This window comes from Macrosteles quadrilineatus, unplaced genomic scaffold (genome assembly GCF_028750875.1).
Source record: "Macrosteles quadrilineatus isolate MER2022 unplaced genomic scaffold, UCM_ALF_1.0 Scaffold_7__1_contigs__length_78375512, whole genome shotgun sequence".
In the NCBI taxonomy this organism is placed as follows: domain Eukaryota; kingdom Metazoa; phylum Arthropoda; class Insecta; order Hemiptera; family Cicadellidae; genus Macrosteles; species Macrosteles quadrilineatus.
This window is the reverse complement of record NW_026542600.1, coordinates 22008940-22080732: the sequence shown is the minus strand read 5'-3', so window position 1 is coordinate 22080732 and position 71793 is coordinate 22008940. Positions and strand designations below refer to the sequence as shown.

The 71793-nt window shown below is 35.0% G+C and overlaps 1 protein-coding gene across 1 annotated transcript; it reads left to right on the top strand.

The window, feature by feature from the left end:
- Positions 1-28127: 28127 nt before the first annotated feature.
- On the top strand, positions 28128-63173 carry LOC128997821 (glycogen [starch] synthase-like). Its single transcript, XM_054423563.1, has 13 exons — positions 28128-28378; positions 35199-35343; positions 44990-45174; positions 46702-46893; positions 49795-49992; positions 50540-50802; positions 52684-52804; positions 53749-53915; positions 54467-54659; positions 55408-55582; positions 56772-56983; positions 57750-57953; positions 59443-63173. Exons 2-13 carry the CDS (start codon positions 35205-35207, stop codon positions 59467-59469), a joined length of 2076 nt encoding a protein of 691 aa, XP_054279538.1. The 5' UTR covers positions 28128-28378; positions 35199-35204; the 3' UTR covers positions 59470-63173.
- Positions 63174-71793: the final 8620 nt, after the last annotated feature.

The following is a 71793-nucleotide window of genomic DNA, read 5'->3' as shown; positions in this document are numbered from 1 at the left end:
AAAATACTCCTGCCGCAGCAAACCTGCCGTCCAAGCAAATTTCCATTTGCCTGAATTGATTTTCAATTTTTTTAAATAGGTATATATTTAGATAACATTAGATTTAACGAGTACCTAGGTTTGTACCTGAATTGAGGTACAATTCCACCACCCCTTATAATTGAGTCTGTTTTTAGGTTTTTGTCTGGCACAAGACTCGGCTTCGCCATTCTTTGTCAAGTTCTGTTAAATTGATAGAATATGTGGAAGAGTTCATGCTTTGTTGCTAATGTAGCCAGTGAAGTTGTCTCTAGATGTTTTGCTCTTTTAGGATCCAACAAAGAAGAGTCTTCATGGATTTTGTTAAAAATTTTTTTTTTTATTTGTAAAACCTTTGTTACGATTTGATTCGACGTAAAACATAATTACAGTTTCTAAGAGTTTTTGACTTCACATTCTTGTTTGTTTTTAAGTTCAAATAACAACTGAGTTGTCTGAACACCAAGATAAATGTTATTATCAGCGGGAGTTCTTCTGTCTGCAGAAGTGGGTTAATATCACAAGCTGCATTACATTTTGAACAAATTACTGACATTGATTAGATCATAGCAATAAAGTCATAGTCAATACTAGCATCGACAAAAGGAACTCTTTCTTTGTCTTTGCTACTAGTTAGTGAATTAGGCTTAAGCTTAGGGGTACTTAATTGTAGATTGTACTGTAGAGTAATATCCACAACTTGTAGGCCTACATAGTTGCTGCTAATATTACTTGTTATGAGTTTTCCAAAATGGATGCAATTGAGTCGATGTTGTTTAAAATTATTAAAGCTTTTGAAGACGGAAACCTTGCTCAGATTACTGATGAGAGAGTAGAGCAAAGCACTTGATCTCGTAGATCACTCAATGTTATTAGGCAAACTACATTTTCATAGCATTAAAAGTTCATGTTTAAAGTTTTTTTTAAATCTTACTTGCCTGGAAGATCTCAGTTTATTTAGTTGACGAGTGTGTGTTCAAGATGTGTAATACTAGGAGTACCACAGGGTTCTATCTTGGGGCCTTTGTTGTTCCTCTTATCAATAAATGACCTACCAGCCAATGTGTCCCTTTCTTCGACTGCAGACGACACAACACACAACCTTTCTTAGTAAAAGCAATCATACAAATGTCTTGTCTAATATTGCCAAAACTACTATTTTAGAGGCCAAGCAATGGTTTAGTGCTAATGGTTTAGTTATAAATGAGAATAAAACTCAACACTTTACAACAGTTACAAATATATGTATAAATGTATAGAATTAAAGAAAAAAAACATACAAAAATTTAACTGAAATAATGGTAAATCAGAAAGGTAATTTGAATGTATACATAATGTAGGCCTACTGTAATTGTTTTATCTAGCATTTACAATGTGTTTGCCAACCCGGCTGACGGTCTTATAAGACCAAGTTGGAAAAATGAGAGTCTGCTTTGTGAATCATGGACTATTATGGCTATATTATGGAAATGTTTTTGTAAAACTTGTACTAAGATCATGTAAATAAAGCATTGTTTCATTCATTCATTCAAAACTCAACACTTAGTATGTCATACTATAAGGGTTATTCTCAAAATAACTCATCTTTTACTGCCTCAGAGTAAAAAACTACTAATTACTTTTAATTTTTTATGGTGTGATGATGAATCATAATACTCTGAATACTACTTTAAACCATACAAAAAACTAATGCTCTTAATTTGTGTTACAAAATTGAGGGAAAAAATGGTAGCCTAAATGTGTAAGAACTCAATTCCGTGGACGTCCACTTTCAAATATGAGACACAATACTTGCTATTAATATCTATCAAGATAATCAATATCTAAAGCATTATGTTTTTCATTTGGTAGTAATAGTATGGGCATGTTAAGTGCTGAAATTATTCAGTGATTGTTCTTACAATAAGAGTTTAAATAACAAATTAACCGGTGTCCTTCAAATTCATCTCAACTCCGTGGACCTAAAACTACAATAATTTCATGTTTTGAGTTGGCTAAACTGCTTTCTACTTGGAGGGAACTTGTGTATTAAATACATGTGAGGAGTAGGCCTACAATGAATTTGATCAAATATGAGATGTTTAATCTTAATTAATGGGTTGAATCCCTTTTTTGGCCGTTTTTAAACTTGATTGCATATTTTGGATATATATTGGATAAATATGTTTTGTCAATCATGTTTAAATAAGAGCTGAAAGTGAAATGAAGTAATAGGAAAAGTACCTATTAAAATACGTAAGAAATTATGTTTATTGTACGTAGGTAAAGCATGGTAAGTAGTTAATTCATTCTTCTAATAAATTATTTTTTTTTTTATTCAATACAATTGTTTATAATTGCGTAGTAGTTATTAAATTATGAATATTGAATTACTTGAATAGGTAAATTCATAATACATAAGTTACTGATTTTGTGATAAGTTACCGATTACGTTAATTGTGATAGGCCTAGTTGGGACACTAAATACAGTGTTGGAACACCTGCTTAACATATGATAATAATAATAATAATAATAATGCAAATATTTTTTTGCTCGATTTTTCTTTTAACTTATTTGAGCAAATGTTTAGTATTTTAAAAATTTAAGGGGGGAAGATGAATTAATCATATAACAATAGTTATAATAACATTAGTAATGTTAATTAATTAATCTATATTCAAATACCGGTATCCTCCTTAACTCCCAGAAAGAACAATTCAACAAGATATGAGGGGCTACAATAATTATGGTTAATTTTGAAAATTTTGCATTTAGTGGTAAGTGGGGGTGGGGTGTAGCTAAAAATTTCCAATCAGGAAGTATGGTTGAGTTTGATATCATTTTACAGGTCTTGACAAAACTAAACAATTAAGATAAAGGAAATAGAAATTGGACAACTAATAACAAAATGGCAGCTAAAAATTACTAAGACAATGGTTATTCAAAGTAATTTTTAACTGCCATTTTGCTATTATTGGTCCAATTTCTATTTTTTCCATGTTAATTGTTTAGTTTTGTTAAGACCTGTTAAATGATACGTACCAAACTCGACCATACTTCCTAATTGGAAATTTTTAGCTACACCCCACCCCCACTTACCCCTAAGGGCAAAATTTTCTTAATTAACCATTATTATTGTAGCCCCTCATATCTAAATAGGTTGCCACAAACCGAATTCAAATATCTCAAATAGTTAAAAAGTTAAGGGGGTGCAAGTTAATTTTCAGTCACCCCTATAGTAATTAGGATTTGAAACATTTTAGGGCGCCATTTTGTTATTAGTGATCCGATTTTGGTTTTCTTTATGTTAATTGTTTATTTTTGTCCATATCTGTAAAATGATACAAAACTCGAATATACTTGCCTTTTGAAAATTTTGAGCTACCCCCTACCCTCACTACCCCCTAAAGGCAAAATTTTCAAAACTAACTAACCATAATTAATTATTGCATCTTTTATTTTCGAAGAAGGTTGCCGCAAACCGATTTTTTATACATCTCAAATGGTTTCAAAGTTAAGGCGGGTGCAAGTTACTTTTCAGCCACTCTGTATACATCTGTGATTTTATGATAGAAATAATATATTTTTCTCCTCTATGTTCGTTGTTAAACCTGTTTTTGTTAAGTTTTCCTGTTGTAGTTTTATTTTGTGATCAGTCCATTTCACTTGTGATAACCATTAGCCTTTTTTAAGAAAGACTCATTGTCATTCATTGTTTAAGTTTGTTAAGTGTGCCTATTTTAAACCTGTTAAATGTTAAGTTAAGGGCAGCCTATGATTTTGATATTTTTTCATGTCTAATTAGGTATATAAGTATTGACAGCTTATATATTTTTACAATTATACTTAATTACTATGTCAATTACAATACTGTATCGTATTGTTTAAAGACTGAATAAATGACTATTCATTGACTAAGAGAATAAGTAGTCAAGGGGAAATCGCAGGGATATTTATCTCAAATTGAGGGAAAAAGGAGGAAATTTAAGTGTCTGGAGGGAAAGTGCAAGGGCTAAATTGGAAAACTGATTACATTACTAGGTGCTAGTACTATACTTTATTGAGCAGAGTGAGCGAACCTCTTATGAATCAATACTTCGTGAAATGACAAAAGCCCAGTCGCCTATTCTTTTGATTTAACATTGTACATGTTTTTTAATTAAAAGAGTTAAATAACCCCGCCGCAGCAAACCTGCAGACTAAGCGAATTTCCTAAAATGTCACCTTAAAAATATCACATTTACTCCCTATTTAAATAACATTAGTTTAACGAGTACTTAGGTTTGCTGCAACATGGAGGATAAAAAGGTGTTTTTTTTTTTTGTAAAATGTTAATAGTTTTAAGTATGAAATGAATGCATTTTTCAAATTTGATCAAAATAAGTTCATAAACAAGCAAACTACAACAGTTTACTTTATTCTCCATAATAATAACACGAGAATTTTAAAATTACAGATCTTTGGAATTTTCTCCGTAACCATTAGGTGCATAGTAAAGCTTCAATATACTAAATTATTAGTTTTTTAAGGTCTACAAAATGGTTTGGAAATAAATTGCTAAATTTTCAGTTTTTAGGGTCAAAAATGGGAAAAACCAATTTTTACCCCATAAAACCCTGTTCCCATAGTCCGATCATGCTGGTTCGCAAACTCGTTAGAATAAACGTAGGTTTACACGTTTGTATAAAATTTCATCAAAATGGGATGATTTTTGCTCGAGTTATCGTGCTAACGGACACACATATTATATATATGAATTTGAATGGATGGTTTTTTAGGTCTCTAGGGACCTCAAAATGAAAAAGTAAATCGGTCCCGGGTCCAGGTCTTACCATGAGTAGGCCTACTACGGTAATAGCTTATTCCCTATAGGGGAAATTCTCTAAAAGAGAACTTTATAAAGGAGTATATATTTCTGTAGGCCTATTATAGGTAAGAATATTTTACAAGCTATTTACACAAAGTTTTATTTACTATTTATGACTAATTTTTTCTTGTTTTTTTGTTCAACTAACTTACTTCATAATCATTTTTGTAAAACACATTTTTCTGCACAGTTTGACATGTCTAACGTCTTCATATGACTTCGGTTCAAGAGATACAAGTAATTTTGTACGGGGTGCCTAGCTAGAGCAATGACCGTGACGCGTGTTACATCTTTGCTTGTAGGCCTATTAGGTTTATCGGAACTGAGGATTGTATGCTGTTCAGTTATGTATTGCAATAGTTTTATTCTAGGGGCCTACAGAAATATTATTTCCCTAATGTATTGTATAATACTCTCCAAAGTTGTTATTTAAAAATCAGTGGTTCCAAACAACAACAAAAATCATAATATATTCCGGATAGTAAATTCAAAAAATTCAATTTTCACTAACTCCTTCTCGTTTTCCGTCAAACTAAGGTACTACATAATATTTTTTAGAAGGCATTTTTTCTGTACAGTTTGTCATGTTTTGGTTCTTGAGATATAAGCTATTTTGTACAAAACAGCCCTCCCCAACTTCACCCCCTCCCCCATGTTATTAACCCCTAGGAATGAGACACGTCTATTTTCTTCATCTACTAGGTATAGCAACAATCAAAAGTAAAATTTTGTTACGCTTTTAAACATGCTCAAACGCCCTCAGCGCCTGGACTTAGCAAATCATATTAACTAAGCTTAGGTAGCACATTACAAATAAGTTACAGACCAAAAGGGAAGAACAATCGATTATACCATTAAGTTATCGATAATTTACTACAAAATGGACAACTAAATATAACATTGACTTTGAATACTGCAAATGGGCATTCCAATTATGTGAACCATATAGACCTATACCATTGACTTTGGATACTGCAAATAGGTAGGCCTATTCCATTTAAGTGAACCAAATATAACTTACCATTGACTTTGGATACTGCAAATAGGTATACTAAGCTATTTCATTTATGTGAACCGAATATATCATTGATTTTGGATACTGCAAGCAGAGGCGGCCCTACATAAGGGCAACAAGGTGCCTGGGGGCTCGCACAGCCGTATTTGAGGTATTAAGGGTGGCCCGCTATTGAACTTCGCCTTGGGCAAAGATACTGCAGATAGGAATTCCATTTAGGCCTACCAGTACTGTACGTAAAACAGACGTTGCATTGACTTTGGCTGAGTAAAGTATTGGAGTAGGCCCATGTTTGCTCCGCTCAATATTGCACTCAGACAACTGCATTGTAGACCTAGCTAGTGTAAAGTTTCCCCATTTTGGAAATTGTTTCCACCTAATATCCCTAATATGGCTGGGCTACCACCAATAAATCTAGAGCTAACAAGAGATTAACATTATTGAACATAGCCTAGTACCAACCTTTTAGTTTTCCTCTTCTTGTTCATATTTTTCAGCTTAACTGGGTAACTTTGTGTAGCAGCGCACCCATTCATTAAAAGAGTCGTCGTCACCAGCGACCTATCACGCTTGGATAGCCTACGCACGCGGCAAGCACTTTGAGAACTGTCAGTGTCACTATACTCACGTGCAGAGGCGCCAGTGACCATAGACCAACCGGCGCCCTGTAGACTCCGTCTGTCTGGACGTCTGGACTAGATTTCCGACTTGAGCACGTGTTGACGGCCGGCGTTTTAGGCGGACTTTTCTCTACTGAAACTGAAGTCACTTCACTCCTAATACCCACAGTGGGCATAATGCGGGTCTGACTTAGGGGAGGTACGAATGAGGCATTTAGTTCAAAATTCCTCCGTGAACAGCGCTGTAGTTGAAAGTTGAAGGCACTTTGGCAATGAAGGTTTACTAATCGCAAAAATAGTTCTGTTCATAAAATAAAATTATAAATGTCTCAAATTCAATTTTATTATTTTTTAATTATAAAATTAAACTATCATAACCTAACCGAACTAACCAAACTTGCTGATAAAGAAATAATATAACAAAAGTTTAGTAATCGGAAAAATAATTCTTTTTATTAAATAAAACTAGAATTTGCTCAATTAAAATTTTATAATGACTTAATAATAAAATTAAACTGTAATAACCTTACCAAACCAACCAAACTTGCTGATAATAAAAAATCTTGGACAAAAATCTACCAGTAGGATTCGAACCCGGAACCTACAGTATATCAGCCCGACACGCTAACCATTAGACCACCGAGGCCGATGGCTACCGATCGTTTTGTACGGTAATGGCGTTCCCTCAGCTAAGGTCCCCCATACACGTAACGATCGGCTGGCCGGCCGATCGTTACGTGTATGGGGTCGTCTTCCGGCCGCCGGACGACCAAATTGGCCGGACGACGACTGATGGGATTCCCATCAGTCGTCGTCCGGCCAACCCCCGCCTTCAGGCCGATCGTTACGTGTATGGGGTCGCCGGCGGGCCGCCGGAAGGCCAACAGTTCAGTAGTAGCATTATTTTTTATTTACAGTACGTTCATTTTGAGGTAAGGCTTGCTTAGTCATTGACATAGCCTAACTTTATTTTCTGCTCAGTCTTTGTGTTGTGCCCCATATCGAGTGTTTGGTATTGTTGTATTGTATTGTGCTAGCCTTTATAGAAGAATACATAAAGCATGTCTGTGGAAGTTTAAAACAAAGGAATACCACAACAGTGACTTAAAAGATGCAGTTTAAGCAAGTAACCAAAACGTTTTTTGCCGTACGCAAACTGACTGCACACTTGCCACTAGGCGGAGAAGTTGCAGTCCGGCCGGCAGGCGAATCGTTGCGTGTATGGGGACCCTCCTTTCACAGGCCAAACTGTTCAGTTTGGCCTTCCGGCTCTCGCCGGCCGGCCGATCGTTACGTGTATGGGGGGCCTAATAAGAAGCCCACAGCTGTCATCGTAGCCTCTTCTATACCTCCCCTGAGTAAATACCGCATAATGCCATTTCATTTTGCGCTCGCTAGGCCGCTCTAGTTCCGTTTTCAGTGTGTTTCCGGTTTCGTCGGTCTGTTCCGTCGCGAGCGCGACGCTGACAGTGGAGTGGAGCCGTTCCTCGATTCAGATTCGTTATTCGCTCTGTTTTCGTTTACGTTTTACCATAGATAAAAGGAGTATAGACAAAATGAGTATGTCTACTTCTTTTAATCTATGGTTTTACGTTGCAACAATCCTCGGCTCCATGATCAACGCTACTGACTACTGAGCTGAAGATACAATAAGAGGTGTAGCACTGAATGAGAGACTTGCGAGATGTTGGTCACTATTTGTACTGGGGGAGGGGGATAAATACAGATTACCCCATAGAAAGAGTACTTAGTATTAGGCCTACTGATTAACAAGGCAAACTAGGGTATTGTGGGCAATCAACGAGCCAATGAGCTGATTATTCTACTTGGTCAGAATAATCAACACCTAACAAAGTTACAGCGTCTCGATTTTCTACAGAGTTGCCATGCCAGTGCTACCCCTTGATATATAGAGGCAAAGTATGTAAACAGATATTTTATAGAATGACTAGGTATTCTATACATTTCCTAAAAATGAACCAGGTGAAGTATGAAATAGAGCTCAATTACTTTCCCTAGTTATTCTAGATAGAATCATTGACTATTATATAGTCAATATGATAGAATGCCTGTTCGCACTGCAGGCAATATATATAAACTATGCTGTTGTAGGACTTTTATTTACATTGTCGTATCTTTTTTTGCATTAATTAATCTAATCTAACCTAAACTAACCTAATCAAGCAATATACAAAATTAAATATTTCATTATTCTAAAGCAGAATGTGTTAGACTTTTGATTCCTTTTTGCATTAGCCAATCTAATCTAAAATTAACTAAAACTAACCGACATAACCTAATACACCAAATAATTCACTCCTGGTAAATACAGTACATGGTAATTGTTTAACGAAGTATTTTATACTTTGTCTGGCACACATAAACATGTGGGTATTTTATAAAATGCCTAGCTGTCATACACAATGCCTAGTCAAAGTGTATTTTATTATTCTATTCCATACTTTGCCTAAAATCTTCAGTCATTGTATAGAATGCCTGCATTTACATTATATACTTTGCCTGTAACAAATACGAGTACCTACATCCATGATGCTACTCCGGTTGTATTTCTAGATCAGTGCCCAGTTACATGACTTATTATTGTTGTCGCTGCAACAGTTCAATGGAACTGGAACTACAATCCTTCCACTGTTACTACAATGATTTAGTTTCCTGTACTGTATTATGAAAAGAATAAAATAATCTAGATTTTATTATAATCATTGTTGAAAAAGTGAAGCATGTAAAACAGTTAATAATTGTTTTTTTTTCATTAACTTACCTAATGTTCATTATTATGTGCACATATGTTGTTAATCATCGAGTTGAACACTTATGTTATCATTTTTATTTGGTAAAAAAATCGCGTACATCCTTACAGTTAAAGCACAACATTATTATACAAAATAATTTTACAGGAGGACTGCCGCAGGAAATACAATTAAAATAAACTGTACACTATTTTTATAGTAAAACAGGTTCATGGTGAACTACAGTAGCTGTAGTAAATCTTGGGCTTTTGGGGGTAACTGCAATTATAGTTTGAGAAATGGCCGATAAACTTCACCCGATTCTCAGGTGAGGATCTTATAATAAAATAATAATCACAAGAGGTGGCATGTTAATCATGAGGGAATTGAAATGATTTTACCCTTAAATTAAATTACACTCATGGACGCTGTGGTTTATCAAAATGTCTGTATTAAATCGTACTTACTTCTATCAGGTCAAATTACATCAACTCGACTGCTAAAAAATGTGAGTAGAGTATAAATAGAGATGAGTGGTCCAAAAACAACTTGCATACTTTTTTATTTACAAAATTGTAACTACACTTAACGTTTACATATGTACAGATAGAAAAACTCAAAATGTTTTTGGCGATATTCAATAAATCTCAATATGGCCACCGTTTCAGGCTCTGCCGGCGTCAAATCTGAATTCAACCTCCCGCCAAACATTTCTCAGCATTTCTGGAGTAACATGTGCAATTGCAATGGCATCCTCTAATCCGCTCTCGCAGGTGTTTCAGGTTTTAAAAATTCTGATCTTCTCAGATTTTTCTAAAACTGTGTTTTCAGTGAACGCCCGCGTCTCATCTTTAATTTTCTACGTAACATACAGGCCTAATTGGTTATCCATTGTTGTCAAAGTGTATACGGGGGTGCAAGGGACAGTTCACGAGCTCGGGAATTCATAGTCCGCGACCAGATGTTGGTCCCGGACTATATGACTATAAAAATGGGTTCACGAGACAGAGCGTAATGATGTGAAAGCCGGCTTATTCTTGATCGAGACCAAATCGAAACGGAGCCTAATGGTAGGGATTCGCAGGGAATTATTTTTGAGACGTTGGTAACAACAGCCTGATCGTGAAAAAGGCTGAATCAAAACGCCCAAACCGATTACTATTCACGTATTTTATTGGCTCAAAGCTCGCCTATAATAAACTATCAAAGTTTATTGATTTATAAACACAACAAGTTACGTTTGTGTGAAACCAGATAATTGAAGTTCTCAGCGAAATAGATTTTTCTTAGTTCATCACTGTAATCCAATTTAGAAATGCATGACATAAAATAACTGGATATTTATAACCGGACGAATGCCTATTTTTCATAAAACGAAAACCTATTTAAATGGTACAATATTGAAAGATATTTAAGTATTTATTTATTTATTTATTTATTTATTTATGTATTTATTTATGTATTTATTTATGTACTTATTTATTTATTTATTTATTTATTTATTTATTTATTTATTTATTTATTTATTTATTTATTTATTTATTTATTTATTTATTTATTTATTTATTTATTTATTTATTTATTTATTTGTATACGGCTAACACCATTTTACATTTCACATTGCAATTATATACAGATGGCCAAAAAAAGATGACGTAAAAATACATGCGTGTGACCATTACAGCTATCTACTACATACACTTAATTAACAAAACAAAGTTGAGAAAATTATTAAAACTCAAATGTATTTAGAGGTACTTACTATTTAGATATAAAATCGTATGTATGTGCTCAGCTAATCAGGGAAAATCGTGGTTGTAATCTAAGAACAATCTTTCAGTTATTCATACACTGTTTAAAAAAATATCTGTAAAATATGTTGAAAATAATATTCTGTGGTTCGCTCGTAATATTATTTATCACGATTATTTATTTAGTACCGAAATGCAGGTACGATGGATAGGGATGAAAAAAAGACCTAGTACCTTAGTTGTATTGCCAAATGGCCTAAATGATTATACTCCTACGATAACTTTTTGGCTTCCGCTGGCTAAAAAGATTAGTAGGCCTATGACTCAAAAGAAAAATTATATAAAGCTCTTCTGGATTTATTTGTGTATGACTACCAGCCTATTGTCGAAGACAGGGGTTTTAAAAACTTTGCAATTATCCTTTAAATATGAACGGAAAGTAAATAAAAGAAACGTCTTATAACACTTAAAACATATATTTACGCTTATACTGTTACTCGCAAGACGGAAAATATACAAAAAAGATGGTAAGTGGTGATCGATTTCGATTGGACACTCCAATCATCATCAGACCCAATAGGCGAATGCTCCGCATAACAGGCGCATAACAGGCAACAGGCATGATTCGCCTATTGGGTCTGATGATGATTGGAGTGTCCAATCGAAATCGATCACCACTTACCATCTTTTTTGTATATTTACCGTCTTGTGAGTAACAGTATAAGCGTAAATATATGTTTTAAGTGTTATAAGACGTTTCTTTTATTTACTTTCCGTAAATTTAATGACACGTACAATGCTGATCAAGAAGTTATTTAAATATGAACTCCCAAACCGAAAAAAAAACAATGATACCCACTGAGAATTAAATATGTTTGAATGCTGTCCTTTAGATGGTGTTATCAGTTGACAGAGCTAACACCACGGACAATTATTGCCTATTTCATAACTACGAGGCATGTTTTTTTAAGTACAGTTTTTAAATTTCTCCGTTCCAGCGCTGCGATTGGCATTTTGAACATTTGAGCTGAGTATGTGCATATATTGGCAAACCTGCGCCGGAAATTTTGCAACAATCGGCCTTGTTTACATCCGGTTTCGAGCATTCAAAATGGCGCCGCCAATTGAGACTGCCGCCGACTGTGAAGTGCGCGCTGTAATTCTATTTTTAAGTGCTAAAGGTGGGAAAGCCATTGAAATTCATTGACAGATTAGTGAAGTGTATAGCGTGAACATTAAGAGTGATGGAATGGCACGCAAGTGGGTAAGGGCATTTAAAGACGGCCGCACCAACGTTCATGAGCAACACACTGGGCGGCCATCCGTCATTGAAGCGATGAATTAGTGCATAAAGTCGATGAAAAAGTGAGAGAGAACAGATGGTTTACGACCTCATCATTATCTGATGAGTTTCCTTTTATTTAGAGAAGTATCCTTTTTGATATAGTGACTGAAAAATTGAGTAACGAAAATTGTGCTCACGCTGGGTGCCAGAAATGTTGACTGAGGTGCACAAAACCAAGCGTCTAGGCAGTGCATTGACTTTTCTTTAGCGCTACGAGGATAAAGGAGATGATTTGTTAAGTCAAATTGCTACAGGCAACATGGGTGTCTTATGTTACGCCAGAGTCAACATCTTGTTTGTCAGCGCCTAGACAACGATAATGAGGTCAAAATGGCAATGACACAGTGGTTATCCAGTCAGGCGGCTGAATTCTTTGAGAAAGGAATGCAAAAGCCCGTGGAACGATACGGTTAATGACTTAATATTGATGGAAACTATGTCAAAAAGTAGATTAAGATACTGGCTTTCAAATAAAAATATAATTATTACAATAAGTATCCTGGTTTTTGTTAGATTTTAAAACGGTACATACTTAAAAAACATGCCTCGTATAATGGCTTTGAGCTGAGATCTGTACGATTAGAGAACATATCCAAGTGAGAAGTTGGCAGCAGCCATAAACTAAACCAAATAATGGCAAACTTTCATGTAAGTGATAAGGTTGCAATTTTAATCAGTGACAATGCTATTAACATAGTGGGAGCAGCAACGATCCTTTAAGTAAAACATGCTGGGCGTTTCGCCAATACAGTCAATTTAATTTTATATAAAATGGCTTGAAACTCGTTGTAGGGTTGATTGAACATGTAAAAGCTGTTGTTTCACATTTCAAGAGAAGTTAGAGAAACTATTAGTAAATTTATTGAAGTACATAAAACCATGGGCTTAGACAAAAAAAAAAAATCATCAACGAGGTAGCAACCAGGTGGAATTCCACCTTTTACATGTTGTCAATAATTGTGGAACTACAGGATATAGTGAAGACGAGGAGGTAACGAAAAGTAGGGGAGGAGAGGGGATTTATGGCAGACAGCCAGATGATTTCCCTGACCGACAGCTTAATAAGTGTTTGCAATAAAATGCTTAGGGAACAGTTTCGACCTGACTCTAGCTGGAAGGGTTGATTGGTTAAAATGGAATCAAGCAAAACAATGACACTGTCAACTTTGCTTGATCCTAGATTCAAATTGGCAGTGTTTTCAGACAAAATGCAGCTGATGGCATCAAAGCCAACTATTCACAGTTGATGGCTGGTATTTGGCAGAGAAGGTATACAAGAACTGACTATGCATCAACTGCCAATGAGGCTTGAGACCAAGAAACAAAAGAAGATGATCAATCTGAGCAAACATCGACATTTTCAGTCTGGAAGGATCGTGATAACTTTTGTGTGATATCTTGAAAACACCTTCAGGTATTTTATAAAACACACATACATACACTGTCTTCTCACCTACTTATTTATATTGTGTATGTATACATACGTTTAGTTATAGTTTACGTTATAGTAGTACGTTATGTTATAGTTTAGTGTATTTATTTAATGTACCTAGATTTTTCATTTGACATACCCACCAGCATGATTTGACCTTCAGTTTATCTTAATAATGCACATTCAGTTTTTATATTAGGATTACTGTATGATTATATCATAATAATAATTATTATTATTATACTGTAGGCTATAATTCAATATTGTGCTTTATTTCAGAATCCAAAACATCTGAAGCGATATTGTGGAGCTAAACAGAGAAGATGATGTATCGGACGCAAGGATAATCCACTTCTTTGGTGGAAATATAATGAGGAATTCTATCCACTACCCAGCAAAGTAGTAAAAACGAAGTTTTGTGTTGTTGGAACGTCGGTTCCCTGCGTGCGAGAGACTTTCATATATAATTAGTCTATATAATCTCAGAACGACGCACAAGACTAGACTCAAAAAGAGTAGAACAACTTTTGTTCTTACACTCTAATTCATACTTGTCTTATTTACCGGTAGGTAAACATGCGGTTGTAATCTTATATCCGAACACTTTATAATGTTTAAGTTGTTTTCATATGATAAAGACAGTTTACATTACATGTTTTTAAAAATTTCTTAAAAAGTTCAAACTTGTAAAAAAACAATTCATAAACTACTGGGTTTTTTCATCATTACATTATAGTTATACTAATACCTAAAAATAGAGGTAATTGTTATAGGGTCATTATGGGACATTGATGTCAAATTTACCTAAATTACATGAGTTAGTTGTGAAGACAGCTTAAATATTATTAAAACGATTCAGCTTTTTTGGTGGAGAGGATGTTATGGACATAATGGTCATTATTGTCCTTGTGGTAACTAAATAACACACGCACTCTGAATTAATTAAACATGGATTTTATTTAACATTGGACACATAACATTACATCACACACAACTCTGCTTTAGCTTGAGGGCAGAAACGGAAGAGAGACAAAAACAATGAAGAATAATTTATAGGCTACCTAAAATGGCAGGCTTATTTTAGTTCCGGCTCTCAGAGCAGAGTTGTGATGTAATTTCATGTGTCGAAAGTTAAATGAAATCCATGTTTAATTAATTCAGAGTGCGTGTGTTATTTAGTTATTAGTTGCCACAAAGACAATAATGGTCGTGATGAAGACTTAACATGGCACTGCAGGGAGTGGATCCTAATTCCAACATTAAAAAATATGCCAAATAGGGCTAAGTGTCGGACCTAACCTTTATTAAGATCCAGCTGGTTTTTCATAATGAAGACATTAATAAGATGGAGTGGTTTGAACTACCATCACCTCTTATCCCTTGAGGGTGCTCTGCTTTAGCATGAGGTCAGAAACGGAAGAGCGACAAAAACAATGAACGATAATTTATAGACTACCTACCTAAAATGGCAGGCTTATTTTAGTTTCCATATAACCTTATAACATAGCCTATGGTTATATAACGGAGGAGGTAAATATGCTAAATAGCATAGACTGTGTTTGGTCCTCGTTGACAAGGAATTTATTTGCTGCAAACCATTCAGAGGTAAAATTTTGGCTACTTTTCACTGCAGCTGCAAGCTGCGTTACATCTACACCCTTATTGAGAATAGTGGTATCGTCTGCATACAAATATGCATCACCGTGGAGGCAGAAATTGATGGCAATGAGAAACAGGAGAGTACCCAATACTGAGCCCTGAGGTACTCCACAGTTAGAAGATAGGATAGAGGACCAGGTATTGCCTAAGCAAACTGCCTATCTTCGATCAGCAAGGTATGTCCTGAAAAGGCTGAGGTCCCCACTACGGATACCATAATACTCCAGCTTTTGGAGGAAGATGCCATGGCCAACACAATCAAAGGTCTTGCTTAGGTCAATAAAAGTGGCCCAAGCAGCCTCTCGACTCTCAAAACAATTAATTGAAGACTGTGCGGACCATGGCATCGATGGCACCCGTAGTATAGAGCGTCCATCCTTGAAACAAAATTGTTGTTCGTTGAACAGGGAACGCGTCAAGGGCTCCCGACTGCAAAGACTCCCGACTGCAAACCCTACCGAACTGTGACGTCACGGCCGACTACCCCTCTCTCTATCTGAGTGGAGTGGGAGAGAGTCGCTGCGGCAACACCCCCCCAGTCCAGCCGATGGCTTACCCTCAAACGTAATTCTCTGTAGCAACCCCCCTAGGTCCAGCCGACGGCTTAACCTCCACACGCAATTCCCTGTGGCAACGCCCCCGGTCCAGACAACGGCTTATCCTCCACACGTAATTACCACTAAATTAGCAATATATTTTGAATTGGTTTTTACGCATACCAAGCCTTACACATATATTTCCGCGTTGAAAGATTAGAATAACTTATTAGAATTATTAAACTAGTCGCCCGAAATCTTTTTGTTGTTCATTGCATAATATCGATGAACTGGGAGCAATATATGATAGCAACATATAATTTATATAAAATAAATAGATAAAGTATTATGACATAGCTGTATAGCAAAACGTTTAATTGACCTTAACTGATATGAAGTAAAGTTTACTCCTCCTAGTAAATAAAAAAAAAACTGATTATTGGGAACGTGTTGAAGTTTGTCAGTTAGTATGACAAACACGTGTAAACTAATAAAAAGATTGAGTTGCTGTTTAGGCTTTTGAATAAGACACTATGAATAAACATGCTTGTTGTTTTAATGTAAACAGGCCGGAGCTCCAACAGCACACTGGATGTAGCCTACAACGTCACACAGCTTATTTGTAGCATACCGGTACTAGTAAAATATTTAGTAATAAAATATTTAGTAATAAAATAATAAAATATAAATGGTTTGCTTAAGTGGTGAGTTTATTGATTATAATACCTTGTAGATTATGGTAGGAAATGTAGATTCTATTATCTTTGGTAAAACTAACTAAATGTAACTTATGCCTTATGCCCTAGATCGCCTAGGCCTACGGAGTTTTCACGCCTACCAGAATAAAAGAAAGAGAATTTTCTAAACGAAGCGGTATGCCTGCAACTGATTTTTCTTTCTGTAGGCTACTATTCACTTCAGTAGCTTAAACGTTTTAAACAATCGTAACATTTAAACAATTTAGGCCATTGTTAAATAAATTTTAACAAATTTATTTTAATCATCAGAGGAAAAAATATAGGTCTATGGCATGCTTAACAAATCTATAATAATAAAACGAAACAGTGTTTTTTTATTTCACGATTCTGAATCAACCACTCGACGGATTTTCATGATTTTTGTGTCGTAAGAAAGATAATTTTGAGAACTAGGGAATGTCGAAGCCATAAATTTAGTTTAGGGTCCCAGTTTTTTAGAAATCAAGTTATAATTTTTTTAAAGTCTAGCAGCCGACGCTAAGATTCTAAACTAGCTTTTGGTGTAATATAATTTGTTTAACATAACAGCTGTAAACATTCAGCGTTTGCAACACAAATTCAGCATTTGGATAAAATTAAAAGACATACTAAGGGTTGACTTATTTATACTATGTGTAATGCTAACCATTGATACGTTCAGTCCTTCGATAAGAGGATGACAGATTATTTAAATATACATAGGTAAAATACTAGGATGTTCAAAGGATTTTTTAAATAAATCTTTGTAATCTTCGGTTTGTTTTAGTCCTACTAATATTATAAATGAGAAAGTTTGGATGTATGGATGTATGGATGTATAGATAATATAGATAATATGGATGTATGTTTGTGACAAGTAAACGCGAAAAATACTGGTCGGATTGGGTTGGAATTTGGCATGATGATAGCTCACATTCCCGATTAACATATAGGCATATTCTTATTTCAAAAATCCTTTCGGGCTCCGCCCCAGTGGCTCTGCAGTTTCCCATGTTAACCTTATGAGTATTCATATTTAAAGGAAATTAAAGAAACTTAGCCAGCTGTTTCAACTAAAAGAGTTGGTTCTATGAGATGCGAAAGCATTGAAAAGTTATAAAATTTACCAACAGGGTACAGCACTATTATTTTTTTTCATTTTTTATAAACATAGCTATCTATATAATTAATACGCTACATGAAACTTTGTCAGTTGAACTCCTCCGCCATTTCTACACCAATTTTATCCATTGACGTCTCATTGGAAAGAGCGTGTCGCGTAGATTTGCAAACTGGCCTTACATTTTTGAAAAAGTCCCTTGGGCTCTGCCCCAGTGGCTTTGAAAGTCCCCATGTTATCCTTATGGAAAACATAATTGTTTACATTTTGATCAGCTGTATAGTTTAATTCCCCCGTGCGGTACCGGGTTAGAATAGGACCGCAGCCTTCTCGGGCTTGTCGTAAAAGGCGACTAAAAGGGTGACCGACGAACTCACTGGGAGTCCCTGGGAGTGCCCCTGTTGTGTTGCAGGGGTTGATGTGTGCTCTGCACTGCCGATGGGTATTCTCAGTGGGTCGTGAGAAACCAGCCACTTCGGTCCTTGGTCAGGGAGTGCGGCATGGATGCAGAGGTCGGGCTCTGCATTGCGACGGGCGACCCCCGGCACGTCAGGTATCCGGTGCTGGGCAAACGGAGGTCGGGCCCCGGGGAACCGGGGTAGGGGTTTTTGTCCCCGAGGGTATACCCGTTCCTGACTGATTCCGGGCCGCTCCTTGCCGCACGATGCGCTGGAGAAAACACGATGAGTTTTGATAAAAATACCCCAAACACATCATTGAAGAGGAGCTCAAATGAGCAAGTGAATCCGTTTGAAGTGGAGCAGAGCCCTTTTGTCCGAAGCTCCAAACTTAAGAGGTCGCCACCACCGAAAAACGTGAGGACATCCCCGCCACCTGCACCTTTCAAGTGCTCTACGATTCCCCCGTTAGGATCTCCTTCGGGAAGTGGAGCTGGGAACGGTACAGAAAATGTTGGCGATGTAGATGCTGTAGGGATGCCGAAGGAAACCCTCACAGCGACGTCGCGGTCGGAAAGCTCTGAGATTGTGCTTCTGCGTCAGGAATATCTTGACGCAGATAGTAACATTGAAACCCGGCTCCGTGACATGGAAAAGACCATTAAGGCTATGCTGGACACCTTCCGGACCCAGAGAGCCGTAAATCAAGTGGTCAAAAATGGAATGGCCAAACTAGAGGATGACCTTGGCTTTGTCTTTGCCTGCCGTCTGGTAAGCAAGGCGACCATGGAAAAGATTGCCGAAAAGGTGGTGTCCCTGCCCGATGAAAGAGCGCTGCCTTCTAAGAAACGTCGGAGGCCTTCCACATCGGAGAGTCCTCCAAAAAGAGAAGAAGGCGTCCAGACCAAAAAGACCACGGTTAAGGCCAAGGCGACTCAGACGGACCTCTCGTCTGCTGTGTCCAGATCCTTTTCGGACGTAGCTGCAGCTCCAGCGAGGCGCCGACAGGCACAGCAACCCACGACCCCCCTTCAGGGAAGTTCCCGAAAGGGGTCAGTGGTGGAGACACCTGAGGCTGTGTGGGAAAAACGCCTTTCCAAAAAGGAGAAGAGGCAATTGAGGCGGGCGGAGGTCGCCTCCATGAAGAATGAGGCAGTGAAGGCACAGCCAACTGGCGTGGCCCAAACTGGGCCCGGCTCGGTCCCTGCTCCGAAAAGGTCGAGGCCCAAAAAGCCCAGGACGGAGGCAATCCTTGTCAAACCCTCAGGGGGGAGATCTTTTGCCGAGGTCTTGGGCGTAATAAAGGCCAAAGCTAAACCGGAGCAGACCGATACGGTTGTACGGTCGATTAGACAAACCCGGGAAGGGGACGTTCTCCTTGAACTGGGTAAGTCGAAAGACAAGGCTGCTTTTACTGCCGAACTGAAGGCAGCTGTTGAAGGCCAGGGCACCGTCCGTGCTCTTGAGCCCAAGACATCAATTGAGGTTCGAGACATTGATTGTGTGTCGACGGAGAGTGACGTTGTTGAGGCCCTGAAGAAAGCTGTACCCGAGCTTGCCGGGCAAACGGCCATCCTAAGGGTTTGGCTCACAAAACCCAATAGGAGTCAGCAGCGGATGGCAATCGCCGAAATGGCAGACGCGCCTGCCACTAGGGTGCTGGCACTCCAGCATCTGAGAGTCGGCTGGGTCAACTGCAGGCTCAGACGGAGAGTGGAAGTGAAGAGGTGTTTTAAATGCCTCTGTTTCGGCCATTCCTCCCGAAACTGCAAGGGACCCGACCGAAGCAAGAACTGCCTTCGGTGCGGGGAGGTTGGTCACATCCGTAAGGACTGCAAAGTCGAGTCTTGTTTCCTTTGCAAAGAAAATGGGCTCGCTGACAAACATGTAAAGCATATAGCTGGGTCTGGGCAGTGTAGTGTATTTAAAACTGCTCTACAGCAAGCGAAATCTCTCCCACGAAGATAAGAATCCTTCAGTGCAATCTGGAGCGATCCAGGACGGCTGACGCACTTCTTTGTCAGTTTTCCCTCGAACACGATGTCGACGCTCTCTTAATCAGCGAACAGTACCAGTATCGAGATAGGGACCCATCTTTATGGTTCCCTGATAGTCTTGGTACTGCTGCATTCTGGGCTCGTAATGCAGCTAAAGTACAAGTGCGGGGTCACGCAAATGGCCGAGGTTTTGTTTGGGTTCGGTGCAGGGATGTCACTTACTTCAGTGTCTACCTTACTCCCAACGAGGCCATCAGTGACTTTCGTGAGAAGATAGACCGCCTAGAAGAGAGCGTGCGCAATACCACAGGACACGTCGTCGTGGGTGGGGATTTTAATGCTAGGGCTGTCGAGTGGGGAATGACCCTCACAAATTCCCGGGGCAAGTACATTCTGGACTTTGCTGCCAGAGCCGGACTCGTTGTCGTCAACGAGGGCAACACGCCAACTTTCCGGCGCCCTGGGATGCGGGGAACGATCCCAGACATTACCCTTGCATCTGAGTCTCTTTTGCCAAGGATCAGAGCCTGGAGAGTCCTGGAGGATTACACGGCCAGTGACCACCAGTACATAATTTTTGACGTCCTGGATGGTCATCAGAGACAAGTGGCAGCGTTTCGTCAAGTGCCCGTTCGATGGAACATTAAAAAACTGGACGTGGAAAAATTCAACGGAGCCATCCTACGAAGAACGCCGATGGTTCATCCTGCAACTGGCGTGCCTCACGCAGAGGCGTTAGTTGCATCCACGATGAAACTGATTGTCTCGGCCTGCGATGAGTCTATGCCTCGCAGGAGATACCGGTGCAATAAGCGTCCTGTGTACTGGTGGACTGCCGAGATTGCGGAATTGCGTCGAGCGGCATTGAGGGCCAGAAGACTTGCTACCAGGGCTAGAGAACCCCTAGACAGACGGCGTAAGTCGGATGCTTATAGGGTGGCTAGGAGGTATCTTCGTCGAGCCATCAATCGGAGTAAACGCAGTTGCTGGGATAAATTAAGGGACTATGTTGATTCCAACCCGTGGGGCCTGGGTTACAAACTTGTAACCAAGAAACTTGGAACCCGCTCACCACCTTCCGTCATGGACAGGGTCACTATGGAGAGGATAGTCGAGTCCCTTTTCCCGGCTCACGCGTTGCGCCCACTGCGGGATTATGGAAGGGTGGACGACGTCCCACTTTTCAGCCCTGAAGAGCTGGTGGCGGCCGTCATATCCCTGAAGAACAACAAGGCTCCTGGTCCCGATGGGGTGCCCGGTGAAGTCCTCAAGAGGGTTTTGACTACCAACCCCTTGATCCTTTTGAGCATGTACAACGCCTGCCTGGTTGAAGGGGTATTCCCCTTGTGCTGGAAGACAGCTAGGGTTGTGCTTGTTGGGAAGGGCAAGGGAGACCCAGATCTGCCATCCTCTTACAGACCTCTGTGTATGTTGGATACGGCTGGCAAAGTCCTCGAGAAATTGATCCGTTCCCGGCTAAATTCAGCCGTTGTCGCTGCGGGGGACCTCTCCCCTCGTCAGTATGGATTCAGGATGGGGCGATCAACGATTGATGCGATTGAGGAGGTGAAGCAAGCCGTGATTAGAGCTGAGGATTTTACCCACTACTCTCGCAGGGTTGTGCTGCTCGTAACGCTCGATGTGCGAAATGCATTTAATTCGGCGAGGTGGTGCGATATGCTGGATGCTCTGGAGAACACCTTCCACGTGCCGGCATACCTCATGCGCATCATAGAGGATTATCTCCGGTTTCGCCTCCTAACGTATGACACTGCGGAGGGCCCGCGGACGATGAGTGTCACTTCTGGTGCTGCCCAAGGTTCCATACTCGGCCCAGACCTCTGGAACGTCGCTTATGACAGCCTTCTGAGGTCTGAAATGCCTGAGGAAACGGTCTTGGTTGGGTACGCAGACGACGTTGCAGCTTTGATAGCTGCACGTAGCGTTGAGCTGGCTCAGCTAAAGCTAAACCGAGTTATGCGTACCATAAACGCATGGATGGCAGACCACGGTCTCTCGCTTGCTCTGAGCAAAACCGAGATCGTGATTTTGACAAAAAAACGGATTGACACCATCGTGCCGTTGAGGGTGGGAGCCGTCGAGGTTCAAACTGTTCGTTCTGCCAAGTATCTTGGGGTCATGGTAGACAGCAAGCTTAGCTGGCGGGATCAGATCTTCCGTACAGTGGACAAGGCCGCTAGGGTGGTTTCTTCTCTTAGCCGGTTGATGGCCAATGTCGGAGGGCCTCGGTCCAGTCGTAGAAGGCTGTTAATGTCTTCGGTCCAGTCCGTACTCTTGTACGGTGCGGAGGTGTGGGCAGACGCACTAAATAAGGAGGCATACAGGATGCGGCTCGCCCGAGTGCAGCGTCAGGCAGCACTGAGGGTAGCATCTGCCTACCGAACAGTGTCCGAGCCCGCCGTCCTGGTGATTGCTGGTGTCATCCCCGTCAAACTTTTGGCGGCGGAGAGAAAGGCAATTTACCGGCGCCGTGGGGAGGACGAGGCACGAACAGAGGAACGCACCCGCACCTACCAGCTGTGGCAGAAGGGTTGGGAACAGGAGACACGGGGACTCTGGACCAGGCGACTGATACAGCAAGTCCAACCTTGGGTTAATCGGCGGTACGGAGAGGTGGACTTCTACCTCACCCAATTTCTGACGGGACACGGCTTTTTCCGGTCGTACCTGTTCAGGATGGGCAAAGCCGTGTCACCCGACTGCATATACTGCCCAGGCATTCTCGATGACGTGGAACATACATTTTTCCACTGCCAGCGCTGGGAAAGGCCCCGCCTGGAGGCTCAACAATTAATAGGACTGCTGTCGGTGGACACGGTCATACCGATTATGACGGAGGGTGAGGACAATTGGACCTGTGTGTCACATTATATCCAGGGTATTCTCCGCGCCAAGAAGATCGACCTTGACCGGGATGCGGTGTAGGTCATAAGAATCTAAATGCCAGAAATGGTGCGAGCCCTGAGGGCTTAGGTCACATGTTGGCCAGACTTGAAGTAATGTGACAAACAATTCCAGGTCTGTGTCCAACAGAGTAGAGGGGGTTTTTTAGTGAGTAGTCTGATAATTTTCAGGAGTCTCACACTACAGGCTGGCTACCTGTGTGCGTAAAAGCATTTTCCCTCCTCTCCCTAAAAAAAAAAAAAAAAAAAAAATAGTTTAATTGCTGTTATTTATTTTTCTATTCAATGAAACGCATTGAGTACATTTATTTACTGTTTGTGTAAACATAACCCCCAAGACAGATCGTGTTAGTATGGTTGTATCTTAACTTTGTGTATTTATCGTTGTTTTGTGTAGCTATGACGGATCGTGTTAGCATGATTGTACCTTAAATTTATTATTTGTTGTTTTGTTTTTTCTTTTAAATGCCTCCGACGCGTCGACAACGAACCATAGACAGGAGGCGTAATCGTGATAACGACCGCAGCTACAGAACAGTGGCGCGTAATAGGCTTAACTCATCACAGTCAGCACCTGACCCTGGGCAATCTCAACTATTAGGTTACAAATGCGCCCTAACACTACCCCAAAACGACTTTTCGTTCTCAATTGGCCCTCTATCAATGACCTGCGTTGCCAGTACAGCGAGGCATTTTGAGGAGGAGAAACCGGCCGGAATGTTTTAGGTTTGTCATTGACGAAGATAAACCCATGTAATACAAACTTAAGGTTTAAGGTGGTGGAATCTCTTATGGTTGTTGTCCATACAACCTTATATGGCTATAAGTCAGGAAATGTTTGTAGAAAACATTAAAAAGCAATACCAGGTTATGAAATGATATAATATTTACAGGAAATGTTGATTACTGTTTTATATACATCGTGAGTATCTCCATGACACACCGGTTATCTTTGAGTTGACTCTTTTAAACACATTGTAAATAAGACTATTATTTGTTTTGAAATAACTCCTGTAATACTTTGCAATTGCTCGAATTCGAGCAACATGTTTACTAGTTTTGAACTAAGCAGCAACAAAAAAACTGTGATACGCAATGAGAACTGTCAAGGTAGGATTGCTTACAGTTGTTTACAGTTTGTTTTTTTTTATTTCATGAATAATTTGTGATATTTTGCGAATTTTTTATAATCTATCCCTCTCCATTGTGTAGGTGAAGTGGTAGGACATAATGGCTATGGTAGATGTGTAATACTTTTGTAATTCTATAGCATACCGTAAATTTTAGGAAGCTAATTTTCTCAAACCGTGTCTTCTCACATTGCAAACGCAAAGATCGAGTATAACTGCAATATGCATTTTATACTTATATGCCAACCCCGTACGAAGGACGGGTACTCTGCTAGTGCAATATAATTTTCTTTTAACCAACAGCTGGTTAAATATAAAAATGCTCTGTAGAACTATGAGGTTATTTTATTTACTCTGATTTGTCATTGATTTTTAGGAAATAAGTAAGATTAGTAGACCACCGAGAAAAGTAACACCATCAATGTATACAAGTCGAGGATCTGTACACGAGTCTTAAAAAAAGTATATGCAAATTATTATACTGCTCAACTTTTTTAGGAAAGGGTAGGAGAATCCATTTTTTACACGTTTTAATTCATCTTGGTTTGTTTACAATCAATGTTTTTGAATGATTAAACTTTGTTTGGATTAGGCCCGGAAATATTGATGTCATAAAGAAGGAGATCAAGAATCCTCAGGAATACAATTTTAAATCACCACCACAACCCAGACGGGTTTTATCCAAAGATATACAGATACGAATGACATAGATTGAGCACAACGTCATCATTGACCTAGGATACTGCAATTAGACTAACCATCCTTTTATGAAATCTAAAAAGTTGTTTGGCGTGTGTTTAGTTGTGGTTACGTTTGGAGGCGCTGAATATTTTATAGTTTAAATAAATGAATATGGGGAATTACGGTGTACATTGATTCAATGAGGGTGGTTTAATTATTAAGGATATTAGAACTGATAACGGAATGGATAATAAACATAGACAATTAATTACGTCACTAGCTTAACTAGTGTGTTTTACGATTTAAATTCCTTCAACATGTGACCAGTTCTTTTGTTCAAATGAATATTATTTTATTTTTGACTCAGCTGTTTACCAAAACAAACTATATGTTGTTGTTTTTACTTTTCTTTGTTTACACTTATTTATTTAGCAATTTACGCAGTGAAATTGATACAGTAAAGGATATGTGTGGACGTTTCGTTTAATGATGTCAGGACACCAACGTGATAATTATGTGTACTGTGAATTTTATTGGATGTTTTCGTTTTATTTTAGGGAGTTTCTATTCAGACCTACTGGAAATTGTGTATAGTATGAGTAATTGTATTGTGTTGATATTGATTATGGAAGAGGCAGGTATGCGATGGAATTGGAAGGTGATATCGTTGACTAGGCCTATACCTACACTTTCTCAATTGATAATTACTCTTTTTACTGTATGCTGCTATAAAATTTGTCTTTATACGTGTAAGCTAGCTGTTCTGATTTATACACAGTTTTAACTGACTACTCCCGTACGTAGGACGGGCTAACACCTCGTCTGATTTAAAACAATTATATCGTTAATTTAGTGGGAATCAACAACATCAAAATCACGGACGGAAACTCACATTTCCCCACTTTACCCGGAGAGAGGGATGGACGGCCGTGACGTCATAGTTCTGTAGGGGCTTTCGTGTGGAGGACAAGCCAGCGGCTGGACTGGGGGGTGTTGCCGCAACGACTCTCTCCCACTCCACTCAGATAGAGAGAGGGGTAGTCGGCCGTGACGTCACCGTTTGGTAGGGTTTGCAGTCGGGAGTCTTTGCAGTCGGGAGCCCTTGCTATCGCACCGTTGAACAGAGCATGATCACGGCCACCTTTAACTACAGGCCGTGGCCTGGTAGAATTGGCAACGTCGCAAGTGGTGTTGTTTAGTGACAAACTTCATATAAGATAACATGGTAGACAGGTGACATCAGCTCATTAATTCGCATCTTATTGATTTAAATTTAAATTTATGAACATAAATTTACTAAAATGTTGAACCTAAAACATACAGAACTGAAAACCGAAACAATGAATTAAAAAATATGTATCTGTACATTTTAAGCGGAGTAGTAACCAATCTTTCGTAAATACACAAATGACATTAGCTGCTTCCAAACAAAACAGATGTAACAACACCACTTGCGACGCTGCCACATCGAAGGCGGTGGCCTGGAGTTAAAGGCGGCCGTGGCATAATACTAAACAAATATTATGTATACATAGATGTACAGGCTAGTACCTATATACAAAATAGGTACAGCTGTATTTTATACCAAGCTATCACATTTGAATAAAAAAACACATCTCAATACCATCTTCACTGTAGCAACAAACCTAAGTACTCACTAAAATTCATGTTATACAAATATTAAATTAATCTGACAATTATAGGGAATATTTTAGTAGATGTCCAGACGGGTAGATGGAAATTCACTTAGTCTGCAGGTTTGCTGTGGTGGGGTATTTATTTGTATGGCAGTCAATTAAGTTTTCTTTCGTTAGTATTGGCATGTATTGGCTGCACTTTACTTTAGGTCCTACACTCATTCGAATGAAAATATCGATCGATATATCGATTAATCGATTGTTTAATTCGATATATCGTTTGGTTAGTTAGGTAAGGTTAACCTAACCTAACTGACCAAACGATATATCGAATGAAACAATCGAATAATCGATATTTTCATTCGAATGAATGTAGGACCTAAAGTAAAGTGCAGCCTTAGTATTTATTCTAATCAGAAATCAGAAACATTTATTGCCGAAAACATTACAACAATTTATAGACCATCGTCAGGTACAATTTATAGCAAACATGAATTTGCTTTTCTTAAGAAAACAACCATTATTAATAAGAAGCAATCTTTAAATCGTCTTTAGATTTCTATCACAGAAGTTGATTGAAAAAAATATATAAGTATATAAACAAATGTCAACAATACATAAAATTTTTTTAACAGTTAAAAGAAGTCACAATAACAGAATAAAACTCAACAATATATAGTACAAAAAAATTGTTAAAATTGCTATGGGCGGTAACAGGAGATTCAACAATAAAAACATACATTTAACATTAGACAATAAAAAACAAACAGCACATCTGACATTAACAATAAAAAAACTAATTGACATTTATTTATTTATTTATTTGTTAACGGTTGCACCATTTTTACATGAATAATACAATGTCTTGCATGCAGAAGAAGCAGAAAAAAATCACAGGTCAGTACAAAAGTAGTGAAAAAAACTGGAAAACAAGACTTCAATAACAAGACATAAAAAGATAAATAACAACTATAAATAACAAACTATAAATAACAAACTATGAATAACAAACTATAAGTTACAACTACATTGTTTGTTGGTTGTTGTAAAAACTAATTGATCTATTGTTATTTATTGTTATACTTTAGCACTTGTTATTTTTATGTTATACTTCAATATTATATCCTTAATGTTATTAGCCATCCATCGAAATGTAAATTGGTGTATTGCCGTTGGATTGATAAATAAATAAATACAAGCACTAACCCCCGACCATCCTTAGTGATTTAGCAGAAAACTCCTTTCCTCAACCCATGGGTTCCCGACGGATCGACTGATGCATTTTTATAAAAACTAAATTTAAAATAAACTAACCTTTGTAAGGTATAAAACATGTCAATGCATGATTCAGACAAATTCACAACAGTGATATTTTATATACAGATATTTTATATACTGTACAAACATAAACTACTGGTACAAAGCTGCATGACGCTTAATCAAGTGTGCCTTAAAACCAAAGAATAAAGAAAAAGAACCTTTATAACAGCTGTTTAGCAGACTTCCTGACCTTGGGACTTCTGCCAAAGGTCACGACGACGACATGGGCAAACGAAAGCTCAAGGCTGGTCCTGTTTGGAATGCACTTAGTAGAATTGAAATTAGTTTGGCAAGTTAGACCTCTGTAAACTGTTAACTGGATCAGTATGGGTTTTTAAAACAATGCTGGTTTTTGTTTTCAACCATAGAAAACATTATTGCTATTGTTGTGCCGGTTCGCGAGTTTTGTGAACTGTAGAGACTTAAAAAGAAAAGTGTGTTTTTAGATGAGTGTCTAACTGAAGCCCTAGTCATTGTTTTTGGTAAGGGTATTCCATTATTTTATTTACTGTGTAGCCCTACGTTTTATATACTTTATTATAGTTCAGTTAGCTCATACCACAATTGTTTACTATCATCCACAAGGAAATTGAAATGCATGTTGTATATTATTTTGCTTAACTGTTGAGTGTTGACATAACCTCTAAAACACATCCTAATCACTGATCGCCAAATTACATGCGACCAAAGTTAATTGAAGAGATAGGCCTAGTTCAGTTTCACATATTTACTTAAAGCCTAGATAGGCATAAAGGAATTTTGGTTACTTTCCTGTTAAAGGGAACATTCATTATTTTATTAACAATGATTTCTTTTCGATATAACTTAGGCTATAAATTTTTTTTGATCCGATAAATAATTATGTTCAGTAACTTATCAAGAAACAATTTAAACAAAATTATATTTAAATAAAAACTGTTCTTAACTAACTTAGGCCCTAACCTATAGTTAAATTCAACCTTTCCTGAGGCGGATTACTGGCAGAACCAGTCGACCACACTAATAGCCTCGTCCCTTGGCCCTATTGTGTGTGCGCTCGGAGCTGGGCGTGCGGCGGCCTGTCCCAAAATAGTCATTCCTGCTGGCTCCAGTACAGTTAGGGCCTATGGACTTTTTATTATTTTAAGAAAAAAGTTCAAACGAATCACATAGCGTAACGCATCGTGATCGCCTGATTATTTTGATATAAAATTTGAGGAAATTCGACCAATTCCATGAATAATAACCGATTAAACATGTAACTTAATACGCATTTTTCCATATAATATATAAGTTAGGACATGGTAGGAATAAACTGTACAAAAACATTGTTTGTTGAGAAAAACATACCATATTATTCAACAATTTTACGAAACAATACTGTACAATTTTAGAACTTAACTTCGGGGAACTTTTCTTTTCCATACTTTACGTACGGTATTTTTATGTTTATTTTTATGCCAAACAATTAATGGAAACCAGGGAATTTTAACTCAGGAGAGAGAGAGAGAGAGAAATTCTTTATTTACAACAAATTATTTTGCAGCATTACATAAAGGAAATAAAAAAATATCACATGGGTCACAATGACCTAGGTGCGTGATAGTCAGGAAACATGGTAAACTATAGGTGAAAACAGACATCGACTCCTGGGATATGTTTCATGACCCAAAACCACTATAAAAAACGTTAATGTATGAAATCACATGAGTTTATGTATAAGATATAGCTTTAGTACTTCTAGTATGTTTGAATCTGTTAATATTCTTGGAATTGGTCGAATTTCTTCAAATTTTATATCAAAATAATCAGGCGATCACGATGCGTTACGCTATGTGATTTGTTTAAACTTATTTATTAAAATAAAAAATTTCATAACTGTACTGGAGCCAGCAGGAATGACTAATTTGGGACAGGCCGCCGCATGCCCAGCTCCGAGCGCACACACAATAGGGCCAAGGGACGAGGCTATTAGTGCGGTCGACTGGTTCTGCCAGTAATACGCCTCAGGAAAGATTGAATTTTACTATAACCTAGGCCTAACTAATCAAACTTGCTATTTCAAAATTCCGTTTGATATTCCCCATATATGCCTTTTCTGTTAAAAAAGGATTTTGAAATGGTACAGCAAGTTTGGTTGGTTATTTTATGTTAGTTTAGAACAGTTTTATTTTCTTAATCTATTACACTTTAAGTTAGCCTACATAGGCTATTATTTTTTCCTAAACAAGATTAGTTCGCAATTTGTAATTTAAAGGCCAAAATGTGTTTGAAGATGCAAGATATTAAAACAGAAGGAATATTGATCGTAAGGGAAAGCAAGAATATCGATATAGGCTATCGAAAATAAATCATCGATAATAATGAATGTTCTCTTTACTTAACAGGAAAGTACCAGATTATTTTAGTAAACAAAAAAGTATTAACCTTTGTGCTTTTTAAGGTTTGACGGCTTACAATATTTTTTAACAATCTTATTTATATCTTCCTGCGGGTGCAGTTTCATAACTAACTGGGCTAAGCTAATATTGATTGAACATATCGATTCCATTAGTAGCCTAAACCTTCATTAGGCTAGATTTTAAGTTTATATTAAATTATAAAATGAAACTGTTATAACCTAACCTAACTAACCAAACTTGCTAGCGTAGCCCAGTTAAGAAGCTGTAGCCACATCTTCTTGTTATGCCTAAAGATAAGTAGATTTTTTAATCACTTCACTCATAGCCTAACTACTTTCATGGTAGCACAGTTTGTAACGCCAGCTTAGTGAAAATAATTATTAACTGTGTCAACTGTAGAGCAACATGTTTTTCAACTTGGCCTTATGAATTTTTACAGCTAGGCCTACTTATTCACACTTCCATAGAAAGTTTTCAATTTATAATTTTGATTTTAATTAGCCTTTTACAACTTATTGCATGTCTGAAGGAAAATTGTAATTTTTTTGTATCCTAAAATGTTTTTAAAAGTACGTTTCTGTCACCTTTCCTTAATACTATACCAATCTCTTTTTTAACTCCTTGAACCATAAACTAATATTAATTGCAACAGTGAATTGGTTATTCTGCTCATTATTGTGTCTGTTCCAATTCAAATTTGAATAGGCCTATGTCATAATTGAAAGGTTTTCAACATAAACTTACATAGGCTAACATTAGCTCACTGTGACATTAACAGTGATTTTGCTTCTCGAAAGTGTGGTCCATGTATCTGTGATAGCTAACCTATTCAATAAAATCAGGGTGGTAATTAATAACAAAAATACAGTTCACACCAAGTGTTGTAAATCACAGTCAATAACCACTAAACGGTAATTAAGTATTGTAACTTGTATATTGGTTGCATTAGTTTTTCAACCAGCAGTTCAAAGTTTGAAGGGGAAAGCGGAAATTTATGTTTATGTTATGCTCTAAAGCATCTTTAAGTGTCATCCATATAAGCTTCTCCTGTTAAAAAAATTACATAAATGAACGAGTTTAAAGCCAAACCTAAGCCTTACAATTATACCAAATTATACTGACAATCTACGAGAAAGTCATATTGACAATTATCTGGTGGAATGGTAAAGTGTATTGTGTTGCTAGCCTAGTAGTTATTGCCTCAAACTACGCCTCATGAGAGAGGGGTTCGATTACTAGCATGTCCCAAAAATTTATGTGGTTTGGACTCCTTTTACTGAAAATGCCAATGGCATGTACAATCAAAAACCCAATTTCCAATGAAATTTTGTTTGCCAAAACATTAAAACTGTAGCCTAACTAAAACTAGAGACACAGTTGGTCTATGTTTAAATCGTAGGCTTTATTCCTGTTGTTCCAGGTTCAAATCCCAGCAATCATTAATAGATATAAAACTAAGTTATAATTTTGTGGACAATTGTACCGAGCTAACCTTTAGGTTCCATAGCTTAGCCTATCTATTGAAGAATTTATAGACCTAGGTCTCACATGTATATAGAGAACATTCCCTGTTTTGGAAAATTACGCAAAAATACATTAATTCAACGTAATTTTATAAGCGATTTTTTGAAAACTTAACAGAAAATACCCCCGCCGCAGCAAACTGCAGACTAAGCAAATTCCCATTAACTGACTGGATTTCTACTAAAATATTCCCTGAAAATTCTCAAATTTATTTCCCATTTAAATAATAACATTAATTTTAATGAGTACCTAGGTTTGTTGCTACAAGCTACAAGGAAGGTATTGAGGTGTGTTTTTGATTGAAATGTTGATAGTTTAATATGAAATTAACAAAATTGCCAAATTTGATTCAAATATGTCCATAAACAAGCAAACTACAACAGTTTATTAATTCTTCATAAGAATAACATGGGAATTTTAAATTTAAAGTTCTTTTTATTACCTCCGTAACCGTTAGGCATAGAACAACGCTTCAATACACAAAATTATTTCTTTTTTTAAGCTCTACAAAATGGTCTGTAAAGAAATTGTAAAGTTTTATGATTTTATAGTAAAAAATGGGAAATACCAATTTTTACCCCATAAAACCCCCCATATACCCCCGTTCCCATAGTCCGATTATGCTGGTTCGCAAACTTGTTTGAATAAATGTAGGTTTACACATTTGTACGAAATTTCATCAAAATCCGATCATTTTTGCTCGAGTTATCGTTCTAACGGACACACATATAGCCTACATAAATAAGTAAATATATATACCTATATGAATTTGAACGGAGGGTATTTTTGCTCTCTGGTGACCTCAAAATGAAAAAGTAAATTGGTCTTGGGTCTAGGTCTTACCATGAGAACTACGGTAATAGCTTATTATGGGAAATTCACAAAAAGAAAGTAGGCCTATCTGTTTCTTTACTTTTAATATCTTTATTTTCAATTGTTTTGCTTTTACTTTGACATTTTAAATTTGTATCCAGAAGCCTATATTATTCTCCTGCCTTGCATGTTCAAAAATGTATGTAGAAAACAGGAAAAGAATGCATAATATATATTTCAGTAACAATCATTTGACTATTCCATTGTGGATCTAGATTCAGAATGACATACTTTTATTTTAATTAAATCATAATTTATTTGATATACAACATATTTGAATGTAGCCTTTCAATTTTTATGGATAATTATATTCTTAAATATAATAAACACTTTATTAGAAGATACATTTTATCTTCCCAACATGGAATGTTTGATAATGAAGAAAGAACCACAAAGCCATGCTTGTTTACAGTATCAAAGGCAAGGTCAAAATGATAAAATGTCTTCCTTTCCTGTTAGTCTTGAAGGTCTCCCAATACCTGTTCAAGGAGAGATTGATTCCTATTACCCTAATATTTATATCAGGTTTCAATATACAACACAGATGAGCACTTCATATCTTAAAAGTAAAAACATGTAAATACTGCTATACTAATTCCTTCCAAATAGGAAGAGCTGAAAGATGATTTAGTTCGTGTTTAAAAAAACCCTACATCATTGTATTTCATGAGTAAATTGAATTAAAAGAAGGAAATTTCAATTCAACCACAAGTCTATAAAATAGTATCCTGACTGGTATATTAAATGGTACATTTTTTAAGAGTCAGCAAAACAGCAAATAACTTGCATTAGAACATTTTTTTTTTAGAAAACAGACTGTCAAATTAATTATCAGGCTATATATCTTAAATGTTATGATAGGATTCATTGCAATTAAGGCTAATGTTATATTATATTATTAATATCAACATTTAATACTTCTCAGCCTACTTATATTTATGTAATTTATCATTAGAGGTTGCCATTTTCATTTAATTTCAATATCTTTATTCAATAATTGTATATTGTACATTTATTAGTGGCAAATTCCTAACCTAGTAAATACAGTTGTAAGCTAAAATTACAATTTATATAATACTAAGGGCTTTTCCTCTTATTGTAGCATAATTGTGCGTTATCTGGTAAGCTTTCTCTCGCAATGAGAGCAGATTCAAAAATGTATTGGGCAAAGACAGTTAGTAACATTTTAAAATGTTTAAAATGAATTTTTACACTTACATCATTATTTAATCCTATCATTGTTCTTAATGCCCTTTGCTGTAATTTTAGGATTCGAGTAAGATTTTTCTTTGTTGTAGTTCCATATAAAGATATGCCGTATGAAATGTGGCTATGGACAAGAGAATTATTTTATATTGTTTTCAAAGTACTGATATTACATACATAAGACATATTTTTCAATGCAAATATCCCTGAATTAATCTTTGAGCAAACATGATCAACGTGGTCCTGCCAGGATAGGTGCTTATCAATTTTCAAACTTAAAAAATCTATTTTTCCAACTTCTTTGATTTCATCAGAATCCAAAATAATCAACGGTTCTATTTTGTTTTTACTTTGCTTAGTTGAAAATGATATAAAATTAGTTTAATTTTTGTTTTTTTTTTTCGAGATTATTAGATAGTAAGTAATTTTTAATATTTGCAAGTTCTATAAAGGTATCCGTTTTGATGTGTTCTACTGTTATTCCTGTAATTTTTAAGTCAATGTCTTCAGCATATAAACACATATTTCCACAAGGTACACACAACAGTGCATTTGGAATCTTATCAATGTAGCAAAGAAATAAAACAGGGCCTAGTATTAAACCCTGAGGGACACCAAAGTAATAAGCTTTTGTTTCTGATCTGTTTTTTACCAGCCAATTGTTTTTATTAGACATGATTTCAACGTATTGCTTTCTATCTGATAAATATAAAATCCAATGACATCCAATGTAATATAAAATTGACATTCAATAATTTTAACCTTATCAGATTCGCATTGTCCAAATAAGACATCCCACAGTTTGAAGTTGTATTTGCAGAAGGAAAAATATATATTTGACTAAGAAAGTAACATTATTATTACGTTGGTATAATGTTCTACCGCATACCATTATTACTAATGCAAATCAATTAGCAAAAACACATTTATATTGACTATGAAAATAAAAATGGATTTACTTAATTATACCACAGTCACAATGATAATATCCTAATAAATACAACATTAGCCTATTATTCATGGTATTTACTGTTACCAAAGAGTTTTATGAGTTTTTGTTACCACTTCATTCAGCCTTAGCAATCTACCTCCAGTGCAAATTAATGAAATCCTCACTTGTTTTTTAAAATATTTTTTGTGGTGATTTATTATCAGCCACAGATTATGTATTTATTTCACATAAAAACACTTTTTGGTATGTTATTCAATATTTAACTTTTAGTTTTAAACACAACACGTTGTTCCCTGTGATGGTATATATACTTACAAGTTAAATTGGGTTAATACTCTGAGTGGTCTAACATTTATTTTCTTTTAGGTTAAAATGTCACAAAACAAGTCCAACAAAAGGTTTTACCGCGTGGACAGCGGACATGACTTCAGTGTGTTTATGGACCGAGGACAAAGGGCAGCACTTCACAACAGATGGACCTTTGAGATTGCGTGGGAGGTTGCTAATAAAGGTAAACAGTCCATGTAGCATTTGTTTGATTAAATATCACATAGTGGGTAAACAGACATAGTGGGTAGTTAACTTTTTCACCAAACGACTTTGTTTTAAAAGAGTTTACACACATGATTTTAGTCCAGGAAATAGCCGTTTGCTGCCTGCTTAATCAGATGACGTACTAGAGTATGGTATGGTACCGGTAATGAATTTTACCGGATATCAGCTGGTTATTATTATTGACAATAAGTGATTATAAACAAACAACATAACTTCCCTTAGAATTAGTTAGTAGTGATAGTTGGGCGCTTTAGTCGGTGGGAATGAACAAATTTGTACAATTATTTTTATTGTTGGGTCTGTTAAAAGTAATATGGCAAAAAATATCGCACATCACTTGTCCGAAATAGGTTAACCATACTTGGATGGTAATCCCGAATCCGACTTTGTCTCACGTGGGAACAACCATACTCATCCGGTTAAAACCCAATTTCTGGACTATTAATGTAATATACAGTTTTCTTACACTGCAGCAAAAGCGGCTGTTTTCGATCAAAGCGTTCCTGGTCCAATTAGTTATTTTTATCATACTTACTTACTGATGGGGCGTCACAAATCTCAGTTGATATTTTGCCTCGTAGACCTCCGCCATCCAGATTTCTCCTCCGCATTGGATCACATCCTTTTTGACATGGCCATACCATCTTAATTTAGTCCTACCCAACGGACGTCTTCCTGTAGTTACGGCCTCACAAACCTCCTTCAGTCTTGTGCCATCCTGTCTCCAAAGTACATGACCTCATTTTCATTTTCATTTTTTGTCGAAGGAGCCAAAAACACCCCGACTGTAACCCAGTACCTATAACTAAACATAACCCGGGACCCATAGTGTAGGCCGGAGCTTACTTACCAACCTTGGACACACCATGGGCGGATGACTTAAGGCCATCAAGCTCACCGGCTGCCGAAGCAACCTTTCAGAAAGAGGGTTACCCCTCAATCCTAACCAGGGATACCGGTTACTTGGTGGCACGCACACTCCAAATGGGTTCCACCAGGGCCGAAACCCTGAAGGACCATAATGGAATGCCCTAAACGCAACACAGTGCAAGCAACACTCGGGAACTATCTAATCCCTGACAGGCCGAAACCCGCAATCAAAGCCAGGAGGAAGGGGACCAACCCCCTATTTACACCACTACCTGATCGAGGCCTACCCATTGCTGGGAACCAGGGATAACCAGGGCCGGATAGATCCCCAGAAATCCCCAGCGGGCTTGACCCCAGCACCCGATCTACTTCGTTTGCCCGTCTAGCCCAACATCACTGCCAGGCCATCAGGGTTTCCCAAAAGGAGGCAGGTATAGAAGTGGGACCCACCCGGATGAACCTATCCACCAAAGGTGGCGACACCCTTAACTCAATTGAGGTTCCAGGGGAGAACCCCCAACACTCTCGAGAACCATACCCTCAGGGCTCAGAGACAGGGATAGGCTGATGGAGTGTGCAAAACCCAAGTACATAACCTAGCCAACTAATTCTTTTGGCTTTTATAAGCGCTATTATATCAGGCTCTTTATATAGGGCACGCAGCTCTCTATATTTCCTTATGTGCCAAACTCCTTCTTCCTAAATTTTTCCGAATATTTTACGAAGTACCTTATTTTCGAACACCATCAAACGTTCTTAATTTCTTTCGGAGAGAACCCATGTTTCACATCCATACAATAACACTGGCTGTACAATGGTCTTGTATAATCTTAATTTTGAGCATCTTGATAACAGTTTGGATGACAAAAGTTTTGTACAGTTATTGGCATTTGCTAGTTTACTTTGTATCTCCAGATCTTCAGAATATGAACTGTTGACGGTAACTCCTAAATATTTAAAGCTCTCCACACAATTAATTGAATAGTTGGCAATGTTGAAATTTACATGTCTATTGTTAGCGTTCGGCCGAAGTGAACAATTTTTGTCCAATATATTTAAGTCTACTCCCAGTTTTATGCCTCCTTGAAGGTTTTGTTGTCTTTTGTAGGTAAGGCTTCTTCTATAGCTATATTGAAGAGTGTTGGAGAAATTCCATCTCCTTGTCTCACCCCTGTGTTTATGTGGAAACTTTCAGATATTTCTCCATCTATTTTTATTTTAGCTTTGGACTCATGTATGCATAGTCTTGTTAATCTTATCAACTTTTCTGGTATACCATGCTTTTCCATGTTCTTAAAGAGTGATTTTCTGTCTATGTTGTCATATGCTTTCTTAAAATCAATAAAGATTCCATATAGGTACACTTTTATTGTACTCCCAGTATTTTGAAATTCCCTGTTTCAGCAAAAAGATTTGGTCAATTGTAGATCTTCCTTTCATAAACCCTGTTTGAAGTTCTTCAATTATGGTCTCCGTGAAGGGATTTAGCCTTGATAATAAAATGTTAGAAAATATTTTATAAACAGTATTCAGAAGGGATATACCCCTATAGTTGGAGCATAACTGTTTATCACCTTTCTTGTGGATAGGAATTATAATTGCTTCTGTCCACTCCTCTGGTATAGTTTCGGTTTCCCATACCCTAATTATTAATTTGTGTATTTCTTTCATAAGGACTTTTCCGCCGCTTTTGATTGTCACAGTTGTCATTTCATCTTCTCCAGGGGCTTTATTATTTTTCAGTTGTTTTATATGGCTTCTTCTACAGTACTTCTTTTTCAGTAGGTGGCATAATATTAGGCTGCACATTGTGGTAATTTAAATTGTCTTCTATGTCTTTATTTCTTATGCTGTCACAGTTTAAGAGTTCCCTAAAATTGTCTCTCCATATTTTAATCCCAGCAGACTTTGTCCATTACTAGGTTGCCATTTCTGTCTTTAATACCATAGTTCCGTGCCGAGAATCCAGATTTGAAGAAGTGCATTGTTCTGTAAAAATCTCTAGCATTATTTGTTGTTCTATCACTTTCTGCTTTTGTCAACTTTCTGTTGAGGAATTCTCTTTTGCATCTTCTGAGTAATAATTTAGTGTTTCTGTTGATTTCACAGTATTCCATTCTTAGCTGTTCTGCCCTTCTCTGTTCTTCTTCGTTTAATGCCTTCTTACTTGATAACCACTTAAGCTTAATTACTTTTCTTTTGTCAATCAACGTCTGACATTCTTCTGTAAACCGTGGGTTTTTTATCATCTTTGGTTTTTTCCACATACTACTTTTACTGTACTTTTGACAGCTTTCTGAATTCTCTCCCATTGCTTTTTGACTAGATCCGGTTCTGTTTCTGATAACTCCAACGTTTCGTTTTCTAATACTTCAATTCTAATACTTCAAACCTATTAGGGTACTAAGTTTAATTTGAAATTCTTTTTGTACTGCTGGTAACTTCATTTTCTCTGTATCTAACTTTTCTATTTTCACAGCTTTCCTCTTTTTTAAATCTATTCATTGTCTTATACCAATAAGCACTAGGAATTGGTCTGTTCCTAACTCTGCTCCTCTTACTGTTTGCTCATTTGTAATGCTGCTTATGTGTCTACTGTCTACGAGTACATGATCTATCTGGTTGAAAGTTTTTCCGTCCGGAGATGTCCTTGTAGCTTTATGAATTTTTTTTCTTTGAAACATTGTGCTGCAGATTTTCATGTCTGTTGAGCTGGCTAACGTTAGAAGTCTCAGGCCATTTTCATTTGTTAATTCATGTAGACTCTCTTTACCTCCTATTTCTGCCCATACCTCTTCCCTTCCTACTTTTGCGTTTGCATCTCCAATAACTAATTTTACATCATATTGTGGTAACTTGTTTATCTCGTCTTCTAACATGCCATAGAACAGGTCTTTTTCATCCTCTTCTACTTCTTCTGTGGGAGCATAAATACTTAATATTGATATATTCTTGAATTTCCCACCTATTCTAATATTGCACAATCTTTTGTTTATTGGTGTGAATAAACGAAAGATTGTGCAATTTATTTTTATCGTAGGGTTAAAAAAATCAGCTGGAGTTGAGGACATCAGCTGTCTACTCTAAAAATTGTCTGCTGATAATGTCCAATAAAATGTCCGATTAATAAATATTTAAAAATATACTATCGTATGAATATATATTTTTATGTGTTCATCATCAACAACACATAGTATATTTCACTGCAATAAATACAGTAGGAACTAGATATCTTGTACCTGAAGTGGTTAAGTTCGAGTTTTTTGAGTCAGCAAAGTTTGAGTTATCAAGGTGTAATACCATACCAAAAATTTAAGATACTGAGGTCCTAAGTTGTGACAACTGACAATGGTTTTAAGTTAAGTCATGACCTTCATCACCCAAGTTTTATACGTTAAACATTTATAACTCTAGCTCAAGCTATTTCTACGCACTGAAGAGTAAACTGCAGAAGCAAGATGAACAATTAGTCTGCATGTTTGCTGTAGCAGGGGTGTTGTAATATTGTTACATTATAGGTCTTTATTTTTAAAGCATTTTCATTTCTCTTTTAAGGGATCCTACCCTAGAAATCTTTATCATGTTATATTACAGTTGGCAAATTCTCAAATTAATTCAATGATCATCTTACACTTGAAAATACTTCTGTTTAAACCGTACACTTCAATTTACTAATACATATGTCAAAATTATTGCTACAGAAAGTTGAAGTTTGGTTCTAACTTGTAATTGTAGGCAAAGACAAGTAAAAAGTTCTTAGGAGGCATAACTTTTGCTTGGTAATTATCTAGATTCCACCCTTTAATTTGCACGTAACCAAAAACTTCAATTATTTGCCTTTTTGTCAATAGAGAAAACTGAGAAACAATTTTAACATATTTCATGTTTATTGAGTAAAGAACATTTTATATTGTTTATTTATAATATATAGTTGCAATTTAATGTATCAAAGACTCATTTGCTATTTTCTTTATTAATATCAGTATTAACTTGGGAAATCTATTCACTAGTTTCTCCTTGTTTGAAAAACTAGATAACAGGACCCTTTTTATTACTTAGTAAGGAAAAAATGTACAGATCAATTATTTCTCTGCATATATTCTAGAGAGGAAGAAAAACTAGCCAAGTTGATAGTAAAGGCCAAGGTTTTTTAACTTCAAGCTGAAAATTAACTGTTATTTGTCATTGATTACATCCCTCATTTTTTATGCAAATGTTAAAATTGAAAGGTGTTCCTAATGTAATCAACAATAAGTTTGTTTATCTCCTACCAATTCATTGAGCTATTTTTTATTATCTTTACGTTAAAGCCCAATTGAGATAATGAGTATAGAACTTTGTTTACGCAGTGAAAGGTTATTAGTTTTGACCTTTTGTTGTAAGATAACCTTGATTTGGACCCAAATAGAACGTCCATTTCTTGCCAAGAGCTGCCAAATCCTAAGTATCTATTTATTGAAGCTTCATCATTTTGTTTTGACTATTTTTCTTTGTAAAATAAGACTGTATTGTAAAAATAATACGAATAGGTTCACATATCAAGTTCCTGATTTTTTACAGGAGTTGCTTCCCAAAAAAGTCACTTATCACTTAAATATACAGTTGGAAATTATTAATAAATAACATGTAGTTTTAAAACACTATGTGCTTGTTATATGCAATTAGCCCTTACAGTGTATGACAGTGATTTAGAAAAATAAATATCTTTAGAAACAAGACATTTCTGCAGCAACAAATTGGACACACTCATTTTTGCTTATGAAACACATTTTGACTTATTTTCAGATTTTTGAAATTTGCAATTTATAAATGTATACAGTGAATTAATAGTAATTAAAATTTAATTGGAACTTCATTAAATTCTGCCAAAGCCAAGCTAAGCTTCCTTTTTAAGAGTTAAGCTCTTTAAGCTCTATTCTCTGGCTTCAACTTGTAATTGAATAGTTGGATTTCCAACATTGTTTTACTGTGCATTTAAAAATGATCTTCCATTTTTAAGTACAGCCAAATTTGTTGGACAATATGTCTTAAATGTGAACAATTTTAGTTTATGTCTTAGCTATGGAACCAGGGAAAAATTATAAAGCCCCTGGATATTCAAGCTTTGTAATGGCACTGAAAATCTTCAACCACTGAACTTAATATCTAATCATTATTATTTTCTATGACCGTGGAATTTCTTGATGGTTTTTTGATGAACTATGATTCTACCAATTATACCCAAATGAATTATAGATGATATTAAAACTGTTGATTCTTTGTAGAATGTGATTCTAGTTTTCAAACCCAATGAGGGACTTGGAAAGAGGAGACTTGGAAAGGTCCTTCCCCAAAACTTTAAAAAATATCTATGAGTCCCTACTGATTCCACCTGATATTTTTACAGTTTTCAAGCAAAAACACATTCTTCCTATTTTTTATATAGGCCTAGGCTTAATCGCTTTCCATATTTAAGGGTGAGGGGACAGCCTTCGAACATCCACATCATCCTTAAAAATATCCCTGTCGCAGCAAACCTGCAGACTAAGCAAACTTCCATTTGTCTGATTGGATTTTTACTCAAATATTTTCATAGATATGTCAGATTTATTCCCCATTTGAATAGAGGGTAAACTAGTTGTGTTACTGCTCCTGACACTACATAAAATAGAAATGTTTACTTCAGTGTCCTATTGAGGTTTTGAAACCACGGTACCAGAATAACTTGCAAGTTCTATTGGCCGAAGTGCCAAACAAGTAATGGGCATATTTGGCATGTAAACTACGATTTAATTCTGTGTGCAATCATTACTGATCACAAGCATTTTAAATTTTGAATACAATTTTAAAACTCCAAAGCAGCAGTAATACTGAGTCAATATTGCAGCAACCCTGGTCAATCTTTCACACTTATGGAGATGATGTAATTTGAATCTGTACAATTTTTCTGTGGTTATTAATTGAAACATTAAACATTTTATGGATAATATTGCTGTTGGTTGATCATCTGAATCAGTGTGGTATTTTGGTATGGTTTATCTCAAATAATACATTCAAAATGCACTTTTATAATTGGCTGATTTTGTCTTTCACCTTCATTAAATTTAGAATTTTTATAAAGACAAAACCTATACCTTACTTATCAATGCGCTTATGAAAACCTTTTATTTTTATCAATTGCATATTTATTTTATTTCTTGCATTAATACAAAATTTTAGTAGCATGGATACAGTAAATATCCATCTCACCTTCATGCTTGTGAAATAATAAGTACGGTAAGGCTAAATGATGCATAGGCCTAGAATTGTGAATACAGTACTGGCAATAGATCTTGCAGATGATGGACAATTATGCCACTTGAAGAGATATTTAAGTCTTTAATGCTACCATATGGTGTTTTATAAGAATTTACTATAAATTTTGCAATAGTATAACATCTTTTGCTATTTTAAGTAATTTTGTGATTTGTATTTGTTGTTTACATGTGTGGACAAATAGTAAAACAGGCTTTGTGCAATAAAAAACTGCTAACTGCCCATGATATTAGGATTGGCTTTATTAATGCTTTTGTCACTATAATGTTGATGGTTGTTTGCTGAAGAAAACATGACAATTATTCGTTCATAAACAAGTGTTTGATTTCCACAAAGTAACAGTTTTTCTATCATTGAAATACAAATAAACGAGCGACGTAAGAATATGAAGAACATGCAGGGTGACTACTGGCTTCAAAATTAGTTATCTGTCTCTAAATGACAACCCCTTTTTAAAACTAGTATTTATTCACACTAATTCACGATTTAAATAATAAATAGTAATTTTTTAGCCAAATTCAAAGATAGCTATGCTGTTTAGACACGCCCTATTTAATTTTAAAATTGGAATCTGTCATCAAAGGTCTGTGATAGCTGATAACAAAAGACCAAGGTTAGGTTGGAGTTCAGCTTTATCAGGCCAAGGTCCCAATGCGCTGTAAGACGTCACTCAAATAATCATTTTCAGATTGGGCGCATAAGTTTTTGCCCTGATAACTGAACTTGCTATTTATTTCTACATCCATTCTCTTGGAAAATTACCATTATAGTAAAAACCAATATAAATATAATACATTTTTTTTTTTAATTCATGAACTTATTTAGTTTATTTTATATGTATATTTAGTTAAAAAATAAGGCCTGATTTAGGGGAAACATTTTAACACACGTAATTTAAAATGCACATATCAATTAACATAATATCTATTTTTGACTTACTTTGTTAAATAGTATAGGCTTATGTCCAATTATGTATAAATAAGTATGATTATTGATTACACCATTTGAATTTAATCTGAAAGTAAATATGTTAATAAGTAGAGTATAATTTATGGTTAGTCAGTTTATTTAATTTAAAATGTATAGAAATTACAGCGCAAAAGTAAAAAGTTCTACTAGACCAAATTTTTTACCACTCCTTAAATTTTAAATTCAGTTGTTTCTCAGTCATCGTTTATGAATCTGTAGCAGTAAACTGTTCTCAAATTTTGCTGGTGATACAATTACAATAAATTTTAACATTTATTATAAAATACTGAAAGGTAATATAGAGAAAACTAGTACATGGTAAAAAAAGGTCCTCAAATAACCTATTCCATATAAAAATGTAATTCCCAAGAAATTTTAAAATATTAAGGTTTCCAAAACGTACTTCCTAGATGTACTATGAAGCTTTTGGTATAGTTACCAAATGCAATCTATCTAAAATACCCGGCTCACTCCTTGCTTTGCTGTTAACCATCCACGCACGGGCGCTTAGTCTATGTGGATGGGCAAATGCAAGGTTAAAAGAGGCCGCTAACCTCTAAAAAAAAAAATATCAGTGGCCTTGTAAATTTCCTCATTTCATTAAAATCAGGTAAATATACAGTTAACAGAAACATAGGCCCACTAGCTAAAGCCACCAAGTTCTCTAATTTTAGTTAGCGTTACTTCATTTGAGTAGTCGATTAAATTAAGTTAACCAATTTATGAATGCTGATAGAGGGCAATTGTTTTCTAAAAGTCAGACTTGGTACCACAGTCAAATGACTGATCTGGTGCATTGTACCTAGTTAAATTACACCTACCCACATTGGTGTAAAACTAGTTTAATAAAGCCCCTATGGGGGGATGCAGGGAGTGGCATCAATGATATTGGATGATTTCTGTCAATGACATAATTGTAAAATGATTGCAATTATAGATGACAGAGCTTAAATTTATTTCTGTCCTGGAAGATAAGTTTTCAGGAGCATACACAATTGATCTAGAATATCTTACTAATTTATGGCAGATCAAATCAAATCAAATCAAATATATTTATTTCCATTCGGTACAATAAAGTACAATAGGATAAGCCAGATTGCATTTTTCAGAAGGAGATCCTTAATACTGGTAGTTAGAGAAGAACAGTAGGCATTAACGTCTCTTTTACTGTTCTCATTACCCTGTTAAGCTTTAGATTTACTCTTTTAGTACGCACATAGTTTGTTGGTGGCTCAGCCGGCAGAACGACATGCTACAAATCTCATGACAGCAATGTTATAGGTTTGAATCCTGGTGCCTGCCACTAAATTTGATCTGTACAGTTCACTCCTGCACTGTACCATCAAACTCCTTGCTTTGCTGTGTTTGATCCACGCGCAAGATTACAAGTCGTCACCAACATCTTTTAAATGAGAAATTATTTGAACAATGTTACTTGATGACTAAAACAGATTACTTCAATATTTTAGTTGGAGGAATCTACACCGTGATCCGATCGAAGGCCTATGTTTCTACAGAGGAGATGGGAGATCAGTATTGTCTGCTAGGACCATACAAGGAGCAATGCGCTAGGACAGAGGTGGAGGAACAGGAATTCCATGTAGGCAGTCCTCTACACACTGCAGTCTGCCGTATGAGGGAGAGGGGCTACCAGGTATCGTACCCTGTAAACATGATTGTAGAGTGTAGAATGTAAAATTTTAATAACCCATTCTATTGCCTTTGAATTCCTTTTATGACAAATAGGACCTACTTCTGTCTCTTGTATAACATTTTAGTCAACAACATGGCACTGAAAAAAAAAAACAGTTTTGCTTTTTATATGAACTACATAAGCTGTCTTTGTTTTATTTTGTGTTACGATAGTGTTTGGTTATTTTTTTTAATGTTTGACATCTTAAAAGCTTTGACAATAATGTGCTTCTAAAGAAACTAGTGAGTACCATAAAAAAAATTTAAATTCACACTTTATAATTCTTTACAAGGTGTATTTGTCCGAACTGCTTATTCATTTACTTATTTTATTGTGTGGAATCCTTTGAACCAATTGTCTTTCATGCTGTAGGCCTAGTCATGTTTTGAGGTGTCACAGGTATTTTGAGGTGTTTTGAGGTATTTATACATTATACATTTTGACAAAATCTATTGTAACTCATGTTATTTAATGATGAATAAAGATTTTATTTGATTTGATTTGATATACAAAGGTTAGGAGGCCCATTTCACTGTGTGGAATTTGGTGGACATAGACAGAACTAAAGACTTATGTAGGAAGTCCATTCCATTATGCAATGTTTCATATGATGCTATGATGTTTTGTATGGATTGAAATCTTATGAGACTATTCAGTAACTGAGAAAAACTCTAAACAAAATCAATTTAAAAAATGTATTTCTGATTTATATTTATACAAAAATTGTGTTAAGTATAAAACAGAGAGCTCCTGCGTACAAGGGTGGTAAACTTTACAACCACCTTACTGCTCAAATCTAATCATCATAACAAATGCACATAAAACAACAATGAAAGGAATATTTTTAACTACTCTGAGATATTTCTCGTAGTTAACAATATGCCATTTTTCTATGTTATTCATATTTAACTTTAATTTTGTTACTTTTGATTACTACAAAAATATATTTTTTGTTTAGGTATTAGGTCTATTGAGAAAAATAAGATGTTTCAATTTTTTTTAACATCAAACTTTGTATTAAAACTAAAGTAAAAATTTATTTTTTTTCTTATAACTGGCTTTAAGTGGTTTAATATTTTCCCTTGGTTTTTGTAATAAAATGAATGGATATAGTTAAAATGCCTGTTTGAGCTATTCCAGCTTAATAACTTAAAGTTGAAAAGGTTCTGTTTAGGTTGATTCTAAAATAATTTTACATATTTTTTTTATGAACAATTGTTGATTGTTTTATATATTTAGTTGAGAGACTTGAGAGTTGAATTATAGCTTAAGTAGCCTACTCTCCTTATAACGCCCATATGTAATACAAATGCTTCTTACCACATAAAAATACGGTGGGGTTGTTTATCTATTAGGCTGATGTACAATATTTCACAATTACCAAACTTCAGAAAATAGTTTTTACATATATTGTAATGAATCCAGCCTCAAGAATGTTTTCATTGTATTCTTTAGCAGTTCTAATTTTATCAAAATAAATGTTGGTAGGTACACACTGGCACCTGGTTGGTTGATGGCAACCCTCAACTCATCTTGTTTGACATCGGCTCCGCAGCTTGGAAACTGGATGAGTTCAAGCAGGATTTGTGGGCCTCAACCAACATTGGGATTCCTCACCTAGACGTTGAGGCCAATGATGCTGTCATTCTCGGCTTTCTAGTTGCTGAATTCATCGCTGAGGTAAGGAAGAATTTATCTAGAAGTTTATCAACTAACTAGGACTAAGAAGAAGTCAAACTTGGGGAATTGTGAGAAATTTGGTCTTGTTTCTGTCTAAGGTTCAATTTATTGAGAAGAAAAAAAAATCAATTTCTAATATTACTTAGACTGACTTAGACCTGAACCTGAAACTTAGACCTGAAACATAGTTGGTTCAGTGTTAAGTATTTTCTCTCTCTCCCTAAAACTGTGTATCTAAAAAAGTTTTGATGGAAAAGTTTTCATCAACTTTTTTTACTGATTCTGGTTCATCCGGCTTAGGCTGGCTAGTCAATCGTTGTGTTTTGAGATCTTAGAAACTATATTGTGGGTTGATGAAACCAGAAAGGAACTTGAAGGTGCAATTTGTCACATGCACTCTATCTAATATTATTGTGACTGAGTTTGAATATTTTTCCAATCAATGTCATCAATGTACATTTGATATTCTATTCAAAACTTCTTTATTCTGTAACATGTAAATTGTTTACAAAGAATAGAGTCAGACCTAACCTAAATTTTACATATTATTAATATCTAAAAATACATCCCACAGTTGAGTTTTCAGCTCTTAGTTATATATATACAACATACGTTAAGCATCACTCCAAGAAATTATGGAAAAAAGTAAAATTAAATAACTACAACTGAGTCTTAAAACTTAGTAAAACAATACTTAAAATAAGGATTATGTACATACAGTAATTACTATATCCTGGAATAACCACGTCCAGCAAAGATTTTTCTAATTATAATTTTCAGGTATGTCTTAATTATATTACTTTTGACTATGAGAAAAAATGTTGGAGAGAGTAAAACGTTGATTCAATCAAGTATGCCTTCAATAGTCTCAAAAACTTATTTTGGTTTTTTCCAATTTAATATTTCCCGGGAGGCCATAAAAAAATCTATTTCCTACATATGTTGTTTTCTTTTTGAAAAATTCCAAGTTATGTTGTTCTACTAAACGATGAGCTCTAGTATTATAAGAATGTATTGTATTGCCAATCGAAATCCTATTGCCAAGTAATGTAAATTTTATTGTTTCATAAATGTGTAAACTGTAAACTGTGAATATTTTTAAATCTTTAAAAATATGTTTTACAGAATCTTTTGATTTTAAATGAAACATTATTCTTAAAGCTCTTTTTGCTGAATCAGAATTTTATCCATGTTCTTCTTTGTTGTTGATCCATATATACCAACACCATAAGCAATATGTGAATGTATTAGAGCAAAATATATGGATTTTAAGGTTTTGTTTTAATATTACAGGAGTAGACCAGTCTCCTCAAAGCATATAGACCACTTGAGGTTTTATTCGTAATATGATTAATATGGTTGTCCCAAGTTCATCTATAGTCAAGCCTAAGAATTTTATTTAATTTAAATGATTTAGTATTTCATCTTCTAGGAATATTGTTGGACTTATTCTATTTTTTGCTTTTTTTGTTGAAAAAGATACAAAATACAAATACAAAATACAAGATACAAATTTACTGGAGTTTAATAGCAGATTTTTACTATTTAAAAAGTCTTGATATGAACTGTATTTATTCTGTGTTGTTTACAACCTGCCAAAGTAATCATAAATAATCTTTATTATCATGAGATTATTAAGAATATTAAGGGAGTTTCTAGAAAATGGCAATCACACCTTTTACACCAGGATAATTTGAGTATTACAGTTTATAGATATTCAAAACAGTACTTTTTAACACTAACAAACTTAAAATACAAAATAAAATAAAAATAATTTTGAAAATACACTGTATCAATTTTTAAAACTCTTCTGGCTTTTAAATTAGTAGGCCTAATACTCAAACACCATTGTTTAGTAATTTAAAATTCCAATGCAAGAGGAATAGTCCAAGGAATGTATAGGACGAGGGCAACAACACGTTGATTACATTCCAATCAATGGAAGACATTGCATAATATTTATTTAAAATGATCTGAAATGCCCCAACCCCCCTCAAAGCAGAATGTAATCCATCCTCTTACACAGAATACATTATAATCCATATAATATAATAATAATTATTATTAAGGGTGTGCGAAGCAGCAAACACTTTTTGATTCGAAGCAACGATTCGACTAAAAGATTTTTTACATATATTCTAATATAAGATATATATATATAATAATAATGTAAACATATAAAAGTCAAAGCCCTCACTCACTCACTGATTCATCACTAATTCTCCAACCTCCAGACTAGCTAGAAGGCTGAAATTTGGTATCTTTAGGCATTACATAAGAAAACTAAGGAGTTTTTGTTCTGATCTGACTTTCGGGCTCCACCCCAGTAGCTCTGTAGTTTCCCATATTAACCTTATGAGTATTGGTATTCATATTTAAAAGGAATTAATGAATCTTGACAGCTGTTTCAATTAAACAAGTTGGTTCTATGATGTTTAATAAATAGTATTAGAAAGTTACAAGTTACAAGGTTTACCAACAGGTAGCAGCACTATTATTTGTTTTTAAACCAAGCAGAACTGTCAAAGTAGGATTGTTCACAGTTGTGTTTATGTTTTAAATTTAATAAATAATTTGTAATATTGTGCGAATAGGGCGATTGTTCCAGGGGGAGTAATTTGAAGCTCCTGGTTAAAGGACAGTTAGACGGTAAATTAATGCAAAAGGAAATTTCAGCCTTCAGCGGGTTCTTAGTAGTAATAAAACACACATATCGGGGAAAGCCGACGGGTAACAGCTAGTATAATATAATCTTATATAATCTAATCTGCACCCTCAGAACCAACCCATCTGCTCTGAAGCCTTAACATCATCATTCCGCTGAGTGATGTGATACAACGAACTCTGAAGACCATGATCCTGAATATTGCCATTTTATATAGTGTTAATTTGTTTGTACAGTTCAAGAAGGCAGTGGAGGAGCTAAACGCTGGGCCACCTCGTATAGTCACACATTTCCACGAGTGGCAGGCTGGAGTTGGACTCATAGCTCTGAGGACCAAGCAGATTGCTGTGGCAACAGTGTTCACAACACACGCAACACTGCTCGGCCGATACCTTTGTGCTGGCAACACTGACTTCTACAATAATCTCAGCACGGTAAGTCCTGGTAACCTCTATGAAAACTTTAGTACTGTATAGTAAAATTCTCCATTCCAGTACTATAAATAATCTGCCTTCAGTCTGAGGAAATTAAAAATTGGGAATAAGTCTTCGTGACTTTTTGGGAAGAGTGTGCAGGCAATAGGTGGAGGTTGAGCATACTCCTGATAAAAAAAATATCCTGACATATATTAGTAGCTGATTTTCTATTTTAGCGGTATTTCTACTTACCTTGCAGTAGCACCTATTTTTTAGATGCAACACTGCAGTATATCAAAATTGCACAGATCAGCAAATATATAACTTAATCAAGTAATTCATAATTAATCAAGTAAGTTTTGCCACTAATTATGAATCAGACTTTAAGGATTTATGTAATAGAGGCAGCGCTTGGGTACACATACAATTGTCATTGATTCGGCTCAAAACACTTCTGCACTGGTTCCATAGTTTGTAATTTATACCGCAGAGCTTCTTGAGAAAGTGCAAAAATATTTATGAACATTTATGAAATAGCATTATGTAATGATGCATTGGCTTGCAGTTCAATGTTGATGAGGAAGCAGGGAAACGGCAGATCTATCATCGATACTGCATGGAGAGAGCCGCATCTCATCTCGCTCACATCTTCACTACCGTCTCTGAGATCACCGGATATGAAGCTGAACATCTGCTCAAACGTAAGGCCGAAGTCATCACTCCTAACGGTCTCAACGTCATCAAGTTCTCTGCCCTTCACGAGTTCCAAAACCTTCACGCCAGGTCGAAAGAAAAGATCCACGAATTCGTCAGAGGACACTTTTATGGGTAAGTATACTTTACATTTCAGAAAGTGAGTATGTGCAGAACTATTATGAATGGTGTCTAAGCTTGACAATATTGTTTTGCTCGGTTGAAATATTTCGAGGATTGCAGTGGTAGGCCTAGTCTTGTGACTGACGAATTGGTGGCGAAAATCGATGAAAAAATCTGTGTAAATTGTTGTTTTACAAATACAATTCCCAGAACATTTTCCTCAAATGTCACTGAGTTTACCTCATCAAATTGTGGTCGGTAAACTTGGATACCACATATTTTGTAGGTTCCAAAATTGCTAACGGAAGACCACCAAAAACAAAGAGTTGCTGTAGCACTGACATTTCTGAAAGAGAATGACAAAAGTGGAAACCATGTTATTGATCGTATCATAACTTTGGTGACAAGACTTGGGTAAAGCACATCAACTGTGAAACAAAAGGGCAGTTGATGGAATGAGGTCACACGCATTAGCCCAAGTAAAAGATTAACTGTTTGCAAACGGTATCAGCAAGAAAAATCATGGCTACTGTGTTTTGGGATGCTCAGTGAGTGATTTTGGTAGATTTTCTTGAACATGTCCGAACAATAAACTCAGAGGTATTGTAAAACACACACTGAAAATTAAGATGTGTGATACGAAACAAGGGCTGTGGAAATCTAAGTGAAAAAGTTTTGTTTTTTCATGAGAACGCCCGTCCACACACGGCCAATTGTACCCGAGAGCTATTGGATGGAAAGTTTTCAATCATCCGCCATACTGCCTGGATTTGGCACCGAGTTACTACCATCTGTTTCCAGTGATGAAAATTGTGGCTCACTACGCAATGCTTGACACTGAGCATTGACACTGATCTCCAATCCGGTGTAATCCAATGGTTAAACTCACGGGCGGCAGATTTCTTTAAAGAGGGCATTGAAAAGCTTGTAGCACGCTATGATAAATGACTTAATTTAAATGGCAAAATAGCCTGAAAGTTTAGCCAAAATGTTTATTAAAATGTATATTGTTTTTTTTTCTTTTTGTAAATGGTTTATATCAAAACGTCTGTTACTTTCTGGACAGCCCTCGCAGATTTTTATTTAGGATTATACATATTTTAAGTATAATAAATAAATAAATATATAAATAAAAATGTCTTTATTAAGCATTCCTCTGGTGCACCAGCTTTTCAGAACAACTTTCGTCACTATGCTAAATATCTTACTCTACAGGTGCTATTTGGCCGTTATACACTTAGACAATAATTACAAATTGTTTAAAAACATATCTTTAAGTTTTTCTTTAAAAGTTTTGCTAGATGCAACAACCTTCATGCCGTCGGGTAGACCATTGTACAACGAGGGACCAAAATATGAGAAGGTCTTCCTCCCAAGCTCTAGAGAAACTCTTGGGAGGTGAAGCCTCCCACCATGACGTGTCCTGCGCTGGGAAACCTTGTCGCGAAGAGAAAGCCTCTCGTAAATAGTCGGGCTTACAAAGAGAAACGCTCTGTGGGTCATGCAGCACGTCAACAACCTGCACATGGCTTCAACGTAAAGCAGACTAGCTACTTCTCAAAAGGGAGAGACATGATCAAATTTTTCAAATTTTTTTTCATAATAGAGCATGCAGTGAATTCCTGGATTTAATATATCATCAAAATAGACCACTCTTTTTAATGTCTAAAAAGAAATTCAGATAGAATTTTGTTGGACTCTTCCTATTTTTATTGTAGAGTTTTCTTGGAAAATTGTAGACTCTCCAGGGGATACCGTCTTGTTACCTTCTTCCTCATGTGTCAATTCCATCTATTAATAAACCTAAGACAACATATACATGATTCCTAGTCCTAAAGTTTGTACCAGATCTATCTTAGACACCTTTTATTACTTTTATTTCTCAACTTTCAGGCATTATGACTTTGACCTGGAAAAGACTCTGTACTTCTTCACAGCAGGCAGATACGAGTTTTCAAACAAAGGAGCAGACATCTTCATTGAAGCTCTCGCTCGTCTAAACCACTATCTTAAGGTGAAGCTCTAAAAGTCTCTTTGATAGCTCTAATTTAAATAATTTACTTCTAGTTTCAAATTTTAGGTTTCTGGATGTTCTTAAGTTGAATTTGGTGAGTTGTGGTGGCTCAGTTTGTTAGTAGCTCAACAGACTACTTGCCACAACTTTGAATTTTTCAGTTGAATACAATCCTGTACAGTACTGTACCTTCTCACCCCTTCCTTTTTTAATACGCAAAGGCCTTTGAGGCACAAGAGGCCAGGCAAATGAAAGGTTAAAAGATAATAACAGTTACAGTTAAACAGTTATTACAGTTAAATATTACAGTTATTACAGTTATATTTTTAGTTGTTAAATGGGGTAGAATAAGGCAGAATATAGTCAAGTTTGCCCCATTTTACAACTAAAAATCTTAATATTTCAGCTATTTCTTATTCAATCTTTTGGCACTTGTTTAAATGCCAAATAAAAGTGTTCCTGACATTTTTTCATAAAATCAGCCGTTTTTGAGTAATTTAAGTTTAAAGAATTTAAATGACCGCCATTTTTAAATTTTAAATTGAATCAAGATGAATTTTTTACATGGGTCTTTTCTACCTTAACATACATACCAAGTTTCATAAAGGTCGGTTGAAAAAATCCAAAGATAAAAATGTTTATGTAAAAAAAAAACAAAATGGCGGATATCTGGTTAACGAAGCGATTTTGGAAAAAATGTTATTCTTGATTTACTCTTTATATTGACCCAAGGAATCACTACGTAGATTATTTCCCCACCTTTTTTAAACACCCTGTCTTTTGTAACTGCTGTTAAATTTAATAGACATTTAGTGACATTGCATGGATGCTCATCAAACCATTTTCATGCGGCCTCCTCTTAAGTAGTAAGACTTATTTTCCAGAAGAGGAAAAAATATTTTAAATTACTTTTTTATTGACTAATTCTCAACTTTTGCCCTCAGTCATCACACCCAGATGTTACGGTAGTCGCCTTCCTCATCTTCCCTGCAAAGACCAACAACTTCAATGTGGAGAGTTTACGAGGTCATGCGGTAACCAAGAGTTTACGAGACACCATAAACGAGATCCAGAGCAAAATGAGCAAGCAGATGTACGAGATTTGTCTAAGGTAACATTCACTTTGCATTACCATATTAAATTTAATTTTGTCATACTGCAGCAAAATTGAATAGTTTTAATATTTATTCTTATAATCCCTAACCTAAAAAAGAACCAGCTTGAATTTAGGGAATCAGCTGTTAATTCATTTCTTTAATAATCTTTGATTGTAAATGTAATTGTAATGATCGACTGACAAGTTTAATACCTCGGTATCATCTGTTTGTTTATAATAAAATACAAGATCAAACCATTTTGGAAGTTTTCTTATAAATCTAAATATTATAAATTTTTTTATTTTATTATTCATTAAATAAACAAATGGTGTAGTATTATGAAAAATATTGTTCATCAAACGGACTAAACTTGTATTAAGACTCAGCCAATTCATTTCAATTTGGCTGTTGTACTCGTCGAAAATAATTCTGAAAGGGTTAAATTAGTGAATACCTCAATACCTTGTCATGGCAGAAAATTAAAATTGCAATTCTTGTATGTTATCAGCAAGAGATTGTAATGTAATGTGTTGTTAGTGAGGGATTGAAAGTCGTTTGTTGTTAGTGGGAGATTGCCGAACTCGGAAGAGTTGCTAACCAAAGAGGACAAAGTGAAGGTCAAGCGATGTCTGTACGCGCTGCAGCGCACAGGGCTACCACCCATCACTACACACAACGTGATAGACGACTGGGCTGATCCTGTACTGGCTTGTATCAGACGCTGCCATCTGTTCAACACTGTGCACGACAGAGTCAAGGTAACACTATCATTGTTGTCGTATATGCTTATATGTTTACGGGTAAATGATGGAATAATAACCATCACCCTACAGCTTAGTGTTCATTCATTAACAAGGTTCTCTTTTGGCCTCGTTTGGTGGTAAAAAATTGCAATCACAGGAGACGGTTATGGTGTTGCTAAGAAATAGGGGTCTGTGGGTACAGAAAATTTAAGGTCGATGCGGTTTCTATGTGGTAAATTGTTTTTACCTAGTTTCTTGATACAAAATTGGTTTAATACATGGTTACCAGTATTTTTTCAGTTTTCCTGTCAGGATTTTATTCAAACCATTATTTTTTTAGTTTTGATACATTGAGATTTCAATAAAGATGGATAGTAGCAAAAATCTGTGATTATTTTTTCAACAATAACCACACATTATTAATACATACCTTTTACTCCTAACAGGATTGTTTCAAGAAAGAAACAAAGTAGTAATGATAGTTGAATCCAGGAATTTGGAATCTCAAATCCGAATCCGAATCCTAAAAAAATTAATTCGATCCTGGAATCTCGTTAATCGAATCTCAAATCTGAATCTTTTCTTAGGATTCGGTGGATTCGAGATTCGGATTCGGTAGATTCGAGATTTGGATTCGGTTGATTCGAGATTCGGATTCGGTGGATTCGAGATTCGCATTCGACACATCCCTACAAAGTAGAGATAAATGAATTACCTATTTCATTATATTTGGTTGACAGATTCTAACACATTTGTGTCACAGGTTGTGTTTCACCCTGAGTTCTTGTCTTCCACCAACCCTCTGTTTGGACTAGACTACGAGGAGTTTGTGCGAGGTTGTCACCTGGGAGTGTTCCCCAGCTACTATGAGCCATGGGGCTACACCCCAGCTGAGTGTACTGTCATGGGTATTCCTTCCATCACCACCAACCTCTCAGGTATTGTACACCTCTTCATAGAAAAGACAGAAGACACCATCAGTTTAATTATGATAGTAAAAGTATTTAAATCATTCGCTGAGAGAAATGCAACCAAATTCGGGACTGTGTCGGCGATATCCTAAATCATTCTGTGTCTTCCAATACCATAAATACTACTTGTTGAAGTTTTTAGATCAAAGTCCATAGATGTTTTAATTTTGTTAAACAATAAAGTAGGGATGGACGGGTCTCAACATTTTGAGAAATTTTAAATCTTGTGAGACGAGATTTTATTTTGATTGAGATTTTTTTTAGAAGAGATTATTAAAAAAAACTAAAATCGCCTGCAGAAAGTCAATGCAATACCCGCAATACAGGAGCGCGTTGTTATTGTGTTTCCTTTGCGAAGGCGTTCCTATTTAATTCTTGAGTGTTAACATGTACATATCTATATGTATACATGTCTAAATGATGAGAAGTATTTAATACTTAGCTTGTAAATATTTTTCAATGTTGAACTATATACTAACTGATATCACCATGCATTGATTCATTATGCTGATGTATAATGCCATGATATCCTATGCGTGGTAGGCCTAATTAATATTTGCTTTTTGTTTTGTTTTTTATTCTGATGTTTTTTGATAACAATTTTTAAATATTCTTGCCTATTATTATTATTTTTGTATTTAGCCAGTCATCTGTCATAAATCAGTAGGTATTTAACATTGTTACAAAATCAGTTTAAAATATGTACATTTCTGGCGTATGAAAAGGGAAATCCTGTCTCTATCCCGTCCCAAAATTTTATGAGAAATAAAAAAATCCTGTCTCGTCTCAAAATAAAAATCCAATCTCGTCCATCTATAACAAAGTGTTATCTGAACTTGATACCATATTAAGCTGAAAGTTATTAAGTTTAGGTTGAAAGAGTGAAAAGATGGAATCCTCCCAAATGTGTGTTAAAAAATAAAAATAAACTAAAGAAGTTTGTTAGTTAATGCCGAACAGGATATGGCAATTTTCTGTAGCAGGTGACACCGTTAAATCCTTATTTTTGGATAGAGTTGAAAAAAAGAGTTAATTTTCCTTTATATTTTTTATTGTTGACTAAATATCTCAAAAAAAGTATAGGTTATCTAATATCTAGTCTCATATTAGTAAAATTTTGAATTCATACCTGACATAAAAAAATTATTGGTTGCAGGTTTTGGATGCTTCATGCAGGAGCACATTGCTGATCCACTGTCTTACGGAATATACATCGTAGACCGTCGCTTCATTGGTCTAGAGGACTCTGTGCAGCAATTGGCTCAATATATGTACGACTTTGCTCGGCTGAACCGACGACAGCGTATCATTCAGCGTAACCGAACAGAACGTCTCAGTGATTTACTAGACTGGAGAAATCTGGGAATCGTAAGTTCTGTGGATTTTTTGGATATCATTTTTTTTTTTTTTGTGTATTTTGAAAATAGAAATTTAGTTTTAAGTTTTTTACTACTGTAAGTATTTTATTTCATTTATTAGATGTTCTATATTGAGAAATATCAAAACCATTAATCGCCTAGCTAGCTTTTTTTAGTGTAAGATTTTTTTTTTGTTAGATAGTTGAGAGTTAAACTACGAGATCGAGATTTCCATTTTTCGTTCTTGCCAGTAGTTATTTTCTTTCTCGCTAAAAAGATTAGATTTAACCATGACTGTTAAATCCTCCATTTATTGATTTAAATTATTTTAAACCATTGTATATATTAAACTTTTAAACCAAACTATAAAATCTAGTTTTGTCGAATTATTTTTCAATTCACAATAATTAAATGTACCTCATACACAATATTATTTAAAAAGCATAAACTTCTCCTTCAGATTTTAAACTAAATTTATTAAACTGTATGTGTTACTATTGATCATTAAACAAACACATACAGTGCAATAGATCTTGTCATGCAACATGCAATAAAATACAATAAAAAAAAAACAGTACTTCAAAAGCCAAAGGTCTGCAAATGCAGATTTCTGTAACAAGCAAAGTATTAGGGATAAATTCTGCAGATTTTGTGTGTTCGTCAAACTTCAGAGCTTATAATGAAGCTTTAAGTCCACTAATATAAACCAAAACATTAATCTTCAAGATATTTAAAACCATATCTGAAATATAGATCGGTGATCTGTTTGTTCACAGTACTACAGGCAGGCTAGACAGAAGGCTTGTCAGGTCGTGTACCCTGACTATGTAGATGATGATGAGGAAGGGATGGGGGGTCGCACCATGAACTACCCCCGTCCCTTCTCAGAACCTCCGAGTCCAGCTGCGTCTCGTCACACAACCCCTGCAAGCTCCCGTCATGGTTCTGATGATGAGGATGAAGTCGATGATGAGAAAGAGGTAACACCATCTGATCAAAAATTTGTTTCCGTAAAATTTACAACTTGTGATAAATAGGGGTACGTACCTCATCAATGTTAATCCTATTACATACAGACTTAGGGTACTGATTCCAGAACATTATAGATGGTTCCATTCATTTGCCTCATCTTCTTAATATTAATATGGGTATGCAGGACAGAATTGCTTACTTCGGGTCGGGTAAAAAAAATTTGGCCTTAGGGTTTCGGGCGAACGTAGGGTTGCTTTAGAAATTATTGATTTGAAAAAATATCAATTGGTTGGGAGAGGATTAATATAAAAACAACCTTTTTTTATATATTGTCATCTTGTACCGAGGTGAAATATGAAATCGTGAAAATCTCGCCATAACACGTAACCTCCGGTGGTCAATGCTACCATATATAATGGCAAACACTACATGTATTCATTGTTAATGTTTTTAATATATCTGTGTTCGTGTGTTGAATAATGTTTGTTTGTACATTGATGACAACGACAATGCGTTCAATCAGTTTTAAGAAGACTCGGCTTGAAAATGGAACCTGTAATGTTCCGAAACTAGTCGCCTTAGACTTGAATAGGATTGACGTTAAGGTTTCCTATTTATTACACATCCTAAATCAATTCTGGAGGCAATGATGAATAAAATTACAACTTGGTATTTGAGCAAATGAATTTTCTCGGAAATAAATAACACAGTTTTTCTAATACCACTAGTGTGAACAATATTTTTTTTATCATCTGAGTTTTGAGGGGTAGTTTAAGGGATTAATTTGATTAGTTTCCCTTTAAATAGGTTTATATTTAATTTTAATGAAAGTATTATTGATTATTTGGAAATGGATTTGAGTTTTTGGAAGATAAGACATCAAGAGTATCATCTTAACTCTTATTTGATGAAGAATTATTGATGTTCAAACAGTATGCAATGAAATGAAGTTCTTAGGTTAAACTTGACACTTAAGTCTTTCCAAGCATTTGCTTACACCTGGTTTGTAACTTCCTCACATTGATTGAGAAAGTATTTTACATTAGGTTGCATTTATCAGACTAACTCAAACTAAATTTGGCATTATCATATTTTCATAGAGTTCCATTTGTATGTGAAATTTATATAGAGTTAGCGCAGTTATTTTTTAGTCAAATACTTAGAAGTTTTTATGGATTGTATCTACTACTGCATTAACTTATTTTGGGTGCTTTTGGCGAAAATTGTGTTATTAACATGATCTTTCAACACATTATGAACAGTTAATGAACTGCAAAGTAATATTAATTTTACATTGTTCTTTCAAAGATTTTTATTTGTTTCTTGTAATTGTTAGTCATCTTTACTTGTTTCGCAGGGAAGGTAAGCTTTATAAAAGTTTACCACCCCAATTTAAGGGTACGGGTATACACTTTTTCTGAATTCATTTATCTATGTCTTAGAATCCTGTTTACTTTAGTTTCTCTTCACATTTACTAAAATAAATTTTGTTTGCAGTTGGCAGAGTTGAACATAAACAAATGAAAGTCCAAGTGCCAAACCATCTCCAGGGCTGGTGCAGGCTAAGTGGTTTGGTTGTGCAATCTCTCCTTTAGTGGTGTAAACTCTATTTTTTATACAGTCAATACTCTCAACAGACCATTTTTTCAAGGATACTATTTAGTTTTGCCTAGCACAAACGTTTATCTGTCCAGTGAAAGTGTTAAAACACTTTCTACACTCTACTATTTTGGATATATATATTTTTAATACAGTAGTTTCATGCCAATTGTTGTTATATTTTGTCAAAATGCCACAAATACCACTTCACCGGTTCCTTACTGAAGTGACAAAGTGCCTTACATATAACGGACTAAATTGTCAGTTCTATAGCTTTACGTGTGTTCCTGGTGATTAGATTACCCATTTTACATTTTTCGTGAACGTAAAACTTAAAAATCTTTTACTATGTTAGGTTTATAAGTAAGGGATTTGACTTAAAAAAATGCCATCTCTAGCAATTCAGTTTTCATCCTTATACTCACATTTTTATAATGTACGTGGGTAAATACACATAATATATTTTTAAGGTTCAGTACTCAAATTGTAAGGCTTAACAAGGCAGTACTGCTCTTTGAATAAAATCAATAATTTTTAACATATATTATATGTATTTACTGGTGTACACATGAATCAAAGGTGTAAGTTGACACGACTGAAATGTTGGAGGTTTCATTTGAATTGCATCACATATAAAACTTGTCATCGAGTCAGGTAGCTGCTCCATAAAATGTGTTCATTTTTTGTAGGTTAGTTTATTATAATGTAGGTTCGCTTCCATCTTAGTCAAAACGATGTGGTTTAACCATTAGCAAAGAAATTAATTATTCTCGTTGATATTTTGATTGAATTTTATAGTTTTTAGCTAAAAAAAATATTTTAAGATGTTTAGGCCTATATATATGTTTGGAAACAATCCTAAAATATACACAATGTTTTGTCTGATTGGTCCGAGGTAATCTTAAAAAATTGTTAAGGGAAATAAGCCAAATATTCTTTGGTGCTTAACTTTCAAATTCATTCATAAAATATAATTTAGAAGACAGGTGTACTTTATCATATTTTGATAGAGCAAAACTTAGACGAATGAAAATATTTTTTTTTGTCCATAGTTAAGTTCTCATAAAAGGTTTAAGAGTTTACTATGAGACATTTATATTGAATTGAAAACTGTTGTAATATTGTAAAACTAAGAGCTTTATAAAGATTTATATTATTGATTTATTTGTATAAAACAACAAATAAGTGTTATACCTTATGTTGACAAATATACATAATACATAGAAGATATGATAAAACAAATAATTATATGTTAAAGGTAAAAAAGAACAAATACAACTTTTGTTTTAAGGTAGATGTATTAGTTATGTTAAAGTTTTATTATTTTGTTAGATTTTTTAGCAAGTTATTTGCATCATAATACATTTATTTTATTTTAAGATTGAAATATATTTACTCATTTGTTTTGGTTTAAGTTAAGGTTACCAAATTTGGTTCCCGTTTTAAAAACATGTATAAGACATTATATATTTTTATTTGTATTTGTTAGTTTTATAAAACAATAAAATAATTTTTCCCACAAAGTTCATACACTTTATAATCACACACCATTCTATTCTTGTGTGAGAATAAAAATTCCAGCAGATATTACGTTCTGTTACAGTTTTAAGTGGGACTTGATTTGAAATTAAAATAAAATAAAAGCACAACAGTAGTTGTGAAAAATTTAGGGGTCAAAATAATTTTCCACAGCAAGGAAAAACATATTTGGTTAAATATACAAGTTAAAGACAGTTATCTTTAACTTTATACAAATAGTCTTTATTCATGCTCATTTTACTTTTTCCTTACCCTGATGTTGATGGTCCAAGCAATTCACTAATGTTGCTATTGTAGGGCTCAATGTCTATAAGCATCGTGTGATATGCAAATGGAAATCACATTCTACATCTCAATTTGTAATTAATTGTGTTGTTGACTTGGTTAGGGTTATGGGGTTATACTTTAGTTTGTATTTTTACCAGTTATTTTCGTGCCATATCACATCACATTATCAACTGATAGATATTAATTTATGTTTATAGTTTGGTAACCAGTAGATTTATTTTTTTAGTCATTGTTATATTTTATTGTATAAAATGTTTTTTTATTCATTTGTTAACTAACCAAAACTAATTTTTATTGTTTTAAAATATCGGAGAAACAAAATTGTAAATAAAGGCTATAGAAAAAAATTGGGTAACATGCCTTATTCAATAAAAATTGATTTTGTTGGAATTTTTGTAACAAATGAAATATATATTTCTCCCTATCAGGTTCATCAATAACCTACATATTATTCAATTAATTTTTTATTTAAATGGCACTGAATCATCAAGTGATTTTGATTCAACTAATTGTAAGGTACACAATCTAGTAAAGCTGGTTTTAACTTTAACTTAATTAATATTTTTAATTTATTTTTTACACACGTTACGCCAATAGTCGTTATTTAAACTTCATTTTCCATGTAGTGGTACCTACAAATGATGATAACAACAAAAATGATGAATAACTAAAATCCATTGTGATTTTTTGTGTCAACTGCATCATCATCCTAGCCATTGATCATGCCTTTTCAAAGTTAAGGTGAACCGACACGGTTTGACACAGTTGATGCTGAAAACCACTATAGATTCTAATGACATAGGCCGTAAAACCCTCTATGAGTAAAAGAGGAAGACCAATATATTGCAGGATTAGAGTGTTGTTTTATTTTATTGTATTTCATGCTATTTGGTTTATTCGTGACTTTAATAGTAATAAGACATTTAAGGTATCTGTATCTAACAAATCCAGGCAGCTCAAACTAGCTCGTAGAAAAAAGAAACGCTGTTTTAGACTCATTAGTCAACAAACAAAATTTCTTTTAATAATTTTGTTCCAAAAAATATAGAAACACGTCAGATTTCTAGTGATAGAATTGCAAAATAAACTTGTGTTTACATAAAAATTTTCATGTGATTTTTAAGGAATTATTTAATAACTCATATGAATTTTGTGAAACTACATGAGGCATCTGACAGGAAGAAAACCTTGGATATGAGATATTGCTATAAGTAACTTAAGGCAAATCACTCTTTATCATATTTCCTATATTTAGGGACTTACTACTTAAAACAAGTAAATGTTGAACAGCGTCTTGTCAAAATCTAGAGTTACATTACATAAACTTAAAGGAATAAGAAGAAATCAAGATGGATTATAGTTAGTTAGTTTCGTTTTAACTATCCTTGTACCGTTTGATTATTAGAATCTGGTTATATTTTAGAAAGTTATTATATATCTATGATTATGTCTTTCTCTTAGTTTAGTTTCAACAAATTAGATTCATCACTTGCTAGGCGATGATTATAAATTTATTTAAACGTTTTAGGCATTTTTGATTTTCTTGCAGCTCACGAAAAAGTTAGTATTTGGTTTGTTGTTATTAAAAGATAGTTTGTTTGATTTATTTGTAGCATTTAATGAAAAATGTTGTGAAGTGCCATAGTTTATACTCAAGATTTTAGTTTTATATATATATTTTTGCATTGTGCATCAATTTAGATTTTTTTGGCTCGAAATGCAACAATTTAAAGAGCTATGTTGTTTTTGCACTATATTTAAAAGTTATATACATGTTTTTGAATAAATAGATCTATTTTCAATCTCCATTTTATTATATTACCTTGAATTTTTAAATGTATAGGCTTAAGTAATATTCTTCCTGTTTCCCAAATCCAAAATGTAATATATGTTTTGTATTTAGTGACATTATTTACACAAAGACAGAAATAAAGAGAATTTTACACTTTATTTTCACCCAAACGTAAATTTTACACTTTGAAAAAAACCATTCTATTGTTTTAGTTAATTTTGATTCATAACAATTTTTTAGGTATGTTTTAAAAATACAATACCTGAAAAATAAGGTGGTTCATTCATTTTTTTGTTACCAGAAGTAGTTTCTTTGACAGGGTAAAACATTTATTATAAAATTTGTAAATATTAATATAAATGTCGATTTAGTCCAGATAACTCTGTGTTCCTGTCTGAATATTTATATTTTGTTTTATTCTCTCAAGTTTAACTCTTTGGTCTAGAAAACGTGTAATACTAAATATTATCCTAAAAATCTTCTGCCACCAATATAAAATGAAATGCTGAATAGTAAAACCTCTAAGCAACATAAAGAGCTATTGAAGGTTTTCATTGCTCACAGTGCTTTTTTTGCAATTGGAAAAGTATAGTTTGTCACTCTAAAAGAGTCTGAAATGAGTGGTTGAATGAAACTTCATTTAAGATAAATCTTTCTTCTTGAAAATTTTGCTTAAAGGTATTATCTTATCATGACTGAAAATAATTTGTGTTGGGGCGAGAACAAGTGTGAAGGCCATCCCACTCTGCTTTTTCCAAAGATACCTGGTTTTTGATAAGCGACTTGTATTTTTACTTCGACAATGATGAGCGTTGTCGCACTGGAAAATGTATGACTACACTACTGCTTAAAATATGATACTTAGGGATAATACTTCTTAAGTATACATTTGGCTATTTTTTATCAAGAATACTAACCCTAAATACTGTATAAGCATGGTATCAGATTCATAGTTCTAGTGAGTCTTCTTCACAGGGAAGAAGTTACTGCTATTGGCAGCTTACTATCACTATGTTAACTGGATAGTTTTTGCCTTATGGTGTCTAAAATAAGAACGCAGAATTTGTTCCAATAATCTGCTTTGCAATGTATATGAAATTATTCCTAATGATAAATACAATAAGTACCCTGGCACAGAATGTAGACTAAGTAACATTTATTGCTTTATTAAATGTATGTTCAAACTATTTATATTTTAAGGAAATTTACAGTTTAGTACGGCTCCTAGTGTAATTAATATTGGCCCATAGAGTACTTGTTTTTTGTGTGGCAAACCCCAAAGATATTGAAGTTATAGACTTTTATTGAATTTGATGAATTGGTATTCAACCATTAATAAACTGCAACATTAGCTTAAAAAACTTGTATACACATAAAACACAATATATGTTTTTTTGTTAATTAAAAAAACCCTTCAATGTAAATGTTTGCCAAAGAGTTTACAAATTGCCCATAAACAAGCAATATAGTGCAATCAATGTACTTTCTATAGGCATGCCATAGGAGATGACTCACTGTGTTAAGAACTTATAAGTTTATTGCTTTTTTAAGCTGTGCAAATTTCGGGACTAAAAAACCCCTATCCTATGGTTTGGACCAGGCTGGCTTGATAGCACACACTAATAGGTGTTTGTCAACTATTTGTTAATTGTACTTTCATATGATATGAAACTGTTTAGGCCTGAATAGTTGTGTCAAATCTTAAATAACTTACAAGACTTTTTTTGTCATCCACTTTTTATGGTGTGTAAAGCTTAGGAAGACAATTGCTTTACTGAAATAAAAATAGATGCATCAAATGAAATGTGAAATTTTAAAACTCTAAAAAGATATGTACATTTAAGAACTTAAATTATTCATTGAAATAATAAAGGTGTAGGAGCTGTACTAGGGAAAAATACACCACAAATCAATGCTGCCTGCAAAAATTGGAAAAAATTATGCAATACAGGGTGTTTCCAAATTGTCTGGACATATTTTGTGGACTTGTTCCTTGGGCTAAGACAAACATAAAATGCCATATAAGTATGGGTCTCAAATGCCTAGATTTCTGTTTGTCAGTCTGTTTGTGATTTTTAAGAATTATTTTATATCTTGACCATTTTTTGAAAAAGAAACTCAAAATTGGTATAAATATGTATTTTAGTAGGTAAAAAGAGCTTACAAAGTTTCGTTACCATACCTCAGGCCGTTTCAATATGGTGGCAATTTAAAATCTAAAATGCCAAATTTCATGAAAACCGTAAATATTAAGGAAATTGTTGTAAGAATCAAAAAGATAGAGAATCTAAATCCAAATCAAATGAGACCTTGTTTGTTAAAATCAGATAACAAACAACCGAGTTATCAGTTTTTTTCTACATTCAGTTACGCAATTATTAATGAATTAATTTAATAGGACTATCATACTGCTCTGTAAAACTACAATAAACAATATGGAAGTCCTCTTAAAATGTGTAACCGAATGTAAAAAGAAAAAAAACTGACAACCGGAATCCGATTTTAACAAACAAGGTCTCATTTGATATGGGTTTAAATTCTCTATCTTTTTGATCTGTAGAACAATTTCCAATATTTACGGTTTTCATGAAATTTGGCATTTTAGATTTTAAATGGCCGCCATATTGAAACGGCTTGAGATATTGGAACAAAACTTTTTAACCTCTTTTTACCTACTAAAATACCGTACATACCTATACAAATTTTGAAGTTTCTATCTTGAAAATGCTCAAAATATAAAATAATTCTTAAAAATCACAAACAGACTGACAAACAGAAATCTAGGCATTTTAGACCCATACTTGGCATTTTATGTTTGTCTTAGCCCAAGGAACAAGTCCACAAAATGTTTAGACAATTTGGCAACACCCTGTATGATAATTGTTTAATAAAAATCACCAATTAGAGTAATTTGTTCCCCTCTATTGGGACTGCCAGTAAATTACTTTTGAAATTATGGACAGTCTTAAACAACTTAACATGATTAAATAACAAAATATGACAGAATAACGTAATTGAATTAGCCACATTGACCTTTCTAAAATGCAGATTGAAAAAAAATTAAACCCTCGGGTTTTCTTATTTTGTTGTATAATCCTGTGTAACCCAAGGGAACACAACAAAGTGTTCACAGTCCAGATGGAAATAGATTCTGTGTGAACGGGAGAGAAGGAGAAAAGGAGAGGAAGATAATGTTTACTGCAACGCTTGGCGCCGCAATATTGTTATAAATATAGCGGTCGGAGAAACATAAAGATCAACATAAATCCAGGATTTGTATAAATAACTAAGTAGACTAATTAGAAGTGGTGAAACGTGGAGAGGTGCGGAAATAACTCGGGTTGTCGTAAAACAAGGAAACTTGGTCCAGGCAGTGGTGGATAAAACTCACTGAACAAACTCGGTTCTTAGTTCAATCCTTGAAGAATTCATATATACAGGGTGTTCAAAAGGGGTAGCAGATTTTTATCCCCCTGGAATTTTACCCCCTGGGCAAACGTGACGCCACAAACCAGGGGGTAAAATTCCGGCCGCGAACTTTTGAGTTTGGATTAAACGCGGAATTAAACATATATTTTCACGGTTGTGAATTTAATCAGAACACATCAAATTATAAAAACCTAGAGTGTACAGCCCGGATTCTTAACCCCGGAATTTTACCCCCGGATTTTTACAAAAGGAATTTTTCCCCCGGATTTTTATTCCCAGATTTTTACCCCCGGAATTTTACCCCCTGGCCAGATATATAAATTAGTGAGAATGATTAATTATCTTCATTCTGTTTTAATTTAATAGGAAACATTTTATTACTAAGTAGCTTATCTTAATTTATTTGTAACATCAACTAATCGAACAGGTTTTTGATTTTAATTTTGAGATTCGAGTATCAGGATTCGATCTTTGAAGCCAACTGTTGATTAATATGACGTATAAACAAACATCAGAATGGCATTTGATTCGAGGATTTCTTTAACGATTTATTATACAACCGTGGTAAAACAATGTTTTTCGTTTGTATTGTAACAATAACAAAATATGCCTTATTGTTTCTTTACGCAGAAATGTTCACCCAATTATCATTTAAATGAGATACTCAGTTTATTTTACATACTTATTAACCAACAGTTGGCCCCAAACGCAAATCCCGAACATCAAAATTAAACAGCGAATTCTGTTTACTTAGTTGAGATTACAGAATAAATAAATAAAGAAAGGCTACTAAATAATGAAATGTTTACAATCAATTAAAAACAGAAATAAGAAAATCAATCATTCAATTTCTAAAATCGGCCAGTGGGTAAAATTCCGGCGGGTAAAAATCCGGGGGTAAAAATCCGGGGGTAAAAATCCGGCCCTTACATCTTCAGTTGTCTAAACGCTAGTCATATGGACAGGGGGTAAAATTCCGGGTTTTATCCCTAATCTAATTAATCACGCTCTGGCTATTTTCATTAGACTTCCAAATCCGCGGGGGTAAAATTCCGGCCGCGAACAAACTTTTGGCCACTCAGGTTGCTACGTCATAGTGACGTCAGCTTTGCCCAGGGGGTAAAATTCCAGGGGGATAAAATTCCGGCGACCCGTTCAAAAAAGGTGGGGACATTATTTACGTAGTAATTCCTTTTGTCAAAATAAGCAAAAAAGTTGTATAACCATATTTTCCTATCTCGGTCCATTTAGCGGCTGTCTGTCTGTCTGTCTGTATGTGTTTTTACAAATAGAATCATAACTCCTTAACGGTTTGAGCTACAGTGTCAAAATTCTGCAAAATTGTTAATCCTATTAGTTGCTATCTTTGTGTGTTGTATGAATAAAGGTTCTTAAACCGTTTAAGAATGGCGGCTATTTTAAACTTTTGATGCCAAAGTTCACGAAAGCCGTGAATTTAAGAAGCAAATTGCAATATAAGCCATGGCTCGGTATAGTTTATTTCTATTGTAAAAAAAGCAATATAAAGGAACTCACATTGTTTACAAGTAATTTTGGGTTTTATTATTTTGTTCCAGTGAAATTACAATTCGTTATGGATACAGCTAACCAAATTATGTAAACTATAAAAAAGAGTGCATATAAATTGTAAAATCTACCCTTATAAATAAGAGTGAAACATTGCGTTGACGCCAGTGCACTTCCACTTTGTTCTGTATTTTATAATTTGCTATTACATGTATACAGTGGATGGCTTGTTATAAACAAATGTTACGAGTCTTTTGTATACTTTTTACTTGTTATTTTGTTCAACCAACATAGTTACTAGGCAACCCATAAGGTCGGTCAATGTTAATTATTTAAATTTTCAAATGGGTTGTGTAGTGAAATACGAATTTTACTGATGTATGTGGCTGTCGTCAAACACGTTTTTAAGGCTATATGTCCCTAATTCCAAAATATAATCTTCCGCTGGATTACGACATAAATATTACAGACTTGATCGTATTAGAGTCTAGGATTTAGTAAATTGTATGCAGATTTAAGTGATATCTTATAAACTTAGTTTGGACAGAGAATAACTGATACATCAATCCAGTTGCGGATTTAAAGGTGCTTGCGGGTCCTAGGCCAAATTAATTGAGCGGCCCCAACCAGCACTTGCTCGCTGCCCCCAACCCTGTGGTGGAATTCTCTCTAATAGCGGTGAAATCATAAAAATCTCACACAGTCATCATCATCGTCACCAGCGATTGCGGATGAAATCGTGAACATTTCCCGCGAGCCACAATCACGAGGACATAATCATTGACATTCGCACCTACGGCATAATGGGGGATGTCTCCCTCAGGCTACATTTGCGGGACATTATCATCGTCGCTCACGATCGTGGAGAAATCCCGAACACTTACCCTAAATCAAGGGAAATTCGTCACCGACACCTGCAACTGCGGCAAAATCGTGAACATCTCCCGTGGGTTGGGTCGCAATCACGGGGACATCATTATCAATAACCACAACTGCGGCAAAATCGTGAACATCTTCCGTGGGCCGCAATTACGAGGATATCATTATCAACAACCGCAAATGCGGCAAAATCGTCAACATCTTCCGTGGGCCGCAATTACGAGGATATCATTATCAACAACCGCAAATGCGGCAAAATCGTCAACATCTTCCGCGGGCCGCAATTACGAGGACATCATTATCAATAACCGCAACTGCGGCAAAATCGTGAACATCTTCCGTGGGCCGCAATTACGAGGACATCATTATCAATAACCGCAACTGCGGCAAAATCTTCAACATCTTCCGTGGGTCGCAATCACGAGGATGTCATTATCGACACCCACGGCCGCAGAAAAAAATCATGAACATAATCCTCCGGCCGAAATTACGAGGTCACAGCAAACTGATGGTCAACAAATTAAAATTGGTTAGTATAGTACTAATATTTTTGCCAATCATCTGCGGCCGCCTTTTGTTTGCCGCAGCCTAGTGGTAAATCCGGCACTGCATCAATCTCTTGCCTGCTATACCAACAGCTTTCTTCACGTAAACAATGTTAAGTCGTATTTTTTCTTTATTGCAATGAATTTTTGTCATACCGGTACCGCAAAAAACGGCTGTTTTCAATACATGTGTTGCGAGTCTGGTCTGAAGTTAGGAGGAATAAGGAAGATACTTCCGAACAATAAATAGAGACCTAATGTGTTATCGTTATTTAAATGTAAACAAGTTTATCGTCGTTTTAATTTGTATCTTTCACTAAAATAATACAACTTAAACTTATAGCCCTCGTGAAAATGTTAGTGTTAAAAATAAAAATCATTTCAGTACATATGAATAAATGAACAAAATGGTTTTAAAATATGTCGTTTTCAAAAACAAAATATTATTTCACTGCCCAATCATGAATTTTAATGAAATAATTGTGTAAACTATATACAGCCAGCGTGTAAAATATGCAAGATTGATAATGTTACATTATGCTAATTGAACAGTTGAAAATTGAACATGTGTGAAAATGAGTTATAATTTTCTTTTAGTTGTACATCACTGGTTTTAATTTAAAATGTCCGTCGCCGTACGTGTCAATAGCTCAGTTTATTTGTCATCCGAAACATGTATAACAAAACTAACCAAACTACTTGCTATTAATAATTATCAGTTAATAATGTAAACACATTTAAAGTCCATCGAAGTAATCACGGTTGTTGTAGTGGGTTCTGTCCAACAACATGGAATTTCGTACTTTCTTAAATTTTGCCATGTCCTGTCGTCCTTCATATTGATATCATATTGTTTTTTATATATAGAATTTAAAATACAACAGCTATATGATATAATATACATATATTATATACAATATGCCAGATGATATGCTATATACAGTGTGTCCCACGTAAGGTGTCTCAAATTGATAACAGGAAAACGGCTTAACGTACAATGATGAAATAAAACTATTTCCCGCTAAGTCGACCCCAAGGAATAACGTAAAAATATTTAAATTTGTTCCAATACAGGGTGTGCCAAAAACAAAGGGTCACTAGTTCGAATCTCGGAATTTTCAAATGTAAACATATGTCATATTATACATAATTTAAAGGTATTTATTAGACAAACATTTAGGCAAAAACAGAAATTAATTAGCTTTTTCCTTTTAAAAATGTCGGCAGTTTTTCTAGAAAAAAATCAATATGTTTTTAATACTCTGTGTTTCCTATAGCAATGCACTTAGCCATTCTGTAATTGAATTTTCTTACTTGTTGTGAAATTAGCTTTACTGTGATATGCTACAAGTAAAGGTTTTTTTATTTAAAAAATTCCAAAAATTGATTTTTGAAAATTTGCAAATGCCCATTGTTCAAAATTTTTAAATAGCAACATATGTCAAGTGGCACATCATTTTATAGGGTTTTTAATTTTTAAAAACTTCGTAATTTACACTTACTTTGTATCTTTTTTTAGTTTTGGTGTAAATAACAAAAAACTTTTTTTCCTGTATCAAATGCATGTTATTTGGGTTTAACTCATTAAAATAATTTTTTTTTAATTTTCATGATTAAAAAATCTGTTACTTGTAGCACATCACAGTAAAGCTAATTTCACAACGAGTAAGAAAATTCAGTTAGAGAAGAGCTAAGTGCGTATGGGAAACACAGAGTACTGTATTAAAAACATATTGATTTTTTTTAAACTGCCACCATTTTGAAACGGAAAAAGATATTTATTTTCTGTTTTCACCAAAATGTTTGTTTAATAAATACCTTTAAAATTATGTATAATATAACACATGTTTACATTTGAAAATTCCGAGATTCGAACTAGTAACCTTTTGTTTTTGGCACAACCTGTATTGGAAAACAGTTTAAAATATTTTTACGTTATTCCTTGGAGTCGACTTAGCGGGAAATAATTTTTAATCAATTTTAGACACATTACGTGGGACACCCTGTATATGTAAGTAAAAGTGACTGGCTCTGAAAGAAATCCTTACAGTGTTGAAAGTTCCTGGAGCGACTTGTGATAGGTCTGTAACTTTACATTTAAATTATTATTAATCACTTTTATAGTCTATTCTTGTTTTGTTCAATTTTGTTATTTAGTGATTTCTTTCGTGTTTATGTCTTCTATTGTGATTATTAACTTTGTAGCTTTAAGTATTATCATATTTTTAACACACTTGCTTATCCACCCAA

What these genes read in the sequence shown, in the direction of transcription:
- LOC128997821 (XM_054423563.1), top strand. Translation starts at nt 35,205, where the DNA reads ATGTCACAAAACAAGTCCAACAAAAGGTTTTACCGCGTGGACAGCGGA. An exon ending in TCTACAATAATCTCAGCACG is followed by an intron (nt 49,993 to 50,539) that starts GTAAGTCCTGGT and finishes ATTGGCTTGCAG; the next exon opens with TTCAATGTTGATGAGGAAGC. An exon ending in CTGTGCACGACAGAGTCAAG is followed by an intron (nt 54,660 to 55,407) that starts GTAACACTATCA and finishes TTTGTGTCACAG; the next exon opens with GTTGTGTTTCACCCTGAGTT.